The sequence below is a fragment of the Vigna unguiculata genome, chromosome 1 (assembly GCF_037176805.1).
Source record: "Vigna unguiculata cultivar grain cowpea cultivar isolate G323 ecotype 2 chromosome 1, ASM3717680v1, whole genome shotgun sequence".
NCBI lineage: Eukaryota > Viridiplantae > Streptophyta > Magnoliopsida > Fabales > Fabaceae > Vigna > Vigna unguiculata.
In genome coordinates, this window is record NC_140792.1 from 9,491,966 (window position 1) to 9,552,913 (window position 60,948).

General features: G+C 36.9%; 3 protein-coding genes across 3 annotated transcripts; 2 read left to right on the forward strand and 1 right to left on the reverse strand.

The window, feature by feature from the left end:
* Positions 1 to 15,738: 15,738 nt before the first annotated feature.
* Positions 15,739 to 16,616, reverse strand: LOC114187971 (uncharacterized). The gene is made up of 2 exons (XM_028076429.1): positions 16,339 to 16,616; positions 15,739 to 16,231 (listed from the first exon to the last, which is right to left on the reverse strand). Exons 1-2 carry the CDS (start codon positions 16,614 to 16,616, stop codon positions 15,739 to 15,741), a joined length of 771 nt encoding a protein of 256 aa, XP_027932230.1.
* A 17,739-nt stretch (positions 16,617 to 34,355) lies between these two features.
* Positions 34,356 to 37,742, forward strand: LOC114184634 (phosphoglycerate kinase 3, cytosolic). The gene is made up of 7 exons (XM_028071953.2): positions 34,356 to 34,597; positions 34,687 to 34,892; positions 35,507 to 35,584; positions 35,684 to 35,944; positions 36,023 to 36,340; positions 36,564 to 36,722; positions 37,302 to 37,742. The coding sequence occupies exons 2-7, from the start codon at positions 34,698 to 34,700 to the stop codon at positions 37,494 to 37,496; spliced, it is 1,206 nt and encodes a 401-aa protein (XP_027927754.1). The 5' UTR covers positions 34,356 to 34,597; positions 34,687 to 34,697; the 3' UTR covers positions 37,497 to 37,742.
* A 203-nt stretch (positions 37,743 to 37,945) lies between these two features.
* Positions 37,946 to 42,727, forward strand: LOC146888683 (uncharacterized). Its single transcript, XM_085669934.1, has 2 exons — positions 37,946 to 38,664; positions 38,768 to 42,727. Exon 2 carries the CDS (start codon positions 40,622 to 40,624, stop codon positions 42,725 to 42,727), a length of 2,106 nt encoding a protein of 701 aa, XP_085526060.1. The 5' UTR covers positions 37,946 to 38,664; positions 38,768 to 40,621.
* Positions 42,728 to 60,948: the final 18,221 nt, after the last annotated feature.

Consider the following 60,948-nt stretch of genomic DNA (forward strand, 5'->3'; position numbering starts at 1 on the left):
ACCAAGAGCAGCTCGTTGGAATCAGGTATCCACAAAGTAACATTCCACGCTGCCACGTAGCTACCAAGACAAACCAATTCATAACGAACGCGCAATCACCACACAGCTCGCCGGATGTAACATCCCATTTAATAAATAAACTTACTTAAATGACACGTCACACAATATAATATAAGAGCAAAGATTCGGAGTATAAAATCACTCCTTAAAGATATCCAAGGTACTTAAACTAAAATCCTAAGGCACACCACGATGCCAATACAAGACAGAGTACAAAGTTCAACAGCAACCAAATTAAGATTTAAAGGACAAGTCAATACATGGGTCATAGCCCTAAGAGAAAGCCCAATTAGACGGAATCCAGCCCCGACAGGCTATGCAGCGGAGTCACCATTTCCTTGTTAACCATGAGGATTTCTCACATCTGCTCACATCAATAAATTGATGATCATCGCAAAAAGAGAAAACCACACAAACAGAACATACAACAAACAAAAGGGTAAGCTAGAGTAGAAAATGATTTATCATACAATTACATACAGTTTTATAGTTCAAGAGCATATGTCAACCAATCATGTTATGACTTGTAAGCAATACACTAAGACTCAAGACACGACTCATTCGGATACATATAATTAGTCAGATTCAGCGGATGCTTGCACTTGTGGTGGTATTTACTGCTATACCGAGCTACTCTACCGAGCTAAATGTTACTATGTTTCATTCCCCCACACACAAGGTTAGCCCTTAAAATGTTTCAAGCTCTATGTGAAACTAATTGACTCTTTAGAGTGTCAAGATGCAATCCTTGCCTTGAATCCTTACTAAATTATATGGATGGGGCACCACCATGAACTCCTACTAATAGGGGTCATAGAATTACGTCCCGACCAACTGAGGCACCACCATGAGGTCTCACCTAGAAGCTCATGGAATTACGCCCTAACCAATGAGGCACCACCACGAAACTATCGTGGAATTACGCCCTAAACATACCAAAACCATGTTCTCAACCAATCAATATAGAATCATTTCTCATGCCAATTCCATGCTACTTTTATAACCAATCCTTTCCATACATTTCACATGCTCAAATCATGTTCAACTTATCAATCACATACCATAAACCATGTTATTCATACATTTTCACCCAATTCATACTTTACAAGAGCAATCAATCCAAACATATGGCAAACCCTCCAAGAACAGAGAAACAGATAGGACAACACACCTCTCGCCCAGCTTCTCGCTTAGGCAGAAAGGTCTCGCTCAGGCGAGCTCCTTTCGCCTAGGCGAGAGCTCGAGAAGAGAGGAATAGTGGCTTGCGCGTTCTCTCGCTTAGGCGAGACCTCCTCGCCTGAGCGAGATAGACTCTCTCTCAAAAAAGGAGCTCGTTGCCTGAACGACAGTTCGCGCAAACATCATGAGCAAGTTGGTGCTAATCTCGCCTAGACGTGACACGCTCGCTTGGGCGATAAAACCAGAACCCCCCCAACTATTCACGTAGGCCAACACCAATATTCAACCAAAGCAATGCACCGAGCACATTCATAACATTTTACATGCCACACATACATCAAAAATACAAAATAGACCCAAGAATAGGTAAAGGTCAATTTAAACTAAGAAACCTTAGCTTCCTTTTTCCTGGAAAATAGCTAGAAAAGGCTTCAGGTCTAAACAGTGGAGTACGACAATACTAGGAATAGATTCACGAGCTGGAAACAGTGAGCAGAAGCGAGGTTATTACAGAAACCCTAATAGTGACCACAAAAACTAGACCAGAGAGTAAAGATATGAGTTGGAGGCTAACTTACATGGAGTGGAAAAACGAGATTGAGCTTGAGCAACCTTGACCAAGATTGGGGTTACCCTAGCAGAGAGTTCGCGGCTGATCTAAGAGGGAGTAAGGGAAACTATTTTCTGAAAATGAGAGGAATGATTTGGGTTAGGGTAGTTTAGGGTCTTTGGCTCCCTATGGGCCAACCCTTAGGCCCAATAGATTTTTGGGGCAACCCTTAAATATTGGGGCTGAAATAAGAGGGCCTTACACCGGAAAACATAACAATATCTCAAAGATCTTCTCCATGTTAGAACCACGACACACTCCAGATTCAACCCAAATCGCAACAATCCTTCATGCATAACGTGAACCCTAGCCACTATTAATGACAAATTTGTCGTGCTCCACCACCACCCATCTCATCAGACCACTACGAGCTTGCACACAATTGTAGAAGAAAACGAGGACTTTGCACCTACAGATTGCGAACGACACACCATTGAAGCCCCTACAGGGCAACACTCTATGTTGCTAACTACCCCAAAGATTGCGAGCCAACATAGATTGGATTAAGAGCTCCTCTACTGCAGAACTCGCCTCACCACTAAGAGCGTTTTTTATCATGAACTAGAACAGATCATCGCGATGCAGGTTGCATGAATCGCAAACAAAACCAATCCTCATCATGCTCACTCTACCATTATGCCAGAACAACACTAGCGTCAGATCCATCCACCAGTGAAACCTCCACTGCATCCATCATCACACACAACACCAGGGAAGAGGAAGGAAAGTTTCATTTGAGAGAGATTTGAGAGAGAGAGAGAGAGAGACAGCGAGAGAAAAGAGAGAGACAGAGAGACAGAGACAGAGAGAGAGAAGAGAGAGAAAGAGAGTTGCCACATGTCAACTTCTCATTTAATAACAACAAGAGAGAAAGAGAGTTGTCACATGTCAACTTCTCATTTCACAGCAACAAGTCAATAGGTCAAACCTGGTCAAAGTCTGGTCAAAATATTCAAGATTGGTCAAACAAGAGGTGTTAAAGTGTGAATATTGATATATTTGACTTTATCTACAAATTTGGATAGCAAGATCGTATGGGTTGAGTTGGAAATTTGGGCAAGATTTAGTTGTTGATAATTATTTAGATATTTTTAGATAATTAATCAGATAATATCAACTAAGAATATCTTTCAAATATTATATCAAAAGATAAAATATTTTAGCAATAAGAAAAGATAAAGTCCAAGTCTAAACAAGGCCTATATAAAGAGACCAACAAGAAGCAGTAAAAAGAGGAAACTCAAAACTTTGGAGTTTAGGAACCCTTAAGGGGTCTAATTTCTTTCTCTCTTTCCACCCTTTCTTCTTTTATTTTTATTTTGATTTCATGGAGTGTTAAGCATCTTGGGTTGGTTCTAGTGTAATTTCATTATGGATTATGAGATTATAATGAAATAATTTCTTTGTTCTTTTTATTATTGTTGTGGTTTTTATTTATCTATATCTTTTATCTTTGAATCACGTAAAAAGTAATGATTTTACATGTTAGCTAATTGGTGAAGTGTTTAAATCTATATGCATGTTGATCATGAGTCCAAGAGTTTTTAAATTTAATTGAGACCTTACTTTGATTTTATTTAGAAACTTTCATGTGATTAAATGAGTTTTTACCAATAATTAAGACTTTACTTTGGTTAAAGGTAATTATTGTAACTAAAATTAGTCAAGACTTTACTTTGATTAATTAAGCTTTTTATTTGGTGATGAGATAAAAGAATAAACATGATTAGACATATTAAAATTTGATTGAGACTATACTTTGGTTGAATTTTCTTTAAATAATTTAAAAGTTCTCACTTTTAATTAAGATTATACTTTGGTTAAAAGTGAGAACACCAACAAACTAATTGAGACTTTACATTGATTAATTTGCAAATCTACAACAATAATTAATTGAATAATAATCTTTATCATTGTTTTTTACATTTTTTTATCTTTATCTTCTTCTGTTGTTTTTTTTTTCAATATCATTTTATTTTATTAACCCTTTTGTATAGTTTTTATATAAACTAATTTGTTAGAAATCAATTCCGTGTTCGTTGGGAGACGACTTTGTGTTACTTTACCCTTTCTATTTTGTTGACTACTTTCTAAACAATACTAAAGTTGTTATAGATAAGTAGTATTAATTTGATCACGTCAACGACATTGTTGTCAAATTTGGCGTTGTTGTCGAGGAACACGGTTAGACTTTTTGTCATTTTAGTTCGTATTTTATTGCTTTTTATTATTTTGATTTTATTTTTATTTATCACTAACATCTTCTTTTTCTCATTTTTTTTCTAGCATTTATTATATTTTCTTTAGTTATTTTAAATTTTTTTATCATAGTTTTTGTTTGAGGAATTTTGTTGAGAAATTTATGAAACTAGTTGGGGAAGGAAAGATAAGTATATAGTTATGCCTTTTGGTATGATTAATGCTTTTGCCTTGTTCATGGACTATATGAATAGAATCTTCAGTCCTTTCCTAGATAAGTTTGTTGTAGTATTCATAGACGACATTCTTATCTATTCCAAAACTCATGAAGAACATGTTGAATACCTAAAGACAATGCTCAACATTTTGAAAGAGAAGAAGTTGTACGCCAAACCGCCAAAGTGTTAGTTTTGGACAAAAGAAGTGCAATTCTTGGGACATGTTATATAAGCTTGAGCGATAGTTGTGGATCCAACTAAAGTTTAAGTTGTGTTGTAGTGGAAGCATTATATGTCTATGACAGAAATAAGGAGTTTTGTGGGTCTAGCTGGCCACTGTAAAAGATTCATAGAAGGATTCTATAGAATAGTAACACCTTTGACACAACCGACTTACAATGATTATCATTTTGCTTGGACAAACCAATGTGATGAGAGTTTTCAAGAGCTCAACATAAAGTTGACAAGTGCTCCAATGCTTGTAATCCATGTGTCAAACCCAATCTCGTCCTGGTAAAAAATAAAATTTTAATTTTAAAAAATAATTAGAAGAAAATACAAAAAAAAATGAATACTAAATTGAGTATAAATAAATATATATATATATATATATATATATATATTATACTTTTTATCTTATTTTAACTTTAATTTTATCTTGCTTTATTTTTATTTTATTTTTTGTTGTTTTATTTTTATTTTTATTTTTACTTTATCTTATCTTATTTTCAATTATATTTTTTTTCACCTTATTTTATCTTTTATTATCTTTTAATTTTATTTACTTATCAATTTATTTTTATTTGAATTTTCAACTTATTTTATTACTACATTTTGTTCTTTTTAAAAAAATATATTTAAAAAAAGGAAGAGAGTCAACTTTTGGGTATCTGTATATTACTGTGGTTGTGGCTGCAGACGTAACAACGTTAGTAGGGTGGCTGGAAGGTAACACGCCTCATGCTTTTGATCATTGTCAAAAATTCAAACAGAATATACATGAAATGGGAAATTGGCATGGTAATAACAACAACATAGTCATTTGAAAAGAGGACAACTTCCTAGCACAAAGGGGACAACTCACTCTTAAGAGAGAGGGGACAGTTTCAAAACACGGTTCATAATACACAACAAGAGAGATAAAGAAAAGGGATGGAGCTGGCTAGCCAGAGCAAAAGGGGAAGAATTAATATTGAGACAAGTCCACCGGCACCGGTACAAGCACAAGGAAGCTACAATAGGTAAGCACCGTTCAATTCTTGAATGTTGGATGAATGTGAAATTGTCTGGTCTTTGAATGAATGATATCGTGTTGTGTTACGTTTGTGATGCTTTATTTGTTGCTGATTCATGAGAGTTGTTGTTGTTGAGTGTTTGAGAATATAATCCATGGCCACCCACATTAATACATGTGCATCACATTTCTCACACATTCCTTTGTCCAACATCAATGCTTTCCCCGTTCAAACCCCAACTGAACCCCCACAACCACAGATTCCCTCCATCTATCCATACCATCTTTATACTTCATCTTTCCAGCCAACGAGACACACATCATTGAACCCATTTTCCATCCAACTTTCGCTTCATTTTATCATAACTGCCAACTCGTACACCAACAATTTCACTCCCTTCCTCAACACTCTACATAACCAACACACTAGCATTGATCACAACCTTCATTCTACACCTTTTCATCATCTCCATTTTCCTTCATCTACAACTTGCACATAACAACATTCATCTTTAACTCATCACATTTCACTCTTTTCCTCCACCAACAACTAAGCACCCACACACTGTCCTAACCAGCGCAACCATCACCTTCAACTTTCACAAGCACAAATTCAATCTCAAATCCCACTTTATCCATTATCACCAACCTTCGTCTTCCAGATAGAGAACACAAAAACCATCATCACTATCACACATTCTTCCATCATCAATTAACCTTTTACCTCATCTTTATCATTCATCTGCGTAAATAAAAAAAATAAACACAAACAACACCAAGCAGTCATGTTTCATCTTCCCCAATCACATACATCGAATCAGAAATAGAGAAACCAAGAGAAGAAAGGTAATCGTTGGCAACAATGCTGCCGACGAGTCAGAGTCTCGAACGATGGCAGCCTTGGTCGAGACAGTCGCAAGATTTGGTATTAAAGTGAGTCATGTCGAGTTGGAGTTCAAGCAGAGGTGCGTGGCCGCGCGATAGTGGCGAACCCAGCGATAGTGGCTCACGCGAGAAGGGGAAAGACAGGGTGGCGACACTTCTGACGTGGGCGACGTCGCCGACGACGCTCTTGGCTGGCCATTGCGAGGAAGAAGTCGCCTAGGTCTCGTAGAGAGAGGAAACAAGGAGAGGAAGCGATTTGAGAAACTTGGCTCTCGCCGGCGATGCCTCCAATGGTGACCGTTGTCGATAACGTCGTCTCTCGCTGGCAGTGGGACGTGCGGTGGTGGCACTAGCTATTGGAGACGTTATGGTTTGCGTTGAGAATGAAGGAAGGGAACCTGATTTCCTTTGCGTACTCCCATCTTAATGTCTGCACTCCTTTTTTTTGTAGAATTGATTGAGTCATTTACTTCGTGCATGCTCTCTTCTTAATCCCGCAGCCTTTATGTCTTTGTTTATTATTTTTGAGCCTACTTTTGTGTTTACTTCATGCACCTCACACATTACTTCATGCACCCTCATATTTTTGTTTTTCCACTTTTATTCTTTTTTTAATTAAATTTCACCATTATAATTTTCTTTCTAAAAAAAAGAGAAAACAAAAACATTTTAAAATTATAAAAATTAAGGAAATAGAAGAAAAAAATCTAAAAAATTAGAAAAAAAAATGTTTTCTTTCTCCTTTTGTGTTTGTCCAACCACTCACGTCATGTGACCCAAATTTTCTAATAATTCAAAAATACCAAAAAATATATAAAATTTCAAAAATATTAAAATATCAACATTTTCAAAAAAATATATTTTTAAGATTTAAGTGATCCTTGATTCTCCATTGAGATACGTAGGAGCAAGGTTAGTCCTTATCAATTTCACTTCCAAAAAATTAAATCATTTTCCAAATAGTTCCACTTTCATTTTCCAATCTAAGTATGCCTCTAATTTTCTTTCCCATGGAAATGAGGAAGGTCAACCCTAACTTCTCTAGGCTCTTGGTGTTCACGCTCCCTTCTTGGCCTTCTAGGTGGAGGAGGGTGATAGTATCAGTTCAAAATCCTACTATCCTCCTCATAGTGTGTAAGTTGTGTATTATGTTGGGAGCTTCTCCTTGAGTTGCTCACACTCTTACTCCTACTTTTGCTTTGTCTCAACTCCTCTTGAACTTTAACTTGTTTTGCATTAAGTATCCTAAGCTCCTCGTCTAAGTTTGTAAGATATTCACCCCTTTCAACTCTTTCTTTTTCTTTTAAAATGGATTCTTGTCTTTGCCAAATTTTTAGTAACTTTAGTTCTTTAGCCATGTGTTGTAAACTAGGCACTTCACTATAATCACTACCAATTTGGTAAGATGGAGCCTTAAAAGGAGATTTAGACATCTTAAAGTTTTCAAAAAGATGCTATGCAACAAACAAACTTGTATTTCAAATTCTAATTCCTTGAGGGATTTAAGAAGCAAAAGAACTTTGAGTTCACTTCCAGGAAAGGGAGGAGAATCACTAAGGATTACTTAAAATCCAAGCCTTTCCTTGCCAAAGCTACCTCAAGCCCTCTTACACCTAACCTCTCAAAGGGAATTAGGTTTGAAAAGCAAGTAGACTCACACTAAACTACAAACAAAAAGAAAGCAATTAAGGAAAGCAATTAAACTAAACTATACGACCTAATAGTGGAGTTAAAAGGCACTTTGGAACCTTCAAACCTCACCAACTAAAAACGAATTTAATAAGAGATTAAAGGTTCAAGTTAGGAGATGGGATTGAGTACCCCAAGACACCTAACTTGGCCATGAGTTACAAGTCCAAACAAATACAAAATTACAAATCCAAAAATTACAATACAAGCAAAGATGTTGTGTATTCCTCTCCATGTGTTTCACTCCTTTTTCTTCTTCTCTCCAACTCAAGCTTTGAGGTCCTAAGAGGTCTCCAATGCCTCCAAGGGCTTCCTCTAGTGTTGGACAAATCTCAAAAGTTCATACACCACATTACAATTCCAAAACCGAGAGTAGAATGCCAAGGATAAAGCAAATAAAGGCAAAAAATGAACTAAGCTCTTCAAAAGGAATTTTACGATGACAAAATCATAAGTTAGGAAGGAGACAAACAAGAAAATAAAGGCTAAGAACAAAGGTTAGGCACATAAAATAAATACCTAAAGAAAAGCTCTAGAATAGATCACAAAAACCAAAAAAATACTAGAGTAGAAATGATGATTTTTGTCTTTAGAAGCCTTAAGCCAAAGGTGTACTATTGACACTCTTTTGTTTACATCAAATGCATGAAGCTTGGCTGCTGGACAGAGCACATATATCAAGTAAATCAGCCCACCAAATCAACATTATAGTGCTTACACGACTTTTAGTGGTAGTGGTCCCCTTTTCTACTTTTACTTTTCACTTTTTGCTTTTGTTTTTCTACTTTTTCTTACTTTCGATGTACCTAATAATGTGATTCTTTTTTTTCTCTTTCTTTCCACATTTTCCAACACCAACACACACCCCACTACCACACCAAATCTGATTTTGAAAACACTTTTGGTAGCTCAAAGGTTCAAGAAGTCAAAATAGTAGAGAAACCTACTAGAATCAAAATAGGGCATGAAACTCAAACAAACATAAAGGAAACTTAACTCTAGGAATTTGTCAATGGTCTAATGACAAATATGAACTCAAATATGGAAATAAAAATCACTCAAAAGGTGCTATATGGTGCAATTTTGAAAACAAAGAAGAACATATATTTTTGTGATTTTTTAAAGCTCAAAACTAGGAGAAAATGACATTAAAAGGACTAAACATGACTCTAGACAACATGGATAGATTTTAAAATAAAAATGACCCAATAAATATGAGATGAACAAATGGTAACATGAAATAAGACTAAAAAAACATAAAAGCGCACAAACAACACAAAATATGGAAGCCTAAGCATAAAAACGCATGAAAAACGCTGATGCTGGCAAATATGACCTTTGTTAACTATTTTGCTCCTAACTCTTTCCACATAACTCCAAATGTGTTCATTCTTTGTTTCTGTTGGAAACTAGACTCAAAGGACTTTCTTTTGATATAAAGAACGCAATTTTTGGACCACTGAGCTAGCTGCATTATTTTTTTGAAAATAGCCCACGTTGTTGCCAGCATAGTTTTTGTGTTGAAAAGAATTTGATATGGAAACAAGACAAGAAAGAAAAACACATGAACACAAAGAATAACCATAAAATAGGTAAGGAACAAGAAACTTAGCTCTTGTAGAACCAAAGCTCTTGATACCAAATGATAGCCTCCTCCTCAAGCTAGGTTGCGCCAAAGCTCGAAATGGTGACTATGGTGGATGGTGGATTCGCGGAAGCTTGGTATTAAGAGAAAATGGCTCTCGGTTTTGGTGATTTAATGGTGGGATAAAGGTTGTTTCTAGAGCTCTAAGAGAGGTTAGGCCAACTCTAGAGAAAAGCGTGCTAGAAGGACCTCTTGGGATGCTCTAGCAAGTGACTAAGAGAAGAAGTATGGCTCAAAAATAATTTTGGCAACATAACATTATCATTCTCAAAGTGAGAAATACATGGGAGAGACACCTCTATTTATAGAGTAAGGTGTCTCCAAAATGGTTAAAACCTTAGAATGCTAACTATCGCAACCAAAATCGCGAGGGACAACGAACAAAAAATGAAAAGGGTTTAAAAAGAGATTTGGAGTCGCCACCATAGTTATTCTGGAAAACTATGGAAAACTAGGAAAATAAAGCAAGTCTGCGAAAAAAACCAGATTTTGGATCCGGGAGTCGATTATGCGTAGAGAAGGTGCTAGCACCCTACCGCGCCCGGCCAAAGGTGGTACCTTTAATTAAACATGCAAAGTTGATGTGATTTTCAAAATGTTAATTTCCCCCAAAAATAATAAGACAAGAATATATAAAAGAAACAAAAACAAGGATTGACCTTGGTCCTACGTATTCTCATTCAAAATGACAAAATCAGGGTTACATAGTTCTTTAAAAGATATTTGGAAAACTATTTGAAAATGATTTGATTTTTTTTTGAAGTGAACCTAACAAGGATTGGCCTTACTCCTACGTATCTCACAATGGAGAATCAATGATCATGTAGTTCTTCAAAGATATCATTGTTTAAAAATGTTGATGTTTTTATATTTTGAAATTTTATATTTTTTGGTATTTCGGAATTACTTGAAAATATGTGTCAAATGCCGCGAGCGGTCGCACAGACACTAAAAGAGAAAAAAAATATTTTTAGTATTTTTGAATTATTTGGAAGAAAGTGTCACACAACCCCAGCAACTGGACAAACACAATAAAGATGAAAGAGAATATTTTTTTGATTTTTTCTATAGTTGTAATTTTTATAATTTTGAAATATATATTTTTTAAATAATAATAAAATTATAAATAAATAAATAATTAAAAGGATGAAATTATTTAAGAAGAATAAAAGTGGAAAACAAAAAATGGGGGTACATGAGTGATTAGTGAGGGGTGCACAAAGTAGACGAGGTGTATTCATTAAAGGTAGGAGTGAAATAAGTAAAATATAAAACAAGCCCCAAAATAGGAATAAAACACAAATGAGTGGTGGAGTCAGTAAACTTGATGGTGCAGGAAGTACCCACTGGATGTCTGTGTAGTGAAACATAGACTACAAACAGTAACAACAAACAAGTCCAAAACAAACACATGGAGTATAGACGCTAAAACAAGGGTGCATCAAGTAAAGAAAGCAAAAGCAAGCCCAAATCAAACAAGCGCTAACTAATGTTGGGTGTGAGCAGGGGTGCGAGATTAGAACACCCAGGGGTGCATGAAGTAAAGCATGATCAATCCCAATACACAGGAGCTAGAGGGTGAGAATATTAAAAGTGGTGGTGCAAGAAGTGAAGTGGGCTGAGACTTGATCAGCCCAATGTGAGATGTGGTATGATGAATTTGATTAACCTAAACCCTAGCTGCTCATGAATCAAGAGGCAAGCCCTCTCCCTCTCGACACCAAAGACCTTCTCACTCGTCACTGTCCATCAGCACACCACCTCCATCTCTACTTCACCACGCCACCACGCGGCTAGCTTGTCGGCAACGTTAATCGACGCTGGTGACGTTGACCTCCTTCATGGGGCTCGACGACTTCATTCTCGCTCACCACATAACCAGTCAGCTACAACATCTTTCGAACCCTTGATGACCAACCAACGTCGTTGCCACCACCTTCGCTTTCCTTCGCAGGCGCGACTCAAACTGCCTCTGCGCGACAACCAAGGTCGCTGCCATTAGTGTGCATCTTCCGTTCAAAGCTCCGAATTGTCGGCGATGGTTTCTACTCCTTTGTTTATCTCTCTTCTATGATTGGATATGGATGATGGGGGAATATGAGGCATGAGTGTTTGGTACTGGAATGGGAGTTCCGTTCGTTGTGAGTAGAGTATGAATGAGAGTTCTCTATTTTTTATTTTGGTTTTTACGTAGGTGTGAGATGAAGATGATGATGATGGGTGAATGAGTTGCACTGTCCAAGAATGTGTGAATCTGTGTGTGTGTGTGTTGGTTGTGACCAATGTGTAGAGAAAGAGAGAAAGAGTGGAGTGTGGTTTTGGAGATGACGAGACAAATGAAGAAACCGTGTGTGGGGATGGTGATCAAAACTGTTTTTGATGTCTTCTCTGAGGCATACTTCCTTTTCCTCCTCTGTTTTACGAAATCTCCCCTCTGTTTTGTCTCACCTTCTCTTCTCCTTTGTAATAAAAAAAATCCCCCCTTTTTATTATGTAATTCTCTCTTTTTGTTCTATTCACTTTTCCTCTACCCCTTCCAATCTCAAGATGTGGGATAAGGCTGAGAGCAGATGTTGCTTCCTACTCCTTCAGCCACCATGACCATGGCCAGCTAGCTACTACACGTAATTCCCAATACAAAAATAATGATAGCATAGCTGATGCACCTCTGAACATCTTCCAACTAGCCAATAGTAAAGAGATATAGGTGTGCTCTAAAAAGAGATAGGTTTGCTGACAACGTAGACCTTACGTTAACCTCTAGTTCTCCTATTGAACATCTTTCAACTAGCCAATAGTAAAGAGATATAAGTGTGCTCTAAAAAGAGATAGGTTTGCTAATAACATAGACCTTACGTTAACCTCTAGTTCTCCTATTTCTTTTTTTTCCCTTTTCCTTCTCTTTTTTTGTTTTTTACTAAACTAGAATGAGAGACGTAAAACAAAGTGGAACTATAATAGAAAGAAAGAAAAATAATACAATAATAAAATAATAATAAAAATCATAAATAAATAAATTAAATTAAAAATAAAATAAAATAAATAATAAAAAAAGATAATAATAATAATAATAATAATAATAATAATAAATAAAATAAACATAGATATTTATTCTTTCTTAAACTAAAACATATTTTTTTACCTTTTTATTTTATTAATTATTTATTTATTTTTCTCAATTGAACTTTAATTAATTTTTTCCATTATTATTTTTAGGGTTAAATATGTTTTTGGTCCCTCAAGTTTCAGCGAAATTTGGAATTAGTCTCTCATAAAAACTTTTGACCAATGTAGTCCTTCATCTTTAAAAATGCGTGAATTTAGTCCTTTTAGTCAAATTTTGTTAAGTTTATCCGACGTTTCAAGCGCATTTCATGATAATATTTGAATTATTTACACCGTTTGAAACATTTTTGCTTCAATGTTAACTCAAATATTATCACAAAATGCGTTTAAAATGTCAAATAAACTTCATAAAATTTGGTAAGAAGGACTAAATCCACGTATTTCTAAAGATGAATGACTAAATTGGTATAAAGTTTCGAAGAGGGACTAATTCCAAAATTCACTGAAACTTGAGGGACTAAACATATTTAACCCTTATTTTTATCACTGTTACCTGGACGAAATTGAGTGTTGACAATTGCCCCTCTTTACTTAGATTTTACTTGATAATATGAAATTTTAACTTTCATAGGTTATCAAAGTAAAAGATGAGTAAAGATAAAAACACTAATTTCATTTAGGTTTTAAAAATAGTGAAAAAAAATAAATAAATCAAGCATATACAATGACCAATTCAAAGAAGAGGGTCGTGATCCAAAGAAGAAAACAGACATGACCATTCCTAAGGAGAGGGTCCCAGTCCAGAGAAAAAAATGTGGATTTGCATAAGGAAATCAATGACCATTCCATTGGAGAGGATCTTGATGTGACAAAGAAATAAATGACCATTGCCTTGAAGAGGACCTTGATGTAAAGAAAGAATCAATGACCATTGCCTCGTAGAGTGCCTTGATGTGAAGAAAAAAATCAATGACCATTCCATTGGAGAGGGCCTTGATGTAAAGAAAGAATCAATGACCATTGCCTCGTAGATGGCCTTGATATAAAGGAAGAAATCAATGACCATTCCATTGGAGAGGGTCTTGATGTGACAAAGAAATCAATGACCATTTCCTTGCAGAGGGCCTTGATGTAAAGAAAGAAATCAATGACCATTGCCTCGTAGAGGGCCTTGATGTAAACATAAAGAGATCAATGATCATTCCATTGAAAAAGGTCTATATCTGAAAGGATTCGGTGACCATTACTAAGTAAAGGGTCTCAATCCGTCAAACAATTTGGCCAATCCTAAGGAGAAGGCCTAGGAATCGATGACCATTCTCACGGAGAGGGTCTCGATGCGACAAAATAAACTTGACCATTCATGAGGAGAGAGTTTCAATTTGACAAAAGATTCGGCCAATCCTAAGGAGAGGGCCTAGGAATCGATAACCATTCCTATGGAAAGGGTCTCGATGCAACAAACTAGATTTGATCATTCCCAAGGAGAGGGTGGTTGTCCGAAAGGAGAACCCGAAGTTTGATTTTGATGTGTTAGTAAACATTGCTTGAATGCTTAGCATTGGTGAGATTCAATTTTTAGACAAATGATGTAATGTGGTGAGGATGCATGAATGCATGGATGCATGGATAAAATTCATATGAAGCTTTTGTTTTTTATTTTGTTTTTTTTATTTATTAATTTTTACTTCCACGACACTCTCCAAAAGCGAGTCTGCTCTTAGTGAATGTACCTGTGATGCCTCGTTGGTATGCATATGCTTTTATTCCCTTTTTTTATTTGTTTATTATTCTCTTTACGAACTTAGCATGACATCCACTGTTTCAAATTTATGGAGAAAACCAAGTAGTGTTTATTGAATGAAAAACAAAGCATAATACAACAAAATTTAGAGACAATGTCAATATCCCCTAATAGCACCTTCTATCAAGGAATCATCATGCATAAAATTTTTATACTACATCAGAATTGATCGATAATGGTAACTCCTCTCCATCCATCCTTTTGAGAATTAGCGCCCCACCAGAAAATGCTTTCTTCAACACATACGGACCTTCATAATTTGGAGTCCACTTGCCCCTATGATCCTTCTGTATAGGTAAGATCTTTCTAGCTCGCCTTTATGGAACTCTCTAGGGGGCACCCTCTTGTCGAACGCTTTTTTCATCTTTCTTTGGTGTAACTGTCCATGACACCACTACTAGCCTTTTCTCCTCAATGAGATTAAGCTGGTCAAATCAGGCTTGAACCCATTATGCCTCTTCCAATTGGGTCTCCATTAACATTCGTAGGGATGGGATTTCTACTTCGAAAGGTAGTACTGCCTCCATTCCAAACACCAAAGAAAAAGGTGTTGCCCTAGTTGATGTACGTACCAAGGTGCGATACCCATGCAAAGCGAAGGGAAGCATCTCGTGCCAGTCTTTATACGTGACCACCATTTTCTGTACAATTTTCTTGATATTCTTATTAGCAGCCTCGACTATCCCATTCATCTTTGGACGATAAGGAGAAGAATTATGATGTTGAATTTTAAATCCTTCACACAATTCAGCCATCATTTGATTGTTCATATTTGTGGCATTATCAGTGATTATCTTGCTAGGCAATCCGTAGCTACAAATCAACTCTCTTTTTATGAATTTAGTCACAACTTTCCTAGTCACACTGGCGTAGGAAGCAACTTCCACCCATTTAGTGAAATAATCAATTGCAACTAGTATGAAGCCATGTCTGTTTGAGGTTTTTGGCTTTATAGCTTCGATGACATTTATCCCTCACATTGAAAACAACCATGGGTAGACATTACATTTAAAGTAGTGGGCGCCATATTGATATTATCTGCATACTTTTGACATTTCTTGCACTTTCTCACGTGTGTGCAACACTCATTCTCCATAGTCAACCAAAAGTAACCGGCTCTCAAGATCTTTCTAGCCATCGAGTGTCCATTCATGTGTGTTCCGAAAGTACCTCCATGAACTTCCTCCAATATTGACTCCGCCTCTTTCGCATCCACGCATCGAAGGAGAACCATATCATGATTTCTCTTGTACAACCATCCCTACTTAGGATAAAATTTGCAGCCAACCTTCTCAGCGTCCTTTTATCATTCTCAGATGCTTCTCTGGGGTATTCTCTAGTTTTTAGATAATGTTTAATATCAAAATACCACGGCTTACCATATAGCTCTTCTTCGATGAAATGACAATATGTTGGCTCTTTGTGGCTCTTCATTTGGATCATCGACAATACCCCATCCTGATTAATCACGAACATCGATGATAAGGTAGCTAAGGCATCCGCTAATTGGTTATCCTCTTTCAGAATGTGGTGGAATTCAATGAAATCAAAACACTCCACCAATTCCATGATATAGCTCTGTAGGGAAACAACTTCTGATCCCTGGTATCCCATTCTCCCCTTAGTTGATGGATAACCAACGCTGAATCTCCATACACATTAAAATTTTTTGCCTTTGATTCAATTGTGGTTTGGATGCCCATAGCGCACGCTTCATATTCAACGATATTGTTCGTGCAATAACACAACCTTGCTGACATCAGAATGTATTGATTTTCTGGAGATATTAGTATTGCCCCTATACCATGTCCCATGACATTAGAAGCTTCGTCGAATAATAATATCCATGTCTTTCTGTTCTGATCTTCTTGATCACCTTCAAACAAGGCCATGATGTCCTCATCTGGAAATTTGGGTTGCATCGACTGGTAATCCTTAACGGGTTGTTGGACCAGATATTCAGCCAAAGCACTACCCTTGATGGATTTCTGAGTGACATACACAATGTCGTTTTCTGACAATAGCATCTGTCACCGGGCTATCCTCCCAATAAGAGTAGGTTTTTCAAAAATATACTTGATAGGGCCAGCCTTGGATATCAACCAGGAAGAAAGACTCAACATGTATTGTCTTAGATGATGGGCAGCCCATGCCAATGCGCAACAAGTTTGCTCTAAAAATGATTATCGTTGGTCACACTCTGTGAACTTCTTGCTCAGGTAGTATATGGTGTAAGACCCACGAAATTTAAATAATTAAATAAATAATTATTTATTAAATACAGGTAGTGGAAGCCTTTATGACATTAAATGCTAATTTTTGTGACGTGAAATAGTACTAGCTCAAGTGGTTGAAAGTACTTGTTTGTATGAGAGGGTTTAGGTTCAAGTTCTATGTGTGCCAATTATGTGTTATTAAAATTACATTGTTTTATTATATGTGTGAGCGTGATAAGAGAGTATAAATTTCTAAATTTATAAAAATTATCATGAAACATGGATTGGTTGAGTTGGTTGTACACTTTCATTGATATTCGAGGGTCATGGGTTTGAACCTTGGCTTAAGCAGAATAACTTTCTTTTTGCTAAAATTAATTTTTGGCATGAACGTGAAAAGTCAGACAAACCCTAGCCATCAGAGGGCAGCTAGGATGGCTGAAAAATGTCTCAAAATATCCATTAAATGATCATTAAGCTCACTAAATACTCATTTTTCGTTTTATGGCCATTAACCCTAATTAAGGCATGATTAAGAGACCAAATAAGGGGAGAGAAGGGATTTGGGGAGTCTATCAGTGGTATGTACTGTGAGGAGAGGAAAATTCAGACTAGCAACTGAGTTGTGAGTGAGAGGAAGAGTGGAATTGGAGAAGAGCAACGGAGGCTAGTGGTGATCAAGGAGTAACTAGAGGATTTATCAAATTAAACAAGGAATCCAAGTTAGGGGAGCTATCCTACTTGCTATGTGTGAATTATGTGTTTTTGGATTGAATAAACATGATTGTGATCCTTGCTCTAGGTGAAAATCCCGAAATTGTTCATGTTTTTGGAAAATTCTAGAAACCGCCTCGCGGCATCGAGTGACCTACCAGGCGACGCATGCCCAGAACCCAGTTTCTGGGTTTTCCTCATGAACCACCTGGTGGCTAGGTGTTGTCCGCCAGGCGACACTAACTAGGTTACCTAGTTGTTTTGTTTTCTCGAGTTTTGTGATGTTGGTGATGCGTGGATGGATTGTGTATGGCAAATTCCAAAATTTGTTTATGTGTGTACGTGTTTTAAATGGTATGAATGGATGATAAAGGTAAGAATCTTGCATGAATTTGGGGTTCATATTGTCATTGGGGTGAATAAACATGATCTGCGATTGTAACCGTTGCACTATTGTATAATATTGATTTTAAGGGTATAAACATGAACTTTGTCAATTATATGAAACATTATAAATGTGCGAAAATATGTGTTTAAAAGGGGTGATTGGGGGATGAGGGTTTGCGTAGGTGCTGGAAAACCTGGGAATTTCCTAGAATTTATATGCACCGCCTAGCGGTACATGAACTGCCGCCAGGCGGCTCATCAGTGCAGAGAGGCTGGTGATCACGTGTCGCGTTGGGAGTTCGTGGATGAGTTATCTGGAATATTGGTTTATGTTTAATAGTAAATAAAACTGGGTTGAGGGGAGGGAAATGAAGCATGTGTATGTAATGTAATTACTAATAGGTATAATTATGTGATAGTTGGAACCTAGTAAATATAAAGGTGAGGTTAAAGTGCCTGTTTTGGATACTATTGTATGTGAAAAATATGATATTGATTCAGATGCAGGGTGGTTTGTTTGATTGGTAAAAGAGTAAGGGTATTGGAAATTTCAATAATAATAGAGTAATGAGATAATCTCCATTGTGCAATCCTTGAGAATGTTGATGTATGAATTATGATTCAGCCATATGATTATGACTAGATGAGTTATTGATAATAGAAATTGTGTGATGCATGTTTGAGGTTCATTAGAATCTACTTCAAAATGATAAAAAAACCAGTAGCATTGCGCTACTGATATGGAGCCTGGCGAAGTGGGATGATCCGCCAAGCGATAAAGACTAAAATAGTGGCATGGGTCACTGGATTCACGTGGCGCTTGGCGGTAGGGAAGGCCCTGCCAAATGGAGTTCGTTGATAGATGTACTAGAAAGGAGTGTCGCTAGGGATGGCAACGGGGCGGGGCGGGGACGGGTTTCGTTATCCCATACTCATCCCCGTAAAAAAAATTCATCCCCATCCACCCAAACCCAATGGGTATCAAACTTTTTTCCCATCCCCGTCCCTACCGAGTAACGGGTATAATCTCGTACCCATACCCATACCCGTTTTCTTACCACTTTAATATTAATTTTAATTAATTTTTTATAAAATAATAAAAAATTACGATAAAGGAAACATAATATTATAATATTCAATATTAGGAGGATGGTTGTTTCTTCAATATCAAATACCTTGAAATAAATTATAATTGTTTACATTTTACATTAGAATACCAAATAAAATTTCATGAGAACCAAAACATTTATTAAATTTGCAAACATTAATGAAAGCTAGTTGATAAAATTTAAAAATATTTTAAAAAAAATATAAAAGGAAAAAAATATTCAAATTAAAATATATTTTAAATGTTTGTTTACTTCAATTTTTAAATTAAAATGAATCTCTTTTTTATACACTAATAAAAGTTATAATACATCACTTGATCAAAATGACGCAAAGAACAAATAATAAACATAATAATAAATTTTTAACATAGATCTTATAGCTTTTGAACTCCAATATATGTTGGATGGTGATAAAAATTATTCATGGCAATTACATTAAATTTTTATATTGTAGTAAATAAAAATTATTTATACAATTATAGTGAAAAAATTAAAGTATGATTGTAATGAATTAGAAAATAAAACATAATTAGATAAAATATATCGAAATAGTATTCTACATGATGAAAATAAACAAAAAATAAAAATATTAAAAAATTAACAAATGTGTGTCTTATAAACAATTTGGAGACTATTGAAAGGAATTGCACAAAGGAAAACAAATGTAGAATTAAGGGTATAATAAGATGAAAAATATCTTAGAGATCTAAGAAAACTTTTCAAATATCGACATATATATTCAATGATTGAGAAATAAAAAAAATTATTTTAGCGAAACAAAAGAGTTCTTCAAATGAAACAAAAATTAATAATAATAAGTAATTTTTTTTATATTACCTAGTAAATGAAATGTTTATGCTATTAAACACTTAAATTGAGAGTATTAAACATTCTCATGTGAAAGAAAAATATACAATAAATAAAAATATTAAAAAATAATAGAAATATTCAAATGCTATAAATAATTTTTTTTTTTAATTGACATACATCATTTTAACATAATTACATAAAGGTTATGATAAGATAAGAAATATATTGGAGATGCGAATGAATTTCATAACAAACCAAATAATTAAAAGAAATAAAAAATAAAAAGTATATATATATATATAGGGTTATTTAATTAATTGTAAATATTTTAATAATTTAACGAGGATGGAAATATGGCAGGGACATGTATTATGGCAGGGATATGTACATCCACATCCCCATCCCCACACCCAATTGAAAAAATCGGGGATTCCCCATACCCATACCCATACCCAGTCAATCTGGGCATTTCCTGTCAAAATGGGGACGGGTTTGGGCAATACCCACGGGGATGGGTTTATTTGCCATCTCTAAGTGTCGCCTAGCGACACGAGGAGACCGCCAAGCGGTCTGGAACCAAGTTCCGCCTAGCAACGCGAGAGGTGCGTCAGGCGGTTTTGGGTGCAGAGTTGGATCGCGAGGAGGATTTCTACACAAGTTTGGATGAAGGTTATAATGTGATGCTTTGGCTGGGGGCCTAGTTACGAGTGTAACTTGTATTGGGGTAACACATGGCCACTCAAGATTGTAGCTTGGTGGTTTAGGAAGTCTAGTAGAGTGTGCGAGATCGTGGCTCGTACGATAAGGTTCCGGAAGATTGCCCTCTTTAGTGCAATTGAATGAGTTTGGTAGTCTGGGAACAACTACAGATTGCAGTTCATTTTAGGGAACTCCACTTAGTGTTGCGGATTATGGTCGTGGCAATTTATTCTCGCATGTGGACTATTAGGTGGTGGCTTGTAGTCGGAGGGGCGAGTAGACACTCATGCAACAAAGATCGATCAGTGTACTCATCAAAGGGTGTAGAATCAAGAGGCGTCCAACATAAGGTTTGGAAGTTGAGGAATAGAAGATTGGGGTGCTAACTTGGGTCATAGTTTTGTATTGCTTTATTAATTATGTTGTATTTCGCTTTCTTGTAATTGAGCTCACCCTATTTGTGTGTGATTGGTGATGATCATGTAACTTGTTACATGGGAGCAGATGTGGATGAAGGTGAGCACACAGATGTTTAGAGTCGGAGTGGGACCATCTATGGGAGTTTTCATATTAGTTTTATTTATGGAAATTTTATGGACTAATTTGTAATGTTTTATAAACAGTTTATATTTGTATTAAGTGAACATCGTGGACTTTAGCTATAATTGGCGCATTGAAATAAATGTTTTAAATTTTCCCACATTTTGGGAAGGTACTTAATGATAAATGCGTTTTATTATTATATATATTTCTTTTTATGTTAAATAAGTAATTTCTAGCTAGAACGTTACATATGGCAGGCTCTCTTTTTCTAGTTTCGTCATGTTGACCCAACACACAACCCATTGACTCATCGAGTACAGTTAAATACAGAATGAGTGGTTTCCCCGGTTCAAGTGGGCGTAACACTGAAGGATCTTGTAGATATTGTTTAATTTTGTCAAAAGCAGCCTGATAGTCTTCATTCCACTCAATAACCTAATTTTTATGCAATAACTTGAATATTGGTTCACAAGTGGCAGTTAATTGGGAGATGAACCTAGCAATGTAGTTCAGTCTGCCTAAGAAACCTCGCACCTCTTTTTCCATACTGGGAGCAAGCATGTCGATTATCACACGTTTCTTGTCGGGATTGACTTCTATCCCCTTTTGAGTGACAACAAAACCCAACAACTTTCCAGATTTCACACCGAATGTGCATTTTGCCGGATTTAGTTTAAGTTTAAACTTCCTCAATCTCTCAAACAATGTCCTCGGGTTGAGGATGTGTTCTTCCTTTGAATCAGACTTGGCGATCATTTCATCGACATAAACCTTGATTTCTTTGTGCATCATATCATGAAAAGGCGCCACCATGGCCCTTTGATAGGTTGCCCCAACATTTTTAAGCCCAAAAGACATTACCTTATAGCAAAATGTTCCCCACAATGTGATAAATATGGTCTTTTCCATATCTTCAAGTGTCATCTTGATTTGATTATATCCCGAGAAGCCATCCATAAACGAAAATAGTGAGAACATGGTTGTATTATCCACTAATGTGTTGATGTACGGTAACGGGAAGTTGTCGTTTGGACTCGCCCAGTTCAAATCTCGATAGTCAACACACATCCGAACTTTACCATCCTTCTTAGGCACTAGTACAATATTTGCCACCCATTGAGGGTATTTTGCCATAGCTAAAAATCCAACGTCAAATTGCTTTTGCACTTCTTTAATTTTTAATGACATTTCTAGTTTCTTCCTTCTTAGCTTTTGTCTGACTGGAAGACATTCTGGCTTGAGTGGAAGCGAATGTTGCACTATATTAATATCTAAACCAGATATATCATTGTATGACCAAGCAAACACATCCTTAAACTCCTTTAGCAATGCACACAATTCTTCTTTCACTTCTTTCTTCATACTAGTGCCAATTTCACTTCTTTCTTCTCACCCCCCTCGCCTAGGTTAATGGCTGCGACATCTTCTTAATGGGGTTTTATTTCCTTAGATTCTTGTTCCACTAATCTCTCTAGTTCAGGGAGGGTTCCAAATCACCTTCATAATCATCTTCCATATTATCGACAGGGTGCTCAAAATTAGGGATATCAACATTGTTATTTTTAAAATATTCAGTGTCATATCTAGATTATTTGAGTTTATAAAAAGGATAAAGAAACAAACAACAGTGAACAATGCAAACAAAGATAACGAAAGTAGCAAACACAAATTAATTATCACGCTGAGCATAAAGGAAAAGATGTCAGCCCACTAAGTCATGAATCCTAAAGCTCTAGGTAAAGTAGTAGGATTAATTAAAAATATTACATTTTAACCAAATTAAACATCACGGGTAGATCCAAAGTCTCTCAATTGTTGAGTAGTGCATTTGGAATGTAAGGCTACACAAAACCCGAGCTTTCAAGTTCATCTTCATCTTTGATAGTTGTTATCTGGTTAGTGTTGATCCATCCGACATTGCGGAAGCTATCTTTGATGTCGCATATGCGAATCTTTCCTAACCCCAACTCTTTTCCTTGGATTCGAGCCACACCGCACTTTCTCCTTTCTTTCGCCAGCCTCCTCTTATCCTCTCTAGTAAACTTGTATCCAAGGTCGTATTTATTCTTTTTCTATGTGACCTCTAAAGGATATGTCAATCCTTGCTCGTACTTCCCTAACCCTTTTTTGTACTCATATCCCTCTTTCAACATGACCTTGGTCGTCATAAGGGAAGCACGAGACAAATGTGGGTTCATTGGAAAGGGCTCCACATAGGCATTACCCACAATTTCCAAAGATTGGAAGGTTGTCTCGAGGGCTTCCTCTGCTGCTTCAATGTAGCAAGAAGACGAAGGCCCACTCACCAAAATATCTTCCTCCCTAAAACAATCACTAATTTATCACCCATGACATATTTTAACTTTTGGTGCAAGGTTGAAGGTACCACGCCCGCTGAGTGAATCCAAGGACGACCCAACAAGCAATTGTATGCTGGAAGGATGTCCATCACTTGGAAAGTTATTTGAAAGACACATGGCCCTATTTAGATTGGCAATTCTACCTCTCCCATTACTTCTCTTTTACTCCCATCCAAAGCTCTCACTATCATTGCGCTTGGTTTCATGTGAATACCCTCACACGGTAGCTTTCCCAATGTTGCTTTTGGAATCACATTCAAGAAAGGACCATTGTTGATTAATATGCGTGCTATGACATGATCCAAGCACTTTACAAAGACATGGAGGGTCTTGTTGTGTCCTCTCCCTTCAGTAGGTATCTCCTCATCAGTAAAAGTGAGGTAATTGTTAGCAGTGATATTGCTAACAATTCCCTCAAAACTATCCAGAGAAATGTTTTACTCCACATGTGCTCCACTGAGTATCTTCATTAATAACTTTCTATGGGAGGTTGAATGCATGAGTAGTTCCAAAAGTGAGATCCGAGCAAGCATGCGGTTCAATTGTTTGACCACTTTATATTCACTTTGTTGTATAAACTTCAAGAACTCGCAAGCCTCCTCATCAGATATTTCTTTCCCACCGTCTTTTCTTAGACCCTCGTCGGTTTGGATGTTGTTCCCTTTCAAGAGTTCCTTAGCCTTTTTGGTATTCACTGATTCACTTTTAGCAGCTCCATCTTTCACCAAGATTGGAGGCGTAAAGATTCGACCACTCCTCCTCAATCCATCGATGCCTGATATATTTTCCACCAATGGCTCACCATTGATAGGTTGACCTCCTACCCGTTGTTCCTCACCCCACACGCATGCACCATATTTCCATGGGATAGCTTTCTCACTCTTATAGGGAAAAAGGGAGGGTGCTTGGATAATAATAGATTACCTTTCTTGAATTGTCGAGGTAGAGGTGGATCTAGTGAAATGAATCACCAATGGCTTTAGCAAAGTCACATCGGGTTTTGCACCATCATGTGCAAATACTTCTTCCTCCATATCCCCGTGACATACTTGCATAAAGTTTCTGTCGATAAGATTTTGTAGAACATCCTCGAACTTGGTGCATTCATCGATAGAATGTTTAGCACTCGGATGGAATCCACACTTTTTACTCAGGTTATATTCCCCTTTTAACAAACCCAATTTCAATAATGTCTAAAAAACAAATTGCTTGGAGCTCCGAATTTCACTCACATCCCTCACCAGTTTGTTTCCTAACCTCAATAGCATTTATCGAAGGATTCCCAAGTCCAGAAAGGGGATTAGCCTCAACACTAGGTTTGTGTTCGTGGAACTTTATCCATCTTGAGTTGATTAAAGCTTCCACCTTGTGTTTAAGGGACACACATTTCTCAATAGAGTGACCAACCCCCCTCCGTGATAATCACATTTTGCATTTGGATCATAATTCTTGGGGAATGGAGGTTGCATAGGCTTCATCGGACAAATGGCCACCAAACGCTTTTGGAGGAGATGAGGTAACAATTCCATATACAACATAGGAATGGGAGTTAAATGAACAAAAGGAATGGGCCATATGCAATTCCATAACAATTCCCACACATGCATCACTAAGGTTGCATGTATTTCCACTTCCGTCTTCTTTCCGAGATTGAAATTGGGCTTCTTAGAAGTTGCAACCGTGAATTAGCCATATGCAATCTTTCCACTTTTTAACCCGATTTCTATTCTTTCTCCTATGATAATGATATCAGCGAAATTGGAAGACACATTCCCCAACACATGCTTATAAAATGGTGATTGCAGCGTGTTTACAAACATTGCCACCATCTCCTTGTCAAGTAGAGGTGGCTCAACCTGAGCAACCAACTCTCTCCACCATTGTGCATATTCCTTGAAGGACTTAGTATCCTTCTTGGCCATGTTTTGCAATTGCAATCTATCTGGCGCGCTATATGTGTTGTATTTATACTATTTTAGAAAGGCGTCGCCCAAATCCATCTAGGAATGAATTCGAGATGGCTCCAAGTGTGTATACCAATCATAGGCATAAGCAACTATCTTTCTATCGTACATTGTCATATGACTTTTAGGGCACATGATGGCCTGATACTTTTTGAATTCTGGAACCTTAAACTTGTGTGGTATCATCACACCAGGAACCAAGCTTAATCTCGCAACATCACCGAACCCCACAACTTCCACCACCCTCAATGGCACGAACTTTTTCCTCAAGAATTTCAAGTTTAGTTTTAGCCCCATCAACAACAGTGGATACCTCCTAGACTGTTGTGTGTGGTATGACCTTAGTCGAACCATCTTCATCGATGACTATTTTTGGAGGCTAAGGCACCACAATCATCCTCGGTCCTATGAATGTGACTGTCTCATTCATTCCCGCTTCTATCATGGGTGTCGGAGCTAACATTGTCCCTTGAGTACCGGTCGATAGTGTGTTGTTAGTCGCAGTTAGTCGCAGGAAAAGAAAATGAGGTTTGTTCTGCCTCTAAATATTCTCCAACGGGAGGAGTGTACCCCGGAGGCAAACCATACATCGGGAACGAGACTCACGTGCCTAGAGGCAGACCATAAGAATGAATATTCTCCTCAACCCTTGCGAACAAGGCCTCTCCTGAAGCCTTCAGTGACTTCAAGGCCTCCAAGATCTGGCCCATTTCATCCTTCAGCTGGTTAATGTCAGCCTTCACAACTTCATGGGCCTCTTCACAATCTTCCATGCTTCTATGGTTAGCTCATGTGTGGTAGGGGTGTTGTGAAAATTTTGTCGTCATATTTGCTTTTGCTCTATTATTTTTGTTAAATGAAATGAATTATGAAAAATGAAAAGAAAAAAAATGAATGCAAAACATTTATTCTAGTTAGAAATTTTAAAGCTGTGAGAACCTTGAGGTAAATATATCATAGAAATTAACATGAAACTGATACAACCCAACCATTAACAAGTCTTCTACATTCATTATACGAGAAAAGAAAGAAAACCTATTCCCTAACCCTGACTATCATGCTCTTCGTCTCCCTCATCAATTCCTTACAATGACTAAAGAAGGTTTCAATCTCCATAGGCGGATTGAAGATCAGTAATGTAGTCTCTACTTCAGCTAATAATCGTGGGATGTCTTCAATTGCTACATTTGCCAAGGCAGCTAGTTGTGAGAAACATCTCTTCTAATGTTGTATAGTCATTTCCTGCTCAACTGTGTATTCATTCATCCGACTGATCACCCCTTGATGTTCCATTTCCAATTCAGCTCTATGCCAACAATCTTCATCCATCTTCACCTCATAGGTCGACACCATTTCCCTCATTTGTCGTTCAACCTCACTAATCCTAATTCAAGCGTTGTGCAACCATCTCAATGCTCTAGTCTTCTCGTTCTTAAATTCTTCACACAACTGATCCCTTTGGCGCTTAGATGTTGCTGTTGCATCTCTCTCTCGGTCCCTTGATTTTAACGCGTTGAAACCAAATCCTGTTTCACTCTGAAAGCATGATCTCATTCTTCTCTTTGTTGCCTAAGAATCCATTCATACGCATTATCACGTCTCAGATCCACATGCTCATGTCGGAGACTTTGAAGCTCGTTAATTAATTTGGCATTTTTTAGTTTCATCTTCTCCATCTCTTCTTTTAGCCCTTTCACCTCCTCAGACTCAGCAGATTCCAACCGCTCAGGAGCAGGAGAGTCTGATTTGAAGGGTAACTTGATCACGTTAACCCTTTCTAGAATCCATCGTCGGTAAGATATCGTCGATTACCCATGGCCTTGGGTCTTTTTCTACGTGTAGAACCTCAACCTAGGCACTCCTAACTCGTCGAATTACATTGGGGAAAACTTCTTCTTCATAATAAGTGCATATGGCAACCAACGATTCTGGAGTTGAAGAGCTCTTAATTGGACACCCAAATTGTTGTTTAGCTAGAATAGGGTTATAATTCACACAACTTCTAGTGCCTATCAGAGGGACGTTAGGGAAATTCCCACAAGAAATGACATGTGACTTGGGCAACCCAGGACACACCATCTAATTTTTCCCCCATTCAAACCTGCACAGAACTGGGCCCATTCTTTCGCCCCTCGAATTTCAACGCCGCCATATGGCAATTCCCCAATCTGACATTCAACGTTCACTATACCCAAGCAGACTCGGGATATAAACCATACATACAATATAGGTACATAATATAGCATCTTCTTCCTCTTGAGTGCGTAGCAAGATTCAAACTCCCACACACATCAACTAGAACTACAATGACTAAGCTTTCTGAATGAATCTTGTAAGCAACAAACACATCGATGGCAGTTTGATCAATAAAATTCTCCATGCTAAGGAAGAGCACGACTCCATATAGTGCGAGAGCCAACACATCCATGAACGTCTCCCTTATTTCTTTTCCAGCCAAACGACACAGGTGCCCTTCTAAATACCCTTGGGGAATCCCCTTCGAGTTGCCCTTGGAGGCCATTTTACTCTCTACCTCAGCACGGTGTACCTTCAAGATTCCTGCCAACGTAGAGATAGATGTGTGTTGCTCGAAATATTTGTAAGGGACCATATCTTCCACTAATAAGCCCAAAATTTGCTCAAACTCTTCTAATACTGGTGCCAACTGAAACTCCTGAAAGGTGAAACATCTGAGCGGCAGATCATAATATTGGGTCAAAGCAATGACTGTCGATGCTTGGACTTCCACAATCAACAACCTCAATAAGTTCCCATACCGCCTTCTAAAAGCATTCTTCTGTATAGTCTTCATTTGTTGTACTATTTCCCTTAGACCATTCAGATTGTTATCTATAACCTTGATAGGTAACTTCTTCTTCAAGGGATCCGACCCTAAATTCCCCCTGACTCCAAATCCCATGTTAATTTCTCTTGTTTCTTTTCACAAACTCAATAACAGCCTTAAAATTTCTAACCTAGAATCACAACAAATATGGCATGTCATGACAAAATACATGTTATGCAAGAACAAATAATCAAAATGCATGTACGATGATGTCATGAAAGAATGGATAAATGCATGACTTCATTGCCAATTCAAATAAAGTGAGAAAAACAAGATGAGAATTAAGGTAATGCACATGTCTCCCCTTGTGCCTTGTCAGAGGTTTGGCGCCTAATGGTCCTAAGCTAAAATACATGCGTTCACCAGGATGGTTTCCTAATACTTAAGGATCAAGGTCATTAGAGCTATGGCCCACTTCTTGGCATTTCCCATTATAGTTGGTAGACAACAAGATGCGGAAGTACCAACGAAGTAAACAAACTCTAGTTGGGGTTCTCACAATGACCACTTGAGAAGTTCATCCACTATGGCACTGCTACACAATCCCCTCTAATTCTAAGTTACACAGACCTAGGTATAGGGCCTCATTCATGATATGCACAATGTGTGTGTGTGGAGGGAGAATGATGCATACCCCAAACCCCCACGTACAAAAAAGCTAGAAAATTTCCCAAGCAGATATGTAACAAAATAAGCAAAATAATTCATAATAATTATTCCAAGAGACAAATGTATACACATGCAAATAGAGACAAGAATATACGAATAAAAAGAAAGGGGAAAGAAAACATAAGGAAAAACCACATCCAATTCACATATCTAATTAAAGGGCTTGACTCCCTAGTGTCCCTAGTGGGACGACGAACAAAAAAAGAAACAGGTTTAAAAAGAGATTTGGAGTCGCCACCATAGTTATTCTGGAAAACTATGGAAAACCAGGAAAATAAAGCAAGTCTGCGAAAAAACCAGATTTTGGATCCAAAAGTTGATTATGCGTAAAGAAGGTGCTAGCACCCTACCGTGCCCGCCCAAAGGCGGTACCTTTAATTAAACAGGCAAAGTTGATGTGATTTTCAAAATGTTAATTTTCCCCAAAAATAATAAGACAAGAATATATAAAAGAAACAAATATTTTTTTGATTTTTTGGGCCCGACAAAGATTGACCTTGGTCTTACGTATTCTCATTCAAAATGAAAAAATCAGGGTTACGTAGTTATTTAAAAGATATTTGGAAAACTATTTGGAAAATGATTTGATTTTTTTTGGAAGTAAACCTAACAAGGACTGGTCTTGCTCCTACGTATCTCATAATACAGAATCAAGGATCACGTAGTTCTTATAAGATATCATTCTTTAAAAATGTTGATGTTTTTATATTTTGAAATTTTATATTTTTTGGTATTTTTGAATTACTTGAAAATATGTGTCACATGATGTGAGCGGTCGGACAAACACTAAAAGAGAAAGAAAATTATTTTTAGTATTTTTGAATTATTTGGAAGAAAGTGTCACACGACACGAGCGGTCGGACATACATAATAAAGATGAAAGAGAACCTTTTTTTGATTTTTTCTATAGTGATAATTTTTATAATTTTCAAATATATTTGTTTTTTTTTAAATAATAATAAAATAAATAAATAAATAAATAAATAGAATGATGAAATTATTTAAGAAGAATAAAAGTGGAAAACAAAATATAGGGCTACATGAGTGATTAGTGGGGGGTGCACGAAGTAGACGAGGTGTATTCATTAAAGGTGGAAGTGCAATAAGTAAAATATTAAACAAGCCCCAAAATAGGAATAAAACACAAATGAGTGGTGGAGTCAGTAAACTTGGTGGTGTAGGAAGTACCCATTGGATATGTGTGTAGTGAAACATGGACTGCAAACAGTAATAACAAACAAGTCCAAAACAAACACATGGAGTATAGATGCTAAAACAAAGGTGCATCAAGTAAAGAAAGCAAAGCAAGCCCAAATTAAACAAGCGCTAACTAATGTTGGGTGTGAACATGGGTGCGAGATTAGAACACCCAGGGGTGCATGAAGTAAAGCATGATCAATCCCAATACCCATGAGCTGGAGGGTGAGAATATTAAAAGTGGTGGTGCATGACGTGAAGTGGGTTGAGGCTTGATCAACCCAATGTGAGATGTGGTATAATGAATCTGATTAACCTAAACCCTAGCTACTCATGAATCAAGAGGCAAGCCATCTCCCTCTCGACACCAAAGACCTCTTCACTTGTCATTGTCCATCAGCACACCACCTTCATCTCTACTTCACCATGCCACAACGCGGCTAGCTTACCGACGACGTTAATCAACGTCGGAGACGTCGACCTCCTTCACGGGGCTCGACGACTTCGTTCTCACCACCATATAACCAGTCGGTTACAACATCTTTCGCACCTTTGACGGGAAACCAACGTCGCTGCCACCACCTTCGTTCCACCCCGGAGTCGTTGTCGTCACTATTAGCTCCCACCTCTTCCCCTCGTCAGACCTTGTCTCCGCAAGACCACCTCTCGCTATGCCCTCCGTTGCACCACCACAGCCAACCAATATCGGGAACTTGGTGCCTCGTTGTAGCTAGCCGAAGACACCGCCAACGACATCAACTTCCACTAGGGGCGTCGTCGTCGGGAACCTTGGGATGCTCGACCTTTGCTTTCCTTCGTAAGCGCGACTCGAACTGCCTCTACGAGACACCCAGGGTCGCTGCCATTAGTGCGCATCTTTTGTCTCTATTTTTTATTTTTGTTTTTACACAGGTGTGAGATGAAGATGATGGTGGTGGGTGAACGAGCTGCACTGTCCGAGAATGTGTGAATTTAGGTGTGTGTTGGCCATGACCAATGTGTAGAGAAAGAGAAAAGGAGTGGAAGGTGGTTTTGGATATGACGAGACAAATGACGAAACCATGTGTGGGGATGGTGATCAAAATTGTTTTAGATGTCTTCTCTGAGTTATTCTTAGTAGAGGTACATATGGTTTTGGCGAGTGATTGAGATTCTGATTCCCTTGGAGATAAAACTTAATGCATTAATAGCTTCTTTCTTTTCTAGTCACGACACGCTTCCTTCTCCTCCTCTATTTTACGAAATCTCCCTTCTATTTTGTCTCACCATTTTTTGTCCTTTGTAATGAAAAAAAAAATCTCCCATTTTTTTCTTGAATCTTCCCCTTTTTATTATTTAATTCTCTCTTTTTTTTTGTTCACTTTTCCTCTGTCCCTTACAATCTCGAGATGGGGGATAAGGTTGAGAGCAGATGTTGCTTCCTGCTCCTTCAACCATCATGACCATGGCCAACTAGCTACTACATGTAATTCCCAATACAAAAACAATGATAGCATAGTTGATGCACCTCTGAACATCTTTCAACTAGCCAATAGTAAAGAGATATAGGTTTTCTCTAAAAAGAGATATAGGTTTTCTCTAAAAAGAGATATAGGTTTTCTCTAAAAAGAGATATAGGTCTACTCTAAAAAGAGATTGGTCTGCTCTAAAAAGAGATAGGTCTGCTCTAAAAAGAGATAGGCTTGTTGACAACATAGACCTTACGTTAACCTTTAATTCTCCTATTTCTCTTGTTTTTTTTTTTCATTTTCCTTCTCTTTTTTTGTTTTTTTACTAAACTAGAATGAGAGATGCAAAACAAAGTGGAACTATAATAGAAAGAAAGAAAAATAATATAATAATAAAAAGCATAAATAAATAAATAAATAAAATAAAACAAAAAAACAAAATTAAATTAAATTAAAAATAAAATAAAATAAATAATAAAAAAAGATAATAATAATAATAATAAATAAAATAAACATAGATATTTATTCTTTTTCAAACTAAAACATATTTTTTTACCTTTTTATTTTATTAATTATTTATTTCTTTTTCTCAATTGAACTTTAATTAATTTTTTCTATTATTATTTTTATCACTGTTACCCGGACAAAATTGAGTGTTGACAACCCTAAAAATACTATCTTGGTGAAGGAGAGTTTGACATGTGGCAATCCTCACTCTCACAAAACAAATCACTCATGTGTTGCCATGTGAAAAGCTACTTTATGAAAAGCCTCTCCAATAGAATAATGATACATGGCCACTACCTATATAAGAGAACTCTCCATTAAAGAGCTTGCCATGTGGTACATGGAGGATGCTCTTCCTAAGCTAGCTTGATTAACATAATTAAACATCAAAGAGTTGCTTAAGTAGATACATATGATGCTCCCTACTTAAGCAAGATTGTTTTTAAAACCCTACATTACTTGACCCTTAATACAAGGCCTAGAACAAACCTACACTACTTGACCCTTAATACAAGGCCTAAATATTCATAATCTACTAAAGATACTCCATTGTGGCTAAAAGAAAAGAGCTTTGCTTCACCTTGCAAAGATGACTCTATCTCTTCAGAAAGTGCTTGGCCATGCTAGGGGGTATGCCATTACATAGTTTTCTAGAAATAACTATGTGGCGACTCCAAATCTCTTTTCAAACCCGTTTCTTTTTTGGTTCACTGTCCCGTCGCGATTTTGATTACGACACCATGACACAGGTAAATCCTTTAAGGTTTACTGTGATACTTCTCATTAGGGGTTAGGATGTGTGTTCATGGAATAGAGAAAAGTGGTGGCACATGCTTTAAGGAAGCTAAAGATTCATGGGAGGAATTACCCTACTCTTGACTTGGAGTTGAAAATAGTGATGATTGCCTTGAAGATATGGAGACATTATCTATATGGTGCACAATTCCAAGTATTCAACAACCAAAAGAGTTTGAAAAATTGTTTGATTAGAAGGAGATGAATATAAGGCGGAGACGGTGGATAGAGTTTTTGAAGAACTATGACTTCGAGCTGCTATACCACCCTAGGAAGGTGCACTGAGTAGAAAGGTTGTGTATGTATCTCATGTGATGATTAGAGAGTTTGAGTTGGTAAAGAAGTTCAGAAATAAGAGGTTATAGGTGGAGTTTGGAGTTGATTTCATTAGATGTAGTAGTAGTCTAACCATATCTATTGATTTTCCAAGCTTGACCAAAGAGAAGCAGTTGGAAGATCCTAGCTAGCAAAAGACAGTTGGTTTGTTTGGAATAGAACAAGCTAAAGAGTTTGTTATAGGATCAAATAGTGTTTTGATTAGGGGCAAGATTTGTGTACCATATGATGTAGGGTTGAAGATGATGATCTTAGAAGAAAGGGACAAAAGTCGTTTTAGTATGCATTCTCTTAGCATGACTAAAATGTATCAAAATCTTAAGGAGTCTTTATGGTGGTCTAGCATGAAGTGTGATGTAACTCAGTTTGTGGCAACATGTGTAACCGACCAGAAAGCAAAGGTGAAATATCATACCCTAGGTAGAATCTTGCAATCGTTGGAGATACCGTAGTGGAAATGAAATACAAAAAATATCTTAATATTAATAAGTAAAATTAATGGTAAAACTTACAAAATTATCTTCAACATTAACTTAATAATATTACAATTGAATTGAATATTTATATAAAATGATTAATAAGATTGCAAAGGCATATACAATTGAGATAAATAAGATTTAAAAAATTATATGTATTAATATTATAATAGTTTTAATTATAATTTTTTGGATAAAATACACTTTTGATACGTATTGTTTTGTGATGATGTAAATTTGGTTCTTATATAATTTAATAGTAGATTGGCTGTTTAATTTCTCAAAATTAAACATCTTTAATCCACCTTCACATTTAATTTAAATGCTATAAGGAAATGAAGAGAAGTTTCTTTGAAAAGTGGAAGAAAACATGAAACCATGAGCTCCCAATTAATAAGAAAGACTCTCTCCGTGACTCTAACTGTATGCCTCTTGTTTATAATTTTCTTACTTTCAAATATGTAATATTTTTTGTTTTGTTAGTAAATAGGTATGGACCAATTATTTTTAATATTTTCGAGAATTAAAAATAATTAAATCCGTTATTAAAACTTGATGTAAATTAAAACTGTTCTTTCAGAAAATTACTTAAGACTAATATTTTAAGATTCACTCGTAAATTGATGTCTGATTTTCGTCAAATCAAACAATGGACCCAAAAGGGGGGCAAAAACGTTGGGCTGAGATGTTTTGTCGCATTGAAAGTCTCCACCTTTGGTCATCAGATTCCGCTTTCATAGTTCCAGCGCGCCCACTGTGCCACCCAGAAAAAAAAAAAGGTTCCCCAAACAGGTTAAAAGAAGCCACAACCCCTCACACGTGTCGTACGCACGAGTGCCACCCCACCTCTATAAATTTTCTAGAACGTTCCTACACGAACATCGTCCTAATCTGATCTTACCACACTATACTGAGATTTCAACCTTACCTTTCGTGAGTTTCGCCCTCAAAGTTTGATTCTTTTTTCTGTTTACTCTTCTGGGTTCTGATCCCTTTCTGGTTTCGGATTTGAGCTTGTGCAGATTTGCGGAGAATGGCGACGAAGAGGAGCGTAGGAACTTTGAAGGAGGCTGATTTGAAGGGGAAAAGGGTGTTCGTTAGGGTCGATCTAAACGTGCCTTTGGATGATGACTTAAAGATCACCGATGACACTAGAATCCGTGCTGCAGTTCCCACCATCAAGTACTTGACTGGTCATGGTGCCAAAGTGATACTCTCTAGCCATTTGGTATGGTATATGTAGCCATTTTCGTGGTTTTAATGTGTCTGGGTGTGTTTTGTTTTAGTCTAGGAATGATTTGGAATCTGGGTTTGTGTTTTCGTTGGATTTAATGTTTTGTTACTATTATGGTTTTTCGTTGATTCTCTGTTGGCTATATGTGTTTGTTTAATTGATGGTAACTGGGAAAGCCATGTCTTTCACTGTCTTCTTTTTTTGGTATTGTTGATTTTAACTTTTAAGGATTTGAATCTGAAAGGGAGAAAGAGGGAACTTAATTGTTATGCATACCGATGCTTGTTATTTCTATAGTTGTTTTTTGTCCATTTTTTTCCACACGAGAAGATCTCATGTTTTATATTTGTAGAAGTAAGTCATTTGTATTGTTGAGTTTTATTACCGTTGATCCTAGCTTGGGTAACATGCCTCTCTATTGATATTGGTTTTACTGTGATTAATGCAGTCTATTTAATGAGATCTGTAAAACACATCAATTTGAATTATTGTTTTGCATCTAATGTAATTGTTGGGATATCTTTGTTTTATTTTATTATTAACCTTTTTCTTTTGGGTGTATTGTTAACGAGTTAACATAAATTTTTCCTTGACTATTCTGTTTCCAGGGACGTCCAAAAGGTGTTACACCTAAGTACAGTTTGAAGCCTCTTGTGCCAAGGCTTTCTCAACTTCTAGAACTTGAGGTTTGCCTTCTATCTGTTCTAGTTTTTTTGTTTAGATGTTCCCCCTTTTTGTTTTCTGATTTACTGTTACTTAATTGTGCCACTATCTCTTGATTATAGGTTAAGATTGCAGATGACTGTATTGGGGAGGAAGTTCAGAAGTTGGTTGCAGGACTTCCAGAAGGTGGTGTTTTGCTTCTAGAGAATGTTAGATTCTACAAAGAGGAAGAGAAGAATGATCCCGAGTTTGCAAAGAAGCTGGCTTCTCTTGCTGATATCTATGTGAATGATGCATTTGGCACTGCCCACAGAGCTCATGCTTCCACAGAAGGAGTGGCCAAATATTTGAAGCCTTCTGTTGCAGGATTCCTTATGCAGAAGGTTTGTGGGAACTAATTGCGAGCTCCATTGTATATGTTGGCTAAGTTGATTAATCTGTTAACGTTTTAATTGTTTCAGGAACTTGATTATCTAGTTGGAGCCGTGGCTAACCCCAAGAAACCATTTGCTGCTATTGTGGGTGGGTCAAAGGTGTCTACCAAGATTGGAGTCATTGAATCCTTGTTGGAGAAAGTTAATATTCTTTTGCTTGGTGGAGGAATGATCTTTACCTTTTACAAGGCTCAGGGTCATTCCGTTGGGTCATCTCTTGTGGAAGAAGATAAACTAAACCTTGCAACTTCACTTCTTGAAAAGGCCAAGGCTAAAGGGGTTTCTTTGTTGCTTCCAACTGATGTGGTCATAGCAGACAAGTTTGCTGCTGATGCTAACAGCAAGGTACTAGGTTTTTGCGATTTTGGTTTAGTATTGTGTTCTTTTACAATTTTGACCCCTTCCCTTTATCATGGGAAGACTCTTCAAACAAATGATCAACCAGGGACTAGGGAACATTTGTGAAATCCATGATTTAAAGGGTTTATTTCGGACATTCCAATGCATTTATAAATAGTAGTGTTTCAATTGTTGAGATACACTTTTAACTTTATTTATATATTCTCAGACTGTTCCAGCATCAAGCATCCCCGATGGATGGATGGGATTGGATATTGGTCCTGATGCCATCAAGACATTTAGTGAATCACTGGATACCACTCAAACTATCATTTGGAATGGACCAATGGGCGTTTTTGAGTTTGAAAAGTTTGCCGCAGGAACAGAGGTATGAATGATAAAATATAGTAAATCATCAAATTTGAAAGCATAATCCAAATGAATGAAACAGTTAAATGTGATCAGCAACAAAATGGATTGACTGTGATTTATAGCAAAACATTCTTGCAATGCAATATCTTTCATACAAATAGGCAAAACTTAGTTCACTACTTATTTTGTTTTTATTTTATAAAGGAAAGTCAGTTTTCTTCCTGTGGACATGTGTGAGACACGTAGGATTTACTATGCACTCGAGTCTTTTATAATTTATAATGAGAAGATTCACCTCTTACCTTTTCACTTATTCAATGTGGGAGGATGAGATTTTAATTTTTTTTATCGGTAATTTAGTTGTTATTAGTATTTGTTAGTCAATTGTTAGTCAATTGTTAGTTGTTAGTATTTGTTAGTCAATTGTTAGTTGTTAGTATTTGTTAGTGGAAAATTGAATCCGGAACCTCTTTGATCCTTATTTCTAAACTCACCGAACCAATCTTATTTTTCTACCTTGTTAGCAAAGGGATTGAACGCACGATTTTTCCTTCTGTCTGATCACTAAGTCACTTTATTACTCCTTTGTACACAGGCTATAGCGAAGAAACTGGCAGAGCTGAGTGGGAAGGGAGTAACAACCATCATTGGAGGAGGTGACTCTGTGGCTGCTGTGGAGAAGGCTGGACTTGCAGATAAGATGAGCCACATCTCCACTGGTGGTGGTGCCAGCTTAGAGCTTCTTGAGGGGAAGCAACTCCCTGGTGTGCTTGCTCTTGATGATGCATGAGCAGTGCTTCACTCATTCCTTTGAAGTTTATGCTTTTATTGTTACATTGAGAGCTGTAACTCATGTAGAGGCTTAATAGAGGATAGGTTTCAAAATAAGAGGATTTTGTGGCATTCATGTTGCCGAATTGAGCTTCATTCTAGTTCTTGAACAATGTCCATTTCCAAAGGAGTTTCCTTTTGTTACGTTCCTTTGGTTTTCTCAGCGTTGTTCCTATCAAGTCTTTTTATTGGATTTTCTTCTAAATGGTTGTTTTTAATTAGAAATTTATCTCCATGAAATCTCTTTGCTGGTTTGTAGTTTATGCTATTGTTATGGTTGAGTTCCAGCAACTTAGGATAAAAAATAAACTTGTATAGGAGTTTGTCTATCTTGACAAAGAATATTTTAATTGGATACGAGGATAAGGAATATTCGGGTATATAATTTTTTGTGGGGTCTATGGTGATGTCTGATCGAACTTTGTTCTAGATGTTTATCACAAATGTTTATATTTTAAGGAATTTTGGTGACATGTTCCTTTGGTTTTCTTGTCAACCAATGTTGGTGTTATTTTTCTCGGAACAGTTTTATTTGACATGTTTCTGAATGGTTGGTTTGAAATTCATGTGCCTAAGAGTTTTTATAGTTAGACATAAGTTGAATGCAGATGTATAATCTATGGAAGAGATTGCACTTAGGATGAAAAGTAAATCTTAGGTGTTGGCTTATGTTGATGGTATTTTTCTTTTCAAAAGAAGAAAATGTATTTAATATTGAATTTTTAATATTATCACTTTTTGTTGTTATTATTTTTATAAATATAATGTTATTTAATAAAGTGTTAATAATCAATTCATGTTATATTGAATCGACATATTTCATTTTATAGTAAAATGGAAAAAAGGAAAATTATAGTTTTAGAAGTAAGGTTTTAATTTTTTTAAGTGTTTTTGTAAGGCCCATTTAAAATCTTTTAACTTTTCTGCCCTAAAGTTAAGGGCTGTCCTCTTGTGTTTGGGCCTAGGGTTGGCCCAATTAATAAAACCCCTTTCTGGATGCCCTAACGCTCACTTTCACTCTCACAGAAACGCAACAGCCGTCAACCCTTTTTCCCTTGCCTTCACGAAAAGCTCTGCTATTGCCCTAAGGTCTCCTTCCTTCGAGCTCAAACTCAGTTCTTATTCACGTAAGTCACTCCTCAGCTCATGCTCCTTCCTTTCATGGTTTGTGTTCACTGTATCGTTAGGGTTTGGTAATAACCCGCTCCTTTCTTCTGTTCTGCCGTTCAGTTCAGCTGCTAACCGCCCTAGGGGCAGTTCTACCTTCGTTGTGCGGGTCGGAGCGTTTTGCTAGCTTGAATCCCAGGTACGGGTAGTTAAAGCTCTTGTTTTCTAGTAGTTTTGGTCTGTAATGGCGTTGATTTCTGCTTGTATGATTTAATCCTTCAATTTGGTGTATGAGAATGCTTTGTATGCTAGTCTGGTTCGATTTACATGGCTGTTGTAGTGAAGAACAGTGGCGAGACCTGTTAATCTCGCCCAAGCGAGTCCATCTCGCCTAGGCGAGATGAAACAGGGAGCTCGCCTAGGTTTTTTTGCACGAAAGGTCGCCCAGGCGACTTGCCCAACTTTTGAGCGAGCAAGCAACTCGCCCAGGCGAGAGGGATCTCGCTTAAGCGAGATCCCGCGTTGCTCATGCTCTTGCTTTTGTGCTCTCGCCTAGACGAGGGGGAGGCTCGTTTGAGCGAGCACGTCTCGCCTGAGCGAGACGTCTCAGCCTGAGCGAGATGCTGGGCGAGACCGTACTGTATTTGAATGTCTGTTGTTCCTGAATGATCTTTTTGGTTGAGAATGATTGTATGATGAATGACATGTATATGATGGAGCATGAGGTATGTTTGGCATGATTCATGAATTGCGTATGACGGGTGGGATTTGATATTGGCATGTGAAATGAATGAAAGGTTTGGAACTAAAGGAATACGTTACTGATGTGAGATGAGGCCCTAGATTCATGGGGTGGTGATGATCCGAGGTATGGATTCGAAATATGATGCGTATGAGGAATTAATCTCGAGGGTTGGTATAGAAATGTAAACATGATTTAATGTTCTCCTATTGTTGAGTTATGAATGTTGGTCCGTGTCAGCGTGTAAATTCCTTGGGGTCTCTAGGCGAGACGTTCGGGGTTGCGCTTTAGTGGTCGGGACATAATTCCATGGCCCCTGTTAGTGGGTGCCCATGGTGGTGCCCCATCTGTATAACTAGGTAAGGATTCAAGGTAAGGACTGCATCCTGACACTCTAAGGGGCCAGTTAGTCTCACTTAGAGCAGACTAACTCCTGTGGTGAGAGTAGCAGGAGGCCTGAAATTCATTAAGGGCTAACCTTGTGGTGAGGGAGATTTGATTTATCGTAACACTTGTAACACATAGCTCGGAGATGAGCAGCTCAGAGTCGAGCAGGGATATCCACCACAAGTGCAAGCATCCGCTGAATCCGACTAAGTTATACGTATCCAGATGAGTCAAGTCGAGTCGTAGTGTATTGAATGAGAGTCATAACATGTTTGGTTAATTATATGGATATGGGATGATGAAAATATATTTGACTGCATGATGAATATGTTGTTGGCTTTAGCTTACCCATTTTGTTGCATGGTTGTGATGTATGTGGCTGTTCTTTCTTGCGATGATCATCGACTTGGTTGATGGGAGCAGATGGGCGAAGTTCTCGTGGTCAACAAGGGAATGGTGATTCCATCGCTTAGCCGTCTGGACTGGATTTTACACTTCTCTTCTTCATGTCTTCTTTAGGGCTATGGCCCTTGTACTCGTTGTCTTTGGATTATAAACTCTTAGTTAAACTGTTATCCTGCTTTTGTTGGCATCGTGGTGTGCCTGGTTTTGTAGGGGTGACGTTATGAACCCCAGGACTACATTGTTGATTATCTCTGTGTGACGTTTCCTTTAATTTTATCTATTAAATTAAATGGGGCGTTACATTTATGGTATCAAAGCGGTCATTCCTTAGGTCTGTGGACTTGGGTTGTCCGCTTAGCTTTCTCTGTGTGTCTTTGAGTGTTTAGTTAAAATTCATGCCTTTATCAAGCCTAACCAAGTGATTTTCTGTGTGCCAGTGGACTATGGCACCTCCTCGCCGAGCTTCTCAATCATCCCAGGGGGATGCACCAGATATCGCCAGAGCCATAGAGGCGATGGTAGTAGCTATGGCACAACAGAGTGCTGCGATGATGCAGCAGCATGAGGCATCCATGCAGCGACAGGCGGCGTCGCTTGAGCAGCAACAGGCTGTGATGCAGCAGATGGAGGCTGCGAGAGTAGCTGCTGAGGATGCCCATCGGCAGCACATGGAGGCCCTCCGCCAATTGGAGGAGAACAGGGCGGCTGCCCTTGTGTTTGGTCCGGAACCACGACCTGTAGTCAGGGAGTGGAGCCTAGAGGATTTTCTGAAACACCACCCGGCGAAGTTTGATGGGAAGACTAGTCCTGACGCCGCAGACCAATGGCTGAAGGACCTGGAGCGCATCTACGACGCCAAGATGTGCCCTGCGGAGAACAGGTTGGCGTTCTTAGTTTATATGCTCACGGGAGAGGCGGAGCATTGGTGGAGCAGCACCAGATCCATCCTGGAGGAGAGGGATGAGCCAGTGACGTGGGAGGCTTTCAGGGAGCGATTCCTCTCCGAGTACTTTCCCGACAGCATCCGGTACGCCAAGGAGGTGGAGTTCCTCCAGTTGACCCAGGGAGGGAAGACTGTTACAGAGTATGCTGAGAGGTTCAAACACCTCAGCCGTTTCTACACCCTGCCACTCGATGAGGAGTGGCGATGCAGGAAGTTTGAGAACGGGCTCCGCGGTGACATCCGCTTGATGGTGGCTCCTTTGTCCATCAAGGACTTTGCCGCTCTTGTAGAGAAGGCGAGGGTGATGGAGAAGATGAAGCGCGAGGTGGAAGGCCAGCGCCCACAGCAGCCACAGCCGCCTCAGAGGATCGGTGGACCATCTGGGTCCAAACCCAGGCATGAGGAGCGGAGGAGACCGTACGATAGGCCCCACCATCAGTCTCAGGGGTCTAGGGGTCTTCCTCCTCAGCAGGGTCGAGTGCAGTGTTACACATGTGGAGGACCCCACCCGAGGTACGCTTGTCCGCGTATGGAGGGCTACCGCATATGCAACAACTGTGGCAAGGAGGGACACTTTGGGAAGGATTGTCCCACCCTTGCTAGGGCATCAGCACGCCCTCCAGTTCAGACTTCTCACCAACACCAGCGGAGAGATAGAGGCAACCGGCCTCAGGCGACAGGCAGAGTATATGCCATGACCGGAGCAGAGGCTACAGGTTCAGGTAACCTTGTTATGGGTTATTGTGTGATTTATGGGATGAGATGTTGTGTGCTATATGATTCTGGAGCGACACACTCTTTTGTGTCAAATGCATGTGTGGAACGGTTGGGTCTGCCGGTGTGCGAGCTGCAGTGTGAGCTTGCGGTGTCTACTCCGGCGTCGGGTTTGGTCAGGACGTCGTCCTTGTGTGCTAGGCTTCCAGTGGAGGTAGAGGGGCGCAGGTACAGGGTGAACTTAATCTGCCTACCTCTACAGGAGTTGAAGGTGATCTTAGGGATGGATTGGCTCTCTGCTAATCGCATTCTGATAGATTGTCGGGAGAAGAAGTTGTTGTTTCCCGACTCAGAGGAGCATGAGTTGATGTCCTCCCAGGGTGTTATGAGGGAGCTACAGGACGGTGCGCAGTGCTACATGATCTTCACACATATGGAGGTGGAGAGAGGAGAAACGACGTCGGTAATACCAGTCGTCCAGGATTTTGGGGATGTGTTTCCAGAAGAGGTACCAGGGTTGCCTCCCAGTAGAGAGGCGGAGTTCTCTATTGATCTAGTCCCAGGAACAGGCCCGGTCTCGATGACCCCATATCGCATGGCTCCGGTAGAGTTGGTAGAGCTCAAGAAACAGATAGAAGATCTGATGGAGAGACAGTTCATACGGCCCAGTACTTCGCCTTGGGGAGCACCAGTGTTGTTGGTAAAGAAGAAGGACGGGAGTTCGCGTCTGTGTGTGGACTACAGGCAGCTGAACAAGATGACGATCAAGAATAAGTATCCGCTCCCGAGAATTGATGACTTGATGGATCAGTTGCATGGGTCATCGGTGTTCTCGAAGATAGATCTGCGATCGGGTTATCATCAGATTTTGGTAAAGGCTGATGATGTGTAGAAGACAGCCTTCAGGTCGAGGTATGGCCACTATGAGTACGTGGTTATGCCGTTTGGTGTGACCAACGCTCCCGCAGTGTTCATGGACTACATGAACAGGATCTTTCGACCTTTCCTAGATAAGTTTGTCGTAGTCTTCATAGACGACATCCTTATCTATTCCCGGACTCAGGAGGAACATGCAGAACACCTTAGGTTGGTGCTTGGTGTTCTGAGAGAGAAGCAACTGTATGCCAAGTTGTCCAAGTGTGAGTTCTGGATGGATGAAGTTCAGTTTTTGGGGCATGTGATATCTGCCCAGGGGATTGCAGTGGACCCGGCAAAGGTCGAGGCAGTGGTAAAGTGGGAAATTGCTAAGTCGGCCACACAGATCAGGAGCTTTGTGGGGTTAGCGGGCTACTATAGGAGATTCATAGAGGGATTCTCCAAGATAGTGGCGCCTCTGACTTTGCTTACACGGAAGGACCAACCCTTCACTTGGACGGACAAGTGTGAGGAGAGCTTTCAAGAGCTAAAGAGGAGATTAACGAGTGCTCCTATACTAGTGATCCCGGATGTCGAGAAGTCGTTTGAAGTCTACTGTGACGCCTCTCACCTCGGACTTGGGTGTGTTTTGATGCAGGAAAAGAAAGCAGTGGCATATGCTTCGAGGCAGCTTAAGATACATGAGCGTAACTATCCCACTCATGACCTTGAGTTGGCGGCGATAGTGTTTGCCTTGAAAATCTGGAGGCACTATCTTTATGGTGCTCAGTTCCGAGTGTTCAGCGATCATAAGAGCCTCAAGTACTTGTTTGATCAGAAGGAGTTGAACATGAGGCAGAGGAGGTGGATGGAATTCCTGAAGGACTACGACTTCGAACTTCTATATCATCCGGGGAAGGCAAATGTGGTAGCAGATGCTCTGAGTAGAAAGACGGTACATACGGCACATCTCATGATAAAAGAGGTAGAGCTACTAGAGAAGTTCAGAGATATGAGGATACAGGTGGAGTTGGGGTCCGAGTCCATTAGGTGTAGTACTCTTAATATATCTAGTGACTTCTTGGGCTCAATTAGAGAAAGGCAGTTATTGGATGCCAGTCTGAACAGGGTTAAAAAACAGATTGGATCAGATGAGGCTAGGGATTTTGTTTTGGGTGAGGATGGCATACTGAGGTTTCGTGGCAGAGTATGTGTACCGGATGATGCTGAGGTGAGAAAGTTGATTCTTGAGGAAGGACACAAAAGTCGTCTTAGCTTGCATCCTGGCATGACTAAGATGTACCAGGACCTCAAGGAAACTTTCTGGTGGCAGGGGATGAAGAAGGATGTGGCTCAGTTTGTATCCACCTGTCTGACGTGTCAGAAAGCGAAGGTGGAGCATCAGAGACCCGGTGGCATTCTACAGTCGTTGGAGGTGCCAGTGTGGAAATGGGACAGCATCTCCATGGACTTCGTGACTCATCTTCCACGGACTTTTAGGGGACATGACACTATCTGGGTGATAGTAGATCGACTAACCAAGAGTGCACACTTTTTGGCGATGAACTTGAGAATGTTTATGGCCAAGCTGGCCCAGTTGTACATTAAGGAGATAGTAAGACTTCATGGAGTGCCCTCGAGCATAGTTTCTGACAGAGACCCACGATTCACGTCCCGGTTTTGGCAGACGCTACAGGGTGCTATGGGTAGCAAGCTCACCATGAGTTCAGCTTATCACCCTCAGATCGATGGTCAGTCTGAGAGGACGATCCAGTCGTTAGAGGACTTGTTGAGGACATGTATACTAGACCATCTGGGTGCTTGGGATGAAGTATTGCCTTTGATAGAGTTCACCTACAACAACAGCTTTCATGCGAGCATTGGCATGGCGCCATACGAGGCTCTTTACGGCAGGAGGTGTAGGACTCCTCTTTGTTGGTATCAGGATGAAGAGGCCGTGCTGGTTGGACCTGAGTTGTTAGAGCAGACCACCGAGAAGGTGAGGATGGTGAGAGACAGGATGTTGGCTTCGCAGAGTAGACAGAAGGCCTATGCGGACCGCAGGAGGAGGCCTTTGGAGTTTGCAGCGGGAGATCATGTATTCTTGAGGGTGACCCGAACCACGGGCGTGGGAAGGGCTCTCCGCTCAAGGAAGCTTTCGCCTAAATTCCTTGGCCCGTATCAGATCACGAGGAGGATTGGACCAGTGGCTTATGAGATAGCCTTACCCCGGCAGTTGGCGAACCTCCATCCGGTGTTTCATGTGTCACAGCTGAGGAAGTATGTATTTGATCCGGCCCACGTGTTGGAGGCTGAAGATATACAGATCAGGGAAGATCTCACAGTGGAAGTACCACCCATAGCTCTTGAGGATAGCAAGGTTGAGGAACGTCGTGGGAAGAGTGTTAACCTTGTTAAAGTCATCTGGGATCGGAGGACGGGTGACTCGACTTGGGAGTTAGAGGAGGACATGAGAAAATCACGTCCACATCTGTTTACCTGGTGAGTGTTTATTTTCGAGGTCGAAAATTTTCTTGTTGGGGAGAACGTAAGGCCCATTTAAAATCTTTTAACTTTTCTGCCCTAAAGTTAAGGGCTGTCCTCTTGTGTTTGGGCCTAGGGTTGGCCCAATTGATAAAACCCCTTTCTGGATGCCCTAACCCTCACTTTCACTCTCACAGAAACGCAGCAGCCGTCAACCCTTTTCCCCTTGCCCTCACGAAAAGCTCTGCTAGGGTTTGCCCTAAGGTCCCCTTCCTTCGAGCTCAAACTCAGTTCTTATTCACGTAAGTCACTCCTCAGCTCATGCTCCTTCCTTTCATGGTTTGTGTTCACTGTATCGTTAGGGTTTGGTAATAACCCACTCCTTTCTTCTGTTCTGCCGTTCAGTTCAGCTGCTAACCGCCCTAGGGGCAGTTCTACCTTCGTTGTGCGGGTCGGAGAGTTTTGCTAGCTTGAATCCCAGGTACGAGTAGTTAGAGCTCTTGTTTTCCAGTAGTTTTGGTCTGTAATGATGTTGATTTCTGCTTGTATGATTTAATCCTTCAATTTGGTGTATGAGAATGCTTTGTATGCTGGTCTGGTTCGATTTACATGGCTGTTGCAGTGTAGAACAGTGGCGAGACCTGTTAATCTCGCCCAAGCGAGTCCATCTCGCCTAGGCGAGATGAAACAGGGAGCTCGCCTAGGTTTTTTTGCACGAAAGGTTGCCCAGGCGACTCGCCCAACTTTTGAGCGAGCAAGCAACTCGCCCAGGCGAGAGGGATCTCGCTTAAGCGAGATCCCGCGTTGCTCATGCTCTTGCTTTTGTCCTCTCGCCTAGGCGAGGGGGAGGCTCGCCTGAGCGAGCACGTCTCGCCTGAGCGAGCACGTCTCGCCTGAGCGAGACGTCTCAGCCTGAGCGAGATGCTGGGCGAGACCGTACTGTATTTGAATGTCTGTTGTTCCTGAATGATCTGTTTTGGTTGAGAATGATTGTATGATGAATGACATGTATATGATGGAGCATGAGGTATGTTTGGCATGATTCATGAATTGCGTATGACGGGTGGGATTTGATATTGGCATGTGAAATGAATGAAAGGTTTGGAACTAAAGGAATACGTTACTGATGTGAGATGAGGCCCTAGATTCATGGGGTGGTGATGATCCGAGGTATGAATTCGAAATATGATGCGTATGAGGAATTAATCTTGAGGGTTGCTATAGAAATGTAAACATGATTTAATGTTCTCCTATTGCTGAGTTATGAATGTTGGTCCGTGTCAGCGTGTAAATTCCTTGGGGTCTCTAGGCGAGACGTTCGGGGTTGCGCTTCAGTGGTCGGGACGTAATTCCATGGCCCTTGTTAGTGGGTGCCCATGGTGGTGCCCCATCTGTATAACTAGGTAAGGATTCAAGGTAAGGACTGCATCCTGACACTCTAAGGGGCCAGTTAGTCTCACTTAGAGCAAACTGACTCCTGTGGTGAGAGTAGCAGGAGGCCTGAAATTCATTAAGGGCTAACCTTGTGGTGAGGGAGATTTGATTTATCGTAACACTTGTAACACATAGCTCGGAGATGAGCAGCTCAGAGTCGAGCAGGGATATCCACCACAAGTGCAAGCATCCGCTGAATCCGACTAAGTTATACGTATCCGGATGAGTCGAGTCGAGTCGTAGTGTATTGAATGAGAGTCATAACATGTTTGGTTAATTATATGGATATGGGATGATGAAAATATATTTGACTGCATGATGAATATGTTGTTGGCTTTAGCTTACCCGTTTTGTTGCATGGTTGTGATGTATGTGGCTGTTCTTTCTTGCGATGATCATCGACTTGGTTGATAGGAGCAGATGAGCGAAGTTCTCGTGGTCAACAAGGGAATGGTGATTCCACCGCTTAGCCGTCTGGACTGGATCTTACACTTCTCTTCTTCATGTCTTCTTTAGGGCTATGGCCCTTGTACTCGTTGTCTTTGGATTATAAACTCTTAGTTAAACTGTTATCCTGCTTTTGTTGGCATCGTGGTGTGCCTGGTTTTGTAGGGGTGACGTTATGAACCCTAGGACTGCATTGTTGATTATCTCTGTGTGACGTTTCCTTTAATTTTATGTATTAAATTAAATGGGGCATTACAGTTTTAATTTTGTTTAGGTAATTAAATAATTGTTTGACAACTACACATTTTATGTTATAGTAAAATGAAAAAAAAATAAATTATAGTTTTAGTTGAAAAGTTTGTGTTTGAAAATAACTATAACTAAACCTTGTGTGCGTTCATTAAGGGAAAGGTTAATATTAATATAAAATTAAAGTCTTTTATTTTTATTTACTTTGAATTTAAATTCTTAGTAATCCATTTAAGGTAACTGATATATTAATTTTAAGATAATTATCAAAGACTAAACACATATTCCATCAGATTAACTAATAACAAAGTTCAAATAAAAGTAACAAATTAAAATTATTGCTTTAAAATTGTAATTTTTTTTATTATACTAAAATGGAAATATGATAATACTTGTAAAATTAAACAAACTATTTACCCTTTGATAAATATTTGGATAAGTATATAGTAGATAGAAGTATATTTGTAACTTAGCGAATTTAAGACGACTTTCTTGTTACTTATATTTAAACAAATTTAAAGTAATACTTGTTATAAATTAAGACGATATCAAAGTCATTTAAAATTTATCCTACTAAGATTAATTGAGTCTATTATTTATTTATGATTAAATTTTTTTTTATTGTCATGCCAAATGTTATTAATGTGAGAGAATATTTTAGATATTATATATTGATGAGATATGATCAAATTATAATATATAAGTAAATACTGAATTCATCTTACTAAATTGGTTTTGTGAAGTTGAGTTATATTTGAATTTCACTTTCTTAAAACGATGTTAAAGTTGTTCAGAGTTTATTATAGTCAATTTTGTTGAATATCACCCACTCTTGGGTTTTGTAAGGCCCAGTCTTATTTTCTGCCCTAATGTTTAAGGGTTGACCTTAATCTGTTGAGCCTAAGGGCTGACCCATAGGGTGCTAAGGCCCCTAAAACTGTTAGGGTTTCCCTTTCAGCCTCATTCTTGCAAAACAAAACCTAAAACGCTGCCCCTCTTCCTTTTCAGAACGCTCTGCAAGGGTTAGCCGTAAACTTCCCCAAGCAAACTCAAGCTCTTCCTCTCCATGTAATTTGCTTCTGAACTCGTAGTGGTCTTCCTCTAGCTTTATTTTCGACATTTCCTTGAGGCTCATCTCAATGACCCGTTCTGCTTTGTCCCACTGTTTCCTTCCAGCTACTTATCTTTGTTCCTAGAGCTACTACACTCTTTTGTTTGGTGTCGAGGTCGAGTCGGGATAGTCTACTAGCTTATTTTCAGGTAAGGGAAGTTAGGGTTTTTGCTAAATCTGTAATTTTTTCGTGATTGCTTGATGATATTGCATGATTTGATTGGATGGCATGCTACTGTGAGTTTATGAGATGTTATTGCGTTGGTTTGGTGGTATTGTTGGACTGTTGCACGAGAGAACAATGGTGGGCACTGGTTTTCTCGCCAAAGCGAGCATGTCTCGCCTAGGCGAGATCAACAGAGGCTAGCCCAAGTTACTTTACGCACTTAGTCGCTCAGGCGACCTACGCTGTTTTGAGCGATCGTGCGCCTCGCTCAAGCGAGAGGGGTCTCGCCTAAGCGAGATCCTGCGTAAGTTTACTGTTCCCCTTTTTGAGCCCTCGCCTAGGCGAAAGGGGCTCGCTTGAGCAAGAGTCTCTCGCCTGGGCGAAAGTCTCTCACCTGGGCGAGAGTCTCTCACCTGAGCGAGACCCTTCAGCCTGAGCGAGGAGCTGGGCGAGAGCAGTGTGATGTTTGATCGTTTCCTTGAATCTTGAATGGTTAATACTTGCTTTGATTTAAGTATTGTGTTAAAAGCGTGAGACAAATGATTATGCATGAGTAATGTGATTCATGATTTGTGAATGATGGGTTTGGTATGAACTTAGCATGTGATTTTAATAAGATGGTTGGTATTAAAGTGGCATGGTAATGAGATGAATTGGAATTCTATATTCATGGATGGAGTATGATGAATTGGTATGGGTTGATCTGGAACATGAAAGGGATTGGTTATAAAGGTTGATATAATGTATGTATGTATGTGTATATATATATATATATATATATATATATATATATATATATATATATATATATATATATATATATATATATATATATATATATATATATATGCATGATAGGTCTTTCTTGATTGATTGAACATGATTGGTCGATGGTCAGTGCGTAAATCCTTGAGATCTCTAGGTGAGATTTTAGGGTCGTGCTTCAGTGGTCGGGACGTAATTCCATGGCCCTTGTTAGTGGGTGTCCATGGTGGTGTCCCATCTATATAATTTGGTAAGGATTCAAGGTAAGAATTCAAGGTAAGGATTGTATCCTGACGCTCTAAGGAGTCAGTTAGTCTCACTTAGAGCGGACTGACTCTTGTGGTGAGAGTAGCAGGAGGCCTAAAACTCATTAAGGGCTAACCTTGTGTGTGGAGGATTGATTCATTGTAACACTTGTAACACAGCTCGGGGGTGAGCAGAGGTATCCACCACAAGTGTAAACATCCGCTGAATCTGACCAGATTATATGTATCCGGATGAGTCGAGTCGAGTCTTAGTGTATTGGTTTGAAAGTCATAACATGATTGGGTGTTGTATGTATAGTTGACTACGAAAGTGTATCTGATTGCATGATGAAATTATTTTGTGTTCTAGCTTACCCTATTGTTTGTTGTTGTATATTATGTGGTGTGGTCTTTTCTTTTGCAATGATCATCAACTTGTTGATGTGAGCAGAGGTGAGAACTCCCCGAAATCATCAGGGTGATGGAAGTTTCGCTGTATAGTCCGCTTGGACTGGATCTATATCTTTATGTGCTTTCTTTCTGGGCTATGGCCCATGTACTTAGTTGTCTTTTAATTTCCTTTTGGTTACTGTTGAATGTTGTAACTGGTTTAGTTTTCGCATCGTGGTGTGCCTAGGATATTGTAGGGGTTGTGTTTAAGACCCCCGGGACTGTGCTGTTGTACTATCTGTGTGTGACGCTTCCTTTAACTACGTTTATTAATTAAATGGGACGTTACAGGTTTAGTGGCGGATCTTGACAAATAATGTTGGGATAGTCAAAATAAGATATACAAAATTTATATATTTAATTATTGTCATTAATACAATAAAAATTAATACATAATTTAGTATTGTACCTAAAAAAATTGTATCTACAAAAGAAATCATATATTAAATATTCCTATATTTGAAGACATTTTCTCATATCACGTTCCAAACAATAAATACGAGACTCCTCAATTGTAATTATTCTTTGAACCTTAAGAAAAGACTCCTCTAATTGAACAATTAAATTATTAGTATCATGTTCCCTAATATGTAAAGGAGTTGAATCTGTTTTTTTAAAAAATAAATCTATCATTTTATTTTTCATCAATATATATATTTTTTTAAAATTTAAGATTAAAAAACAATTAATCATAATTAGATCAAATATTAAAAAATGCAATTACTAAAAGAAAACTTTATGATAATTGAGCAACAATTAAAAATCGGTTATGAAAGAACACAACAGATCTTTTTTTTATTTTATATTCATAAAAAGTGAATATACATATACTAAGACTCATGAGATTAAAAAGATAATGGTAACTATTAAACTAATATTTTACTATCAAGTGAGACAAAAAAGAGTTATTTCTTTTTTAAGAATAGAAGAAAATAAATGAAAGATGAGAGTAAAAATAATGAATTTGTGTCTAACTTACTTATTTCTTTGTAAACAGAAAGGAAAACATGTGACAGTGGAGGATGAGTACAATATGTGATAAATTCAAAACACAATGAAAAATGAAAAAAAAAATCTAAATAAATATGTGTATTCTTGTCTTATTATTTATTAATATTAAATGTAGTGTTACAATAAGAATAAAAAGATATCTAATTTAATTTTTTATCACTTTTTAATGTATAAACTACATTATAATTTAAAAAATATTGAAATTTTAAAAATTTTAAAAATTTTAAGTATATAAATATATTAATTTTAAAAAATTTAAAAACTTTTGGTTCTAACATTTGCTTGGGTTCAACCTAGTCGAATTCGGCCGAGTCATCCCTTGATCAAATTCGAACAAGTCGACCCTTGGCCGAATTCAGACGAGTCGACCTCGATCGATAATTTATTGAATTTAGCAGAGTCAGCCAAGATCAAATTCGATTTAATCGACCACAACCAAAATTTGGTCGAATTTGGCTGAATTTGGTCGAGTCGACAATGACCGAAATTTGGCCGAAGTCAGTCGAGTCGACCTCGACTTAAATTCAACTAAGACCACCTCAGCCGAAATTTGGTCAAATTTGACTGAGTTGGGCATAACCAAAATTTTTTCAAATAAGGACAAGTCGACCCTGACCAAATTTGATCGAGTTGAACCTGACTTAAATTTGGTTGAATCGGCCACAACCGATATTCAGCCAAATTTGATCGAGTTGACCCAACTAAAGTTCATCTAAATTGGACCATTGGGTGTTAATTTTTCTCTCTTTTTTCAAGGTTTTTAAAAAAATTCAATGCAATTCCAAAATAATTCACAAACAATTTAATTCAAAAATGTTGCAGTTCAGTTCAAAAATAGTGGAGTTCAAAAACTGGTTATGGTACATAGTAGTTGAGTTTAGTTCATATTACAGTTCAGTACAATTCAATGCAGTTTAGTGTAATGAAGTTTGGTAATAACAAATAGTTCAATTTGATTTGTCTGAACTAATTTTCAATTCAGTTCAAATAAACTACTATTTTATTCACAATAGTTTTTAACAATTTAGTATAGTTCATTTTGTCTATCCCTACTTAAAAGAGTATATATGGTTATCAAAGTTCACAATAATTTTTAATAATTCAGTGCAATTCGTTTTATTTACCCCTACTAAAAGAAGTATATATGATTATCAAAGTTCACAATAATTTTTAATAGTTCAGCATAATTCATTTTACCTACCCGAAAGAAGTATACATGATTATCAAAAGTTAAACAATCCTTACTTTCATTTGAATTTAAATACAAACACCACAAAGATTAAGATGCAATTCTTTCATATACATCGAAGGTCGAATACTTTTAGTAACAAATATACAAATAATTGAAAATTGAAGGATGAGTAATTAAAAAAAAAGAATTTATAATTATTGTTTATTTGAAGTTAAAAAAAATTAAACATATTTTCACATGAAACAATAATTTTTTTAAAGCATTTTAGACAATATTGGTAGAAAAGTTTAAATGATTTCAAAGTGCTATTTTTGTTGATCAAATGTGGTATGGGATGCACATATAAAATATGGAATATAAAAAGAATACCAATGTAGGATATTAAAGGTCATTCTTTCAACGTTTCCACATTCTTTTTCTGCATCTCTTAAAAACAAAAATTATAATTTTGTTTTTAAAAAATATTACTGAATTATGTGATTCGGATATCATATTTTGGCATAACTTTTTTAAATTATATAATTCGAAAATCACTTTTCATATAAAAAAAAAATCAAATTTCGCAACTCCATCAATAAGCTATTCTTTATTTTTGTATTGTAAAATTTGGAAGTTATTTTTCTTCCAACTTGTACAAACTAGAGTACTTTCTTCCTTGAATTTATTTAAGATACAATACATACATAATAGTGACGGTAACAGCAGGGGAACAGCAATGGGACTGCACATAGAAACTATGGAGTACAGAAAGAAAAGGCCCAAATTGGATGTATGAATTACAAAGGACTAACTTGAGGGTGCTTCTACTTGCAGCTTCATAATTACTTCTAGCACCTTCATATATTTTAAAGTTTCAATTTTAACCTCTTTTCACTTTAAGTTTTCAAAAATAGAGAAAATTTCGAAATATATGTTTCAAAATATAAATTTTATATCCTGAATCATACAAAATAAAAATATATCATAAATTATATAATTTGGAATATAAATTTTACAATATAAAAAATACATTCTAAATTATATAATACAAAATAAAAAATACAGAACACACCGAGGTGTTTCTCGGTGAAGGAGGAAGAAGGAAATGGACGCGCATGAAGGAGGAAGAACATAGAATAAAACTGAGCTATGGAGGTGCAAGAAGAAAATACCGAGGTGCCCTAGATTTTTAAATCTGGAATGTCGTTATGACCAATTAAAAACAGGCTCTGATGTAATAAATGAGGAATACTTTTAAATAATGCACACTGAACCAGGAAATGTCACTATTAAAGAAAACTCAAGCCCGTCAACACGATTAGTCCAAAGCAGATTTGAATGACTAGTGACAACGCAAGATTTACTGTGCAGGAGTGTAAAAATATGATGTACTGATATTTGGGCTACGTATCCACCTTTAATATTTTATTGATAATACTGATAATCATTAAGAGATATTTAATCTATAAAGTAATATTATTTTTATAATAATAATGATTTATTATTTTTTTAATCCTTTAATGTTTATGATTTTAATTTAGATTTATACGATAATAATAGTATATTTATGATATTTTTAAAAATTATTATATATTATACATTTTTTAATATGCATATATTATATATCGTATCATGTTATTTTTAAAATAAATATATTAACATATTGAATATGTGTCATATTTCTTATATATATATATATATATATATATATATATATATACCATAACAGTAAAACCACAAACTATTTAGAATTATAATTACTTGTATTTCTATTAATTTTTAAAATAAATATATTAACATATTTAGAATTATAATTACTTGTATTTCTATTAATTTTTAAAATAAATATATTAACATATTGAATACGTGTCATATTTCTTACGCATGTCATATATATATATATATATATATATATATATATATATATATACCATAAGTGTAAAACCATAAGCTATTTAGAATTATAGTTACTTGTATTTCTATTAGTTCAAAAATATAAAAAATATCAACATTTATTCCATGATACACAGTGAAACACGGCTTACAGTTACCAATAATTATTTCTATAATCAATTTTCAAATATTTTTAAATTTTATTTTATAAATCAGTTTAATGAAATTAGTTAATTTTAAATTTTACTTTTTAACATGTTATTAGAATTATATTCTAAAGCATATCTTAACAAAATTTATTATTTATTAAGTCTATTATTCTATCAGCGATCCAATCACCGTTGAATAACTTATTAATTCTTGTTACATACATGAGATTATTATGTCTTCAATGAAAAATTATGTTAAAAGTCTCCCGATGATTAGAAATTAAGTTATTTTAAATAAGTACAAATTTCATCTTATAAATAAATTTTCTTATAAATAAATGTTGTAAGATTGAATTAGTTTTAAATTTTATTTTTTAATAATAAAAATCACTATGAGATGTAAATTGTTTAGATCTTATAAAACATGTAAAAAAATTCGAGATTCTAATTCTATATTGAAATCTAATCTAAAATTTTCCACACAACCATAATAGAGTTTTTAGATACCAATTCTTACGACCACAGGAGGGTGGCGTGCGATTCTGAGGTAGCAACGGAAGGTATCGGGCAGGTGCAGAACAAAAGAATATGCTACAGCTTGGACATCCTGAACAGTATGTAAAGAAAATAAAATTAAAAGCTTTGAAATAGTGGCAGAAAATTATGCCACGTATGTCATAAAGTAAATGAACAAGGAACAATGTAGCCACACAATAAAATAAATAAAATTTATCCTGAAAAGAACATGAATCAGGAAAGACAGTGTTGTTTTCATGTAACAAAACCAGCAAAATGGCATTAAAAGTTGCTGGTCGAAGTTTATGGTGACATGTGTTTCTCTTTTCTAGTTCCAATATTAAATATCTTATTTTGTGTTGGAAAAAGATAGAGAGGCTTCAATTTTGTGGCATAGGATGTTTCACAGAAAACAATCAATTAATAGAACAGTAGTCCAAGGTTATTACACCTAGTGTTTTGGCCATAGATTCTGTCTCTCAGGTTTTTTTTTTTCTTTTTTTCTTCTAGAGCTCATGGGATCCATGCCTTTTTCAATCATTCAATGCCTTCTTCCCCACACACTTGATTTATCAATCACAAGGATAAGACTTCACAGCCAACCAACCAGGGGTGATATTGTGAAAGAATTTTACTCTGAACATTTGTTCCAATATTGATTCTTAATCTTGGGGAGTTGGGTGCAACAACTTACAATATTTTACTTCTGAAGTTGACATTGAAATGGTTCTATGTTTATTGTTGACTCATGAAATTTGGAATTTCATTTCCTTTCACAAAGGGGTACCTTTCATTTGTATATTTCCTCTACCAATTCTCCAACGTAGTCACGATGACAAATGCTGTGTCCTTAAAGTTTCTTCATACTTATAGAAAAGGCATTGTTAAATGAAATATATAATTTTTCAAATTGTTAAATTATCCACGATAGTCATCCCAAGATAATGATTTCAATGTTCACATTATCAGTTGTAAGAACCTAGGACTGAAAGTAAAAAAAAAAAAAGAAAAAAACAAGTTTAAAAGATTGATTTATCTCATAGCTAAACTTTCTTACTTGGAGAAGAAAATTATATAAGGAATGTTTAGGTAATTAATATTAGGTTTAAATATTCAATTGATTCTCATATTTTTCAAAATTTTCAATTTAATCATCAGATTTTTTTATTGGTCTCAATTAGATTCTTACCGGATAATAATTAGATAATTTTTGTTAGTACTGTATTAATAGTGTTACATATGTAACACGTGTCAGTTCGAGGTTTTTCTTGATTTTTATTTTATTTTATTTTATTTTATAGTTTTTTTAATGGTTACATATCAAGTCAGTACTGTGATATGTGGTAATATTAGTGTGATGGTGCCACATATCACTATTATTAACTTAAATTCAATTTAGTCCCTATATTTATTATTTTAATCTCAATATAGTTCTTATATTTATCATTTTATTAATCTCAATTTAGTCTCATTTTTTTGTTAAAATGAACCAATTTTGTCCCTCTCTAAGTTGATAACAAATTTATTTTTTATATAAATCTTATATTGACATTTTTATGGGTTAATTATGTTTTTGGTGTCTTAACTTTCAGTAAAAATTTGGATTAGTCCCTTTTTTAAACTTTGAACCAAATTAATCCCATATCTTTAAAACTGTATGATTTTAGTACTTTTAACCAAATTTTGTTAAGTTTATTTGACGTTTCAAACACTTTTTAAAGCTAACATTGAAGCAAAAATATTTTTGGTCCATTTGCTTTCAGTGAAAATTGGAATTAGTCCATTTTTGAAACTTTGGACCAATTTACACCCCAATCTTTAAAATTGTGTGGGTTTAATCCTTTGAACCAAATTTTATTAAATTTATTTGATGTTTCAAACACTTTTTAAAGCTAACATTAAAGCGAAAATGTGTCAAACGGTGTAAACAACTCAAAATATTTATATTTCAAATAATTGTATATACAATTATTTGAAATATAAATTTAAATAAATATATATTAAAGTATGATGTAATAAATTTATTTGAAATAGAAGTTTTCTAAAATATAAATTTCAAACAAACTTCAAATAAATTTAAATTTATAGTTTCAAAATAAAATTTAAATAAAGTTGAATGCAAAATATAAATTTAAATATCAATTTTAATAAAATTTCAGTACAATATTTAAATAAAAATTAAATTTGTTCTAAATTTGGAGAGAGACAAAATTGGTTCATTTGATGAAAATAACAAGTATTGGTTCTAAATTGATACTAAGTCAATGACATGGTACTAACAATGGCACGTGACACTATCACTACCACGTCACACTAATACTGCCATGTGGTGCAATGTTGACTAGACACGTTACAATTTTTTTTTTAAAATAAAAAAAATCATGAACTAACACATGTCACATATTTAACGCTATTAGTACATCACTAACGGAAATGATCTAATTGTTATACATTTTAAAAAATAAGGACCAAATTGAGATCAATCAAAATCTGATAGCCGAATTGAGATTTTCAAACAAATACGAGAACCAACAGAACATTTTAACCTTAATATTAACAATTCAAAGGTACACCATATAGTAGTTTTTGGTATAACTTCCAACTAGTTACATTAAATACTTTTTTTAACAACTACATATATTCAATACATATTCTAACAATCCCCTCAAGTTGGAGTATACATGTTGTATTTACCAAGCTTGAAAAAACTTCAATTCTATGTCTCTTTATTGATTTTGTTCACACATATGTAAGTCGATCATTGTATTTGACAAACCCAATACAAATTTCATTGGGCAATTTTTCTTTGGATAAAATGACTATAAAGCTCTATATTTAATCCTCTCATGGAACATTGGATTGGGAGAAATGTGGATAGTAGCTTGATTATTACAATACATCTTCATTTGCTGGATCTCACAAAATTATAATCCTAGAATAAATTTGTTCACCCATACAAGTTTACATGTGAGAGACGTCATTGACTTTAGCACTAGATCGGGTAATCACATTTTGTTTCTTGCTTTTTCAAAAAATAGTGTTTCTACCAAGGAGAAGACAATACCATGTAATGGAATGTCTACCCATAGAAGATCCTACCCAATTAACATCACAATACCTAGAAATTTAGGTATTTCTTTTATCTTTGTACAACAAACCTTGCCCTAGAGCCTTTTTGAGGTATCTTAAGATGCGATTGATAACATTAATTAAATAATTTTGCATAAAGTGACTAACAACACTCATTGCAAAAGATAGACCAAGTCTAGTAATAGTGAGGTAAATAAGTTTCCTAATAAGTCTTCTATATCTCTCTAGATCAAAGAGCGATTCACCTTGATCTGCTATGAAACAAGAGTATTTATGATCAATTATTTAGGAAACAAATTATTTTATGTGCTCTTGATTAACTGTGATTAGTTACACTCAATTGTTATATCTACATATGCTTGAATTATTTCCTTTAGCAAATTCAAATATGAACGTTCAGAAGATTAAATCACATTTTCTAAATCAAGAGTTCTCTATCATAGAAGATGCAACTTAAAATATTTACACAAAGACGTTGCAAGATCTAAGCCTACCTTATATAGAAGGAATAATCAAGCTTTTAAAAGATATATAAAAAGATGAAGTTGAAGATTAAAGAACACACTTTAGTGATTCTTCTTTAAAAATCTTATTTGTATATATTGTGTTCTTATTTGGGTTGAGAGAAAATTTTGTAATTCTTCACATTGTGAAGTTTTCTTGAATGAGTTTTAATTATGCTCTTTTAGAGTGTTTTCTTTGTATTCTTGAGAGTTCTTGCTCTTAGGAAGAGATTAACAAGTTGTAACACGGAGAAGTTTATGTACTTGTTGTGACTAGGAGAGGTTGGTGTACTCATTGTAATTGTTTGTTGATCTAGTACAAAATCTTCTATCTACTGATCCTTGTGAACTAGACAATCTAGGCTAATGTTGTGCAAGAAAGAATTTATAGGCTCCATTTAACCCATCCTCCCCACACCTTCTAGAGCCCTATTGTTCTATAAAAAATCGGGAGGTTTCTCAATATAAATCTCCTTTTTTAGTTCACCATGAAGGAAAGCATTTGTTATATCTAATTGATGGAGAGACCAATGATGTATACTTACCATGAAAAAGAAGATGCATAATAGTCATTTTTTTCTACAAGAAAGAACATATTGCCATAATCAAGGCCATAGATTTGTATATCCTTTGGCCACCATCTAGCTTTGAGGCACTCAAATTACCATTTGGACCAAATTTAATAGGCTAAGTCTAATGATAACCAATAACCTTGTGTCTAGGTAGAAGAGGAACTATGTCCTATGTACCATTACGTTCAAGAGCTTACATTTCATTAATCAAGGTTTGTCGTTTTCCAAGATGATCAAGTGTATATTTCACACTTTTAGGAATGGTAATGGAAGATACACAGGAGATAAAAAAAATAGGTAGGGGACAAACACTGATAGCTTAGAAAATTGTAAATATGATGAGGATTGCATGTATAATGAGTACCTTTTTGATTGATAATAGGCTAATTTGAATCTTCATTATTAGGAGATGTAGCATTGAATGACAATGGTGAAGGATTTGATGAGGATGACTCACCATGCGACATTGGATCAATCATTGGAGTTGGTTGTTGAGAAGTGATAAGAAGATGAGGAGATGGTCGAGGTGAATTGAGATTATGAGAAGAATTTTAATTATTTGGAAATGTTGGAAGTGTTAGGAGTAGGATACACAAAGGTCTCACCTAAAGGCATAGGCAAGACCTATTAGACATAGTTAAATTCTTGGAAGCGATGAAATGAGTTTCTTCGAAAAAGGTAATACTTATAGACATGCAATATCTTGTAGTTTCAAGTGAATAACATCAATACCCTTCTTGAAGATGATAATATCCTACAAAGACATATTAAATAGTTCAGGCTGAAAGTTTATCTAAACTTGGAGACATATCATGTACAAAACACAATAACCAAAAACTTGAGGAGAAAGGTGAAATAAAGGTTCATTTGGAAATATAATGCAATATGAAACTTTATTATCCAAAGTAGAAGAGGACATTTTATTTATAAGATGACAAGTAATAAGAATGACATCGCCCTAGTAATGGAAATGTTCATTGGCACCAAGAAGTAAAGTATGAACAATTTTAACTAAGTGTTTATTTTGTCATTGCTATATCATTTTGTTAAGGTGTATAAGAAGATGTGAACTACTGTTAAGTGTTGCGTGAGTTTAAAACAATGGAAAAATTAGAAAGAAAAGTATTTTTTGGCATTGTCACTCCTTAAGATCGCGATCACCTGACTAAATTGGTTCTTGATTTCTTAAGGAATGACACAAAGATATCCAAAAGATTTAATCAATCTTTCATTAATTAAACTCAAGTATAACAAGAATATTCATCAATAAAAGTGACAAAATAACAAAACCCAAAAGATGAGACTAAATGATAAAGGTTTGATCCCTACCAAGTATGATGACCCATGGCACATGCTTAGAAGAAATGGAGTTCCTTGATCCTTTCCTTTACTTTTATTTTCTTTAGTTTGAATTCCATTAAGTTGGCTTGGTTGACTATTTTTAAGTTGACTTATTGACCCTGACTTTGGGTTGATTTGTTGACTCAAAAGATTAACTTAACCTAAAGCTAACATGCTAAACTACCTTTATTTGTCTTGTAGGATAATCAAGGAGGTGGCGCACAAAGTAGACAAGTGCACATGAAGACAAACCCATGTGGAGGAGAGAGATATGACAAAGCTTTCTAGAAACGTCTAGAAAGGATGACCACATGCCTTGGCAACCAAGAAAGTCTAGAAACATCTAGAAGGAGCATCCACCTTGCCTTGGCCAAGAAGGCTTCTAGAGTGTGTTCATGTGCTCATTTATTGACCTACTTTCTAGATACTAGTTTTGTTATTTGTGATGTAACCCTTTTGAGATTATTTGTTTTTGTAAGAGTCCCTTAGACACCCCTATTTAATGGGACCTCTAATACTTGTAAAAGTGGTTGGACATTTTGGAAAATTAAACACCTTTGTGTATGAACTATTTGTGAGAGTTTCCTCCCTAGGGAATGAATACTTTTAAGTCTTATCTTGCATAGCAAGTGGCGACACACATCCACTCATCTTCAAGGTT

Coding starts and splice junctions, on each gene's coding strand:
- LOC146888683 (XM_085669934.1), top strand. CDS start 40,622: ATGGCACCTCCTCGCCGAGCTTCTCAATCATCCCAGGGGGATGCACCA.
- LOC114184634 (XM_028071953.2), top strand. CDS start 34,698: ATGGCGACGAAGAGGAGCGTAGGAACTTTGAAGGAGGCTGATTTGAAG. Junction 34,893..35,506: donor TGATACTCTCTAGCCATTTG/GTATGGTATATG, acceptor TTCTGTTTCCAG/GGACGTCCAAAAGGTGTTAC. Junction 36,723..37,301: donor AGTTTGCCGCAGGAACAGAG/GTATGAATGATA, acceptor CTTTGTACACAG/GCTATAGCGAAGAAACTGGC.
- LOC114187971 (XM_028076429.1), bottom strand. CDS start 16,616: ATGCTATTGTCAGAAAACGACATTGTGTATGTCACTCAGAAATCCATC. Junction 16,232..16,338: donor TACATTCTGATGTCAGCAAG/GTTGTGTTATTG, acceptor ATGGAGATTCAG/CGTTGGTTATCCATCAACTA.